General features: G+C 37.9%; 2 protein-coding genes and 1 non-coding gene across 8 annotated transcripts; all 3 read left to right on the forward strand.

The window, feature by feature from the left end:
* The first annotated feature begins 7,494 nt into the window (after positions 1 to 7,494).
* LOC121243723 lies at positions 7,495 to 7,601 on the forward strand. Its single transcript, XR_005936238.1, has one exon. It is a non-coding gene; the product is annotated as a small nucleolar RNA R71 (small nucleolar RNA).
* Positions 7,602 to 42,746: 35,145 nt separating this feature from the next.
* On the forward strand, positions 42,747 to 52,115 carry LOC121267735 (pentatricopeptide repeat-containing protein At1g06710, mitochondrial). Of its 6 annotated transcripts, none has more exons than XM_041171779.1 (5): positions 42,747 to 47,613; positions 47,697 to 47,780; positions 51,073 to 51,199; positions 51,535 to 51,660; positions 51,782 to 52,115. In XM_041171779.1, the coding sequence occupies exon 1, from the start codon at positions 43,061 to 43,063 to the stop codon at positions 46,157 to 46,159; it is 3,099 nt and encodes a 1,032-aa protein (XP_041027713.1). In that variant the 5' UTR covers positions 42,747 to 43,060; the 3' UTR covers positions 46,160 to 47,613; positions 47,697 to 47,780; positions 51,073 to 51,199; positions 51,535 to 51,660; positions 51,782 to 52,115. The 6 variants fall into 6 exon arrangements, with proteins under 6 accessions (XP_041027713.1, XP_041027730.1, XP_041027722.1 ...); XM_041171796.1 differs by having other exon boundaries at positions 42,747 to 47,609; XM_041171788.1 differs by having other exon boundaries at positions 42,747 to 47,509.
* On the forward strand, positions 50,110 to 51,064 carry LOC121267767 (cysteine-rich receptor-like protein kinase 29). The gene has a single exon (XM_041171817.1). The coding sequence runs from the start codon at positions 50,192 to 50,194 to the stop codon at positions 50,849 to 50,851; it is 660 nt and encodes a 219-aa protein (XP_041027751.1). The 5' UTR covers positions 50,110 to 50,191; the 3' UTR covers positions 50,852 to 51,064.
* Positions 52,116 to 72,089: the final 19,974 nt, after the last annotated feature.

Here is a 72,089-nt window from a genome sequence, read left to right on the forward strand (position 1 = left end):
GGGAAAAGGAAAAGACACATGGGAAAAGGAAGAGATGCATGGGAAAAAGGAAGAGATGCATGAGATAAAGGAAAAGACACATGGGAAAAGGAAGAGGCGCATGGGGAAAGGGAAGGACACATGGGGAACACACACCCACATCCTACATGCCTTTTGCCACTTGGCAAGCATGCACAAGTCTACAAGGTTCAAGCCTAGGGTTAGGATTTATCAAATAACAATTTTTCCCTAGAGATTCATTGAATCTGGACCATATGGGGGAGCATACCCAGGGAGCTTCTTAGGATTTCAAATTTTGACAAGATGCCATGCCACATGTCACTCATGCAAAGGATCTTTTGGATTTCCAAAGGAGAGACAAAGGAGGGGCTTTGACACATGGTGTTCATGCAAGGATATTCTTTGAATTCCTAGGAAAGTGAAGAGGATTTCAAATTTCCAAGGAGCCACACCACTTGGCAAGATTATTCTTTTCAAGAATACTTTTGTATTCCCTGTAGCCTAGCAAAAGGCGCCACTTGTCTCACATGCATCAGAGAAGGCGCCACTTGTCAGACATGCATCAGAGAAGGCGCCACTTGTCCCACATGCATCAGAGAAGATGCCACTTGTCCTACATGCATCAGAGAAGACGCCACTTGTCCTTCATGCAAATGGGTCACTAGCAACCAATGGGATTTTGTTGGAGAACTCTATATAAAGGGAGAGGAGTCACACACCCAAGGGCTTTTCTATTTTGCCATTCTCAGATTTTACATGTTCTCATTCTCTCCACACTCTCTTACACGACCACTTAGAGATTTGCTCCACTTTCCTTCATACCAAACAAGGGAGGCTTGTTTCAAGAGAGGGATTTTGGCGTTTACAAGGAGGAACCATAGTAAGAACTCAGTTTCCTTTTGTTTCTACACACACATATTATATATTCAACTTAAGATGAGATATGAACCTCAAGGGGGTTCGAATATGGTGAAACACACACAATTTCCACACTTGTTCATGGGAAACGAATTAGGGTTTTCTAGAAGTGTAGAAAATCGAAAGTTTGAAAGAACAAATCCTCTACACATTCAGCCACACTCATAAATTTTCACACTTATTCAAAATTAGTCGAAGATGCAAGGAAGTTGAAGGGTTTGTTAATTCAAAACCCTAGAAGCCAATTGGTTTGGGACTTCTTAAGCCTTAGTGATAACTCTAGAAACCCTCACACATTCAACGAATAAGGAGTAGGGTTTTGAACCCTTATTCTAACAAGTTATATTTCGATTTATAGCTTGCTATTTGTTTCATTTCGTGGATTTTTGTAAGTATACACTCAACTTACTCTTGGTCAATATTCATATATGATTGTGTAAATCCTTCCATGATTTTGATTGCTTTGTTTGTTATCTCTTGGTTGTGTGTTTGAATATGTTAATATGATCTCGAGTAACACTAAGGAAGGAATTATATATCTCAGATTTATGATGAAAATGCCATGAAATATGCTATGAGTTTCGGCTTTCACTTGTTTGAGGTTGATGTTTTATGCAATATGAAGTTTCGGTTTGAATATGCATAGTCACAAACCTATGATTTCATGTTTTGTTTCACTATGTCTTGATTTCTATATTATATGCTTGAAGTTTGGAACATGTTTATGTGATAAATCTTCATGTTTTTGTACCTATGAGTTTTGGCCCAAGCAAGTTTTCATGATTACATGTATATGTTTTGATATCTATCATGGTTTATTTTATCACACTATGAAATGAATATGTTATGCTTGGTTGTTTCATGCATGGCATTTTATATGTCATATGTCAAGTATTAGTAAGCATGTTTAAGTCTCATGTCACATGCATTTGGGAAAGAAGTGTTTTCAAAAAATTACTTTCAAAAGAAAAAGTTTTATCATGACCCCAAGTGCTAGGACGAGGGAATGTCCTAGTGAAATTCCTCTATCTACTCTAGAGTGCTTAAGAATGGAGTGGTAACCCCTAGGTCGATGAAAAACAGTCGATGAGCCTCGAATGTATTCTTTTTAAAGGATACCAGAGCGATGAAGCACCTAACGCTAGTGAGTGCATAAGGCATGTAACCTGACGAAGTAAGATCGAGTTAATATGAATCTTTGTTTATGACGTATTCATCGCGGTGTATGGACCGTTGATGGTGCGGTAACTAGCAGGAACACGGAGTGCAAAGGGGAGCCGTGTTGTGTCCACCCTATGAACAAGAATAAGAGCTCATAAGATAAGGATCACTTGATGAAAATCTCGTGATATGATAAGGATCACTCGATGCAAATCTTGTGATATGTTCTGATAAGACAAGTTCTGATTAAGATCAACATGAATATAAAAGTTAAGAAGTTTCAATGAAAAGCTAAAGTCTCTGTTACAAGTCTTTTGATAATGGTCAAGTGCATAAGTCAAGATCTGGTCAAGTGCATAAATCAAGTTCTAGCAAGTGCATAAGTCAAGTACATGTCCATGCATGCATTTCATGATATACCTCTTGTATGCCTGTGTTAACTATTGTATGTTGCGTGTTTGCTTGCTGAGATTTCTAGAAATCTCACCGTGGTATTTTCCACTACCATTCCCAACCCGGAATGGTAGAACCTTTAGCAGGGTCAGGAGTAACGAGTCAGGATGATGATGAAGACTAAGGATGTGCTCAACTCGGAGAAAAAACGGATTTAGTCATGACCTACTTGGAGATAGCTGAGATTAGAAAGATGCTTTAATGGTTTCTTTGTTGAGGTCTTTGTAGAATACTTGTTATCTTAAGTGTAAACAAAGAGCTTGATACTTCATTACTAAGAAGTGTGATTTAAAGCTATGAATGAAGAAGTTGGGATGTTAGTTTTATTCTGGTACAACATTTAAAAGACTTATTCCGCTACGATTTATTGCATACTGCTAGTATACAAAAGTGCATTGCATCTTATCTGTCATGTACGAGGAGTATGTAGCCTTATGTTGCATGTCCCGGCATTTCAGTCACCGTCCAATCCCAAGTGGGGGTTGGGGGCGCCACATTAAATAATAGAACTTTCTGCACGACTTCGAATTCCCTTCTTAGAATATTCTTTCCGTGCCATCTTTTCATTTTATCTTTGTAAATCCGAGCATTCTCATAAGCATCATTACAGAAGTCATCCATCTCGTTAATCTGCAGTATTCTCTTCTCGCCAGTCGTTTGTAAATCAAAGGTCAGTGTTCTCGTCGCCCAATAGGCTCTGTGTTCTAGCTCCATAAGTAGATGGCAAGTTTTTCCATAAACGAGCCGATAAGGTGACATCCCATTCATGTTTTGAATGTTTTCCGATAGGCCCATAGCACATCATCTAACCTTCTCGCTCAGTCTGTTTGAGAGACACTCACGGTCTTCTCCAGTATGCGTTTTAGCTCCTGATTAGACACCTCAACCTGGCCGCTCGTTTGAGGATGGTATGGTGCCGCCATGTGATGGGTAACTCCATACTTAGTCAGTAGCACTTCAAATTGGCTATTGCAAAACTGCTTCTCGCCATCACTGATTATGGCCCTCGGAGTGCCGAATCGGTAAAAAATGTTCTTCCGCAAGAAATTCACTATGACCCTTACATCATTGGTTGGTAAGGCGACCGCTTCCACCCATTTGGAGACATAATCTACAGCAACCAAAATAAATTTGTTAGAATATGAGGATGGAAAATGACCCATGAATCTATATCCCAAACATCAAATAATTCAATCACTAAAATATTGTTTAAAGGCATTTCATGTTTCCTAGAAATGTTGCCAACCCTTTGACAATGATCACATAAATTAACAAAATTAAAAAAGTTTTTGAAAATAGTCAGCCAATAAAAGCCGCATTATAAAACTTTTGTTGCTTAGTTTGCTCCACCAAAGGCCTCCCCGCTTCCAATGAGTGGCAATGCCTGAGTATACTCGCCATCTTCTCCTTGGGCACACATCTCCTGATTATCTGGTCCACGCAGTGCCGGTATAGAAATTTTCCTCCAATAAATAATATTTCAAGTCGGAGAAGAACTTCTTTTGTTGAATTTTGGACTGCGATGACCAGATACTCAGAAAATGTCATTTCGGCCAATAGAATTTTGGACACCAAATAATTTACCATGTTGGCATACCATGGAACAACTTTTATAGCCATTAATTGCTCGTTCGGGAAGGTCTCATTAATTGGGACTTTTCTTATCTCTTATTTCCAAATCGAACTTTTATAGTAGCAGAATCCATCTTAACAGTATTGGTCTGGCATCCCTCTTCGACAACAAGTATTTAAGAGCTGAGTGATTGGTGTAGATGGTCTTCGAACCTATCAAATAAGAGTGAAATTTGTCAAAGGTAAACACAACTACTAACAATTATTTTTCAGTAGGAGCATAATTAAGTTGAGCTCCTGTTAAGGTCCGACTTACATAATAAATAACATGAAAAATGTTATGTTTTCTCTAGCCTAAAACAGCCCCTATAACATAATCAATGGCATCACACATTAATTCAAAAGGTAAATTTCAATCCTGTGACACAATGATAAGTGCTGAAATTAATTTCTTTTTCAATATTTCAAAAGCATGCAAGCATTCATCAAAAAATTCAAACTCAGTGTCTTTAATCAATAAAGTGTAGAGAGGTTTAGTAATCTAGAAAAAATCCTTTATAAACTGACGATAGAACCCGGAGTGACCCAAGAAGCTCCTCACACCCTTCACATTGATTGGTGGTGGGAGTTTGTTAATAACTTTTATCTTTGCTCGGTCGACCTCAATTCCCTTGAATGAAATGCGGTGGCCAAGCACTATTCCCTCCTTGACCATGAAGTGGCATTTTTCCCAATTTAAAACAAGATTTGTCTCATTGCATGTCTGCAAAACCAAAGATAAATTAGATAAGTAGTTACCAAAAGAGTGACCAAAAACCGAGAAGTCATCCATAAAGACTTCAAAAAAATTTTCCACCATGTCCGAGAAGATGGACATCATGCAGTTTTGAAAAGTGGCTGGCCTATTACAAAGACCAAAAGGCATGCGCCTATATGCAAAAGTGCCGTAAGGACAGGTGAAAGTGGTTTTCTCTTGATCCTCGGGTGCAATTTTTATTTGATTGTAACCGCAATATCCATCTAGAAAATAGTAGGAGGCGTGGCTGGCAAGTCTTTCTAGCATTTTATCAATAAACAGTAAGGGAAAATGGTATTTCCGAGTTGCATCATTCAGTCCTCGATAGTCTATGCATACTCGCCATCCTGTGATCGTCCTCATTTGTATGAGTTCATTGTTGTCATTCATGATCACAATTATCCCTCCTCTCTTTGGAACAACTTGCATTGGACTTATCCATGCACTATCTAAGATTGGATAAATGATCCTGACATCTAACAGCTTCAATACCTCCTTATGCACCACTTCTTGCATTGATGGATTCAATCTCCTCTGGGGTTGGACGATCGGTTTAAACTTATCCTTCATTAAAATATTGTGCATGCAAATTGAAGGACTAATTCCTTTGATGTCCGAGATGGTCCAACCCAATGCCATCTTTTGTTCCCGCAAAACTCTCATCAACTTCTCTTCCTCTACATCACTTAAGGAACTGTTAATAATGATTGGAAAAGTAGAGTCCTGTCCTAAGAAAGAGTACCTTAAATTTGATGGAAGCGGTTTTAGTTCAAGCTTGGGCGTCATCGATTGAGATGAGTTTAGCTCTTCTACTTTCTGTTTTATTGAATGAGAAAGGGAAGGTGTAGCTTCCAAATATCTCTCATACTCCTTAACTTTTTCATCTTTGAATTCAATAGATGTAGAGTGAATAAGACATACCTCAAGTGGTAGCTTTGGAAATTCGACTCCATAAGTCTCGTCGGCCTTAACCATATCTTGATCGCTTATTTGAAAACAGGAATGTACCTTGGACTGCAATTCCATAGATTTAAACACGTCAAACATGACTTGTTCCTCGCTGACCCTCAAATGAGTTTCCCTTCCTGGACATTAATTAAGGTTCTCCCCGTTGCTAGGAAAGGTCAGCCTAGTATCAAAGGGATCTCCTCGTCCTCCTCCATATCGAGTACAACGAAGTCGGCCGAGAAGATGAACTTATCAACTTTCACCAGTACATCCTCAATGAGTCATCTCGAGTATTTAATAGATCTGTCCAACAACTGTAGAGAGATGGTGGTCGGTTTTGCTTCTCCAAGACCTAATTTCTTGAAAACGAAATGAGGCATTAGATTAATACTCGCATAAAGCATTATCAAAATAGGAATTTCCTATAGTGCAAGGGATCGTGAAACTCCACGAATCTTTCAACTTAGGCAGCAGCTTCTTTTGTAAAATTAAAATTGCACTGCTCTCTTCAGTCAGCATCACAATTTCATGGTCTTCCAACTTCCGCTTGTTTGATAATATATCCTTAAAAAATTTTGCATATTTAGGTATTTTCTCTAAAGTTTCAATAAGAGGAATATTAATATGCAGTTGCTTAAATATACTCAAAAATTTAGAGAACTAATTATCAATCTTATTTTTCTTTAATATTTGCAGAAAAGGAATTGGTGAATCATAAATTGAAGGAGAATAAATTTCAGAAGTAGACTCCCTGGATTTCTTGGATTTTGCAGCCCTTTATTCTCTCTAGTCTTTGTAGCTTGATGGTCGGTCACCTCCCAATCGGTCTCTTTCACCTTGTACTCAGTTTCCTTCTTCTCGAACTCTACATTTTCGATAGCTTTTTCATCTCGCTTGGTACTTACCGACTGTGGCTGGTCATGCGTTTGCCCACTTCTTAACGTTATGGCTTTGACATGTTCCTTTGGATTGGTCACAGTGTTGCTCGATAAAGTCCCTATTGTCGTCTCAGTAAACATGTTGGAGAGCTAACCGATTTGTGCCTCAAGATTGTAGATTGAAGCCGAGTTGTTTTGGTTCACCATATCATTCTTTTACATGTACTGCATGAACATATCTTTAAGTGTCGGCTTCTTCTCTTGTTGTGGAAACTATTGAGGTGGTCTGATCGGTACTTGGTTATTGCTCCATGAAAAATTAGGGTGATTTCTCCATCCGAGATTGAACGTGTTTGAATAAGGATTGTTTTGATGTTAGAAATTGGACACGTAATGGGCTTGTTCATAACTCGGTTGGGCAAAAGGATTCCCCACTTGGCAATCTACACTTGAATTATTTCCTACGATATGTCACAAACAACATTAGTTTGAATAGCATTAACGTTCATTTTACCTACTTGTTTGGATAGATTAGCCAATTGAGCAGCAATTGCAGACATTGAGTCAAGCTTAATGACGTTGGCCGCCTTCTTTGGCATTGCTTTCTCTGCGGCCCAGTGATAGTTGTTAGACGCCAACTCTTCCATAAGTTCATATGTGGCTTCAGGGGTCTTACTCATTAATGCTCCTCCTATGGCTGCATCAGCCATAGATCGATTTATGGATCCCAAACCATTGTAAAAAGTTTGTACTTGAAGCCAGGCTGGGAGGTCATGATGTGGATACTTGCACAATACATCCTTGTATCTCTCCCATGCCTCATATAATGATTCACCCTCAAATTGGGTGAAGGTAGTGATATCATTCATTAACTTCGTTGTCTTGGCCGGAGGGAAATATTTCACTAAAAAATTTTGTGCCAACTGTTCCTAGGTGGTGATGATGCCAAGCGGCAAAGAATTCAACCAAGATTTTGCTTTTTCCCTAAGTGAAAAGGGAAAAAGTCTCAATCGAATTGCATCATCTGTCACTCCGTTGTGTTTAAAAGTATCACAAATTTCTAAGAAATTTACAATATGGACATTAGGATCATCTTGTGACAACCCCCCAAACTGGACGGTTTGTTAAATCATTTGAATGATGGCCAGTTTGATCTCAAAGTTATCGTCTTGTATAGTTGGCCACCTTATACTAGACATTGCCCCATTGATCGAGGGCATCACATAGTCTCTTAATGCCTTGTGCTCCTGGTCGGCCATATTAACTTTGGATGTGGTGACCTTTTTCATTTTCTCTTTATTGATACGACGTAAGGTTCTTTCAATCTCAGGATCGAAAAGTGTATACTCTAATTCCTGAAAAGAAAACATCAAAATGAGATCAAATAAACTTTTATTTTTATTTCATTTTATTTTTTTGTTTTTTAAATAAATAAAATAAAATAAAATCCAAAATAGTAAAAATCTAGCAAGTATCAATATCAATAACAAATAACTATTCTCTGGCAACGGCGCCAAAAACTTGTTCACATAAAAATATATCTGCAAGTGCACAGAATCGTAACAAGTAGTAAAGTGTTTTAAAGAAAACGGTTATCGAACCCACAGGGAATAATTATGCAATTGAGTATTGAAATTGACTAAATTAATTAATATTTAGAAAACTGAAGTTTGAAGAATGATTTATCTGAATTAAACTAAAGAAAAGAACAATAAAGTTAAGATTTTAAAAATAATAAGAATAGATCTAGAGCATTTGACTTCACCTAGCAAATCCCACACAATTTATTCTTCCCTTGTTATAGAATCCCAATTATCCCAAGTTGATGATAAAAATCTCTTAACTATTCAATATTTTCCCTCAAATAATACCAAAAATATATCCATATCTCTATGTGAATTTAACTCATTGGAGACTTATTAAGTTCTTTGGATTTTTCTTGAAAATCACACTAGTCGTGGTAAAGCATCTTTGCTTTCGCTCAACTAATGGTCTTTAATCCTAGATTTTTAAACACAAATTACCTCTCGGTCTCATTGCAATCCAAATGATTGAACAATAGTTAGCTAGAAAATTGTAAGCATTAAGAACAAGGAATAAACACTCAATCATGAAAATATTGAAAGTAAAATAACTTGAAATATAAACTGTGTGTTCAATGCTAGGCTACATCAAAGCTCTAAAAAATAAAATTAGTTCATAATAAAATTAAAAAGAAAAAAAATAAAACTGGTGTTCTTCATTGGAGTCAGTTGATGAAGCATGTGGCTCTCGCCTCTGCTCCCCCGGATCTGCCTCCTTGAAAGAAATTCAAATAATAAACTTTGAACTATCGAAACCTAAACTCAAACTCTCTAAAATTCAAAACTAAAAACTCAAAAACCAAAAGACCCCCTATTCATAGATGTCAAAACTCAAATTTGGAAACAAAATCAATGCGGCTACAATCGAGCCTAAAAATCTAGAAAATAGTTTCTAAAGATATATGTTAACATAAAAGAAAATTATTCAAAGAATATCAGAATTATCAAAAATGGAAGATTCAATGATATTCAGCTTGATTTGCCGAGTTTAGGAGGATAGAGGCTAGTAGATTGATTGCGGAAATTGGAAGGTGGTCAGCAGCAAATTGATCCTGTTCGGGAGGAATTATCCCACTGTGTAGATGCCGTGTGCGTTGGATATAACTGGCGTGGATGTCACAAAAACCACGCGGCCCTCTCCTTGCCTACCGAGCGGAAAGACTCCCAATCAGGATGAAAGACTCCTCTTGCCTTTTCTAGTTGTTTCTTACGATGTCATTTAGGTTGGTCTTTTAAGTTGATCATTAGACTAGTCACCCAATCTAACTACCTAGAGCCTTGTCGCCAAGTCCTTTCACCTTCTGGTCACGAGTTTCCTCACCTACCAAGAGGTAAGTCTTCTAGCCTTTGGGCGAGGGAAATTTCTTTGCTGCCTACGGGACAAAGCTCCTAGCCCAAATCTCATCGGCTCTCTTCAGATCTTGCTGCCTCTCATTAGTCTGGATTTGTAGTCTCTTCTTTTGTATCAAAATGCTCTCTTTTTGCATTAAATCTTCTCATTCCTTCAAATCTAAGAAAATAAATAAAAATATATAGAAATAAAATAAAATCAATAGTATTGAAGGGAAAATGACACTTTTCATAAATAAAAGAGTGACAAAAAAACACATAAAAATAATACTTGTCACTAACTAACCCTGAATCTTCTTTCTGGGCATGCTTAATTATGTCTATCAAAGCTGGATGAACCATCAAACTGGCTACCAATGCATGTTGGTCAAGAGTAACAACCTCAATAACAGCTCTTTCTAAGTCCATTAATAAGTGGTGCTGAGTGTTAAGAGTTGCAATTGTTGGTCCCATTGACTTCTTGCTAAGTGCATCAGCTACGACATTAGCTTTGCCTGGATGGTAGTTAATGGTGTAGTTGTAATCCTTGATTAGCTCAAGCCATCTCCTCTACCTCATATTCAGTTCCTTTTGAGTGAAGAAGTACTTCAAGAACAAGTATCTGTTACCATGGATAGATGATTTTTTGGATCAATTGCAAGGAGCGTCAGTGTTTTCGAAAATAGACTTGAGATTAGGATATCATCAACTTAAGATAAAAAACCAGGATGTACCTAAAACTGCTATCCGAACTCGTTATGGACATTTTGAGTTTTTGGTAATACCTTTTGGTTTGACAAACACACCAGCATCATTTATGGAATTGATGAATCGAATCTTTAGGCAGTACCTGGATAGTTTGGTGGTAGTTTTCATAGATGACATATTGGTATATTCTGGACGAGGAGCACAGAGAACATTTAAGGATTGTGTTGCAAAACTCGACAAGAGCATCGGCTTTACACTAAGCTTAGTAAGTGTGAGTTCTAGCTCCGAGAAGTGAAATTTTTGGGACACATTATCTCTAGCAAAGGAGTTGCAGTAGACCCAGCAAAGGTAGAAGCAGTGACGGAATGGCAAAGGCCGACTAATGCCCACGAGATACATAGTTTCCTTGTTTTGGCCAGATATTACAAGAAGGATTTTCTAAACTCTTTGGTCCTTTAACGGCATTAACTAAGAAAAATACCAAGTATGTGTGGAGCAAAGAATGTGGGAAGAGTTTTCAGGAACTTAAGAGGAGGCTGACCACAGCACCGGTTTTGGCTTTACCTAAACCTCATAAGCCTTACGTGGTGTACATCGATGCTTCTAAGATGGGATTAGGATGTGTTCTAATGTAAGAAGGATGAGTAGTCACTTATGCATTGCGACAGCTCAAGAATCACGAGCAGAATTATCCTACTCATGACTTAGAATTAATTGCAGTAGTTTTTGCATTGAAGATCTAGAGACACTACTTGTATGGAGAAAAATGAGAGATAATTACACATCATAAGAGCCTCAAGTATCTGTTCAGTCAAAAGAATCTAAATATGAGATAATAAGCAATTTTCAGTGTGAGATTAAGTATCAACCTGGAATGGCTAATGTAGTAGCAGACGCCCTTAGTCACAAGGCCCAGGCTGAATCACCATCATTACTGGTGGAGATGCGGAGTTTGTTGATTGGAAAACGACCAAGGGATGCTATTTTGACAGTAGTGAAAGAAATTGTCTTGTTAACCGAGGAAGAGATTTGAGAAGGACAATGTAAGGATGATAAGCTGGAAAGCTTATGGCAAAGAATTTCTGAAGGCAAAGGACCACAGCACTTCATGATTAGGGAGAATGGAATTATATATTTCAAGGGAAGGAAGGTGATTCCTAGTGCCCCATAACTAAAAGATAAGCTTTTAAAGGAAGCTCATTGCACCCCTTATACAGCTCATCCTGGCAACACTAAGATGTACCGAGATCTGAAGGAAAAATTTTGGTGGGAAGGAATCACGACAGACGTGGTCAAATTCGTTGCAAAATGTTCCGTGATAGGTTTGCCAAGGACATCGACAGGAAAGAATTCGATTTGGGTTAAAGTCAACAAACTAACGAAGAGTGCACATTTTCTACCCATAACCAACACGAATTCCATGGAAAAGTTATCCCGAATTTACGTCAAGGAAGTAATTTGTTTGCACTGAGTGCCAAAGTCTATAGTTTCTGACAGGGATACAAGATTCACTTCACGATTCTGTCAGAATTTATAGAAGATGTTGGGTACAAATTTGAAGTTCATTAGATCATCCACAAATAGACAGACAAACAGAACGCACTATTCAGATACTGGAAGATATGTTGCGGCATGTGTGTTGGAACTAAGTGGTGATTAGGAAAGCTATTTGCCTTTAATAGAGTTTGCCTACAACAATAGTTTCTAGGCTACAATTCAGTTGGCACATTATGAGGCGATATACGGGAGAAAGTGCATATCACCACTATATTGGGGTGAAGTAGGAGAAAAGAAAGCGCTAGGACCTAAATACTTGCAAGAAGTGTGGGAGCAAGTAGCAATGATTCAAGAAAGAATGAAAGCGACCCAAAGTCGATAGAAAAGTTACATCGACAAACGACGCAAAAATCTAGAGTATTCTGTAGGTGACTGGGTGTACGTGAAAATTTCACCCATGAAAGGAGTTGTGCGGTTTGGCAAGAAGGGGAAGTTGAGTCCAATATACGTTGGATCTTTTGAACTGGTAGAAAAGATTGGTGCAGTAGCTTATCAATTAAGCCTACCAGTTGACATGCAAAGAGTGCACAACGTCTTACACATATCATCTTTGAAGAAGAGTTTTAGAGAAAGGCCAGTTGTTGTAATGGAACTTGGCCATATTCGGTTACAACCTAACTTGACTTATGAGGAATGGCCAGTGTAGATTGTGGATAGAAAAGAGCAAGAGCTAAGGAATTGGAGGATACCTTTAGTCAAAGTACTTTGGAATAACCCCAAATTTCAAGAAGCGACTTGGGAACGAGAAGATGTAATGAGGACTAATTACCCTCATTTGTTTGTAACTCAAATGTAAACTTTGTTTGAAAATTTTGGATGATTGATTGTACTTGTTCTTGTTATGAATGAACTGTTTCTGTATGAATTTATTACTCATAGTGCACACAATGTTGACCTATCATACCCTTGAAATAAGGCATGACACGACCTAGGAGAACCCCACGTATGTCTGTGTTTTCAGTGGCACGAATTAGAGAGCACCATCGCAGAAATCGTCTTAGGAGAAGGGAGCATGGCAGCTCAATCGAGGCAGATGGAAAAGCTCGAACACCATCGTATGCATGTGATGGATGCGAATTTTTGAGGAAATCTGTATCTACAACGAGCATTTCCACATGAGGAGTGACAACCTGGATATAGCTGGATAGAGGCGAAAAGAGCCTATTTGCGCTGTTTTAATTAGGAAGTAGAATCGAGTCACACATCAGAGGAACGAGCAATGAGATATATGCCTCTTGAGACCTCGGATATGTCTACGAATCGTATTCGTTTCCATGAAGAAGGCCAACCTATCGAAGATACGGAGCTTGAAATAGAGCATAAGCTAATTGAGATGTGGGTGAACATGTATTTTGATTATAACCTAGACGTGATATTCTATTTTTCACAAGATTCGGTGACAAAAGAGGATGATGTATCACCCCTATCATCATCAGAAGATTCCACGACAGCTAGTGTTAGAGGTATGCAATTTCAAATGATTGAAGTTTATTTGTTGAATTCATCATGTGCCGATTTCAAGGACGAAATCTATTTTCGAAGGGAGGAGGATGTGACATCCTGAATTTTTGTAAGGATTCTCATTTATATTTTTGTATGGACAATGATGTGTCCTTGGATTTTTGGTTAAGTATAGAAGAGCCCATTAGGCTAATTTCTTTTTTATTTTAGGTAGGATATGGATCTTTTAGTATAAGGCTTATTAGCCCTCAAAAGGAAATAGAGGGATTTGGTCCAAGGAAAATAAGCCCATGAGGGTATTTGCTTTAGGAAGCCCAAGTTCGGCCATGGGGCGAGGGAGAGGCACCACATGGCAAGAAAAGGAATTTTTGGTTTTCAAGAAAAGGAACTAAAGTGAAAAATGTCAACCCCACATTGGAAACTTGGAAGAAAAGTGGATGAAACCCAAAAGGGCATAGGGATTTTTGAATGAAGGGTTGTAGGTGCCACCTTGAGAGGAACAAGCTTCACATGGACACATGTCAAGCTTAGGATGAAAGTAGCTTTTTAGAGTTCCAAGATGTGTCATACTTGGGAAAACAAAAAACATGTTTCTTGAAGAATTTTTGTAAGAAACATGGAGGCTAGCCGACGGCAACAAGGAGCGAGAGAAAGAGACCCACAAGCTACCAAGGGAATGACACAAAAAGTCACCTCAAGCTTGTCAGATTCGGCACCCAACCTACTTTTGATATTTTTCATATATATTACGTGAACTCTTGTGTGACTATTTGTTTGATTATTGCTATTATTTCTTGTATATATATATTGGGCTTTGTGATGTTATGAGTATTTGGTATGAAATTGTGGTTTGAACCATGATATTCTATGGTTATCATATTCAGCCTAAGTGTAATTTTTGCATGAAGATGTTGTTTAAACTTTGTGTTATTACATCGCTATATTCGGCTATGATTGAGAAGAAGGAACAACCATATGTTGTGATGTTCCATTTAAAAAAAGTTTAGATGGCATCCATGTTGGTTTCAGTTTGGCTTTATAAAGGAGCTTTGCTTGTGTGTTTATGCATAAGATTAAATAGAGGCATGAGCATAGAAGTTGAGATGATGAAAAATGCATGTTTTGGAGTGCCTGTGTGAATTGGCCTCAACCCCTTTGTAGTTTTAAAAATCTATTTTTATGTATTGATGGGTGAATCAAATATGTTTGCATGAAATTATTCTTGTTTACATGTTCTAATATTTTCAAGCCATGTTACAAGATGCATGCCATGGGATAAACTATGTTATTCGGCTTTTACATGTTACATGAACAAGATTAATGTTTCTTCATGAGTCCATGTCACATGTCACATGCATTTGGGTCCATGTTTTATAAAGAAAGAGTCAAAGATGTTTTATCACAACCCCAAATGTTAACACCCGGGTCTAGCAACAAGTCGTTTTATAAAAGTTTTGTTTTTTGATTTATACGTATGAAGAGCCTAGTTAATTTTTTTAAGTATTTTTTTTTTTTTACTACGGGCTTAAAATCTTTGTTTTGGCGGTTTATGATTTTATTCGGCTTGATAATTAGGTTACTTTTTCTAAAGGGCCAAGGTGAGAATTGAGCCTCAAATTTTCTAGGACAAGTTGGATTATTTTTAGAAATTGAGTCAGGACCCATAACTCAAGAAAAAGTCCAAGCTTGTGTTACCTTATTTCAAACTCCACGTACTACACGGTTTCACGTCCGGTTTTTTTTTCCACTCACACGCACATACACGTCTCCCTCATCACTCTAGGGTTTGTTTTTGTTCTTCGTTCACCTATATATACGTACCTAACCATTCGTGCATGAAGAAAACCCAAGAATAGGGTTGACGTCTCCTTCCCTTATCCTCCATCATACAGAACCTCAGCCACCCCAAACTACCGATGCAACCCAGCCCCACGAAGACCCATGCCACAGCACCTAATGAGTCCACGTCTAGCAATCAACCGTAGCCCATCTTCACCATGGAAACTACCGCCGCACCACCTTCAAGTAGCCACTACAACTCCACACACGGAAACTTGCAAGTCACTGTAAAGCGAGATGACCCTTGCTGCCAGCCACTACCTCAAACGAGAGCTCCCTACCAAGATCCTCCATGCAATCTCTTGCACCGTAGCCCATTGCTCAGCCACCACAGCACTACCCTACACCACCAACCAACGCTACCGAGATTGCATGAAGACGTTGCTGAAACCTTTGTTTTTCCTAGTCAAAAACAGAGCAACAACGTGTGAGGGCCAAAGCTTGATTCGACCACCCTGTTCAAAGCCACATCTCGCACAAGAGTCTGCCGAAGATCTAGAGAGCCACTGTAAGCCACCAGCTAGCCACATCTCGTCCACTCTGTGCAACCTCGCACGCCGAAGATCACCACAGAAGGTCCCTTGCACGTAAAGTGTTATGCCACCATCTCCTTCTCTCTCGGTAAAAATATTTTTCCTTTCGACATCAAGCGCTTCTTTGGTTTTATTCTTTCTCCAGAAATGTACATTGTCTTGTAAAAATTATCTGGGCTGGTTTTATCTTAAAGCATGGGTTGTTTACGTAGTGGTTTCCTTTTGGAATGGGGTTTTCTTAATGGGATTAGGTTTAATAACTTTTTCAAGTGGGTTCTAGTTCATTTCATAATGGTCTTAAAACTTTCATGTTTTATTTATGGAATTTATTCCAGTGACTTTAAATTGTTATTAAGTAAAGATCTTTACAAACGTATTTTCAGAAGTAAGCGGTAACTGTGTAATTTTATTTTAAACACTTATATGATCTAGTTTATTTTTATTAAATAAATTTGTTGTTTAATTTAAATTATCCTGATATAATTGTATTATCTAGTATTAAACTTTATAGTTTGTTTTCAATAGTAAATAAGTTAGATTTTTATATCATAGTCAAAGTTATTAACTGGACATTGATGATATATTTTGAGGTTATGAGAATTTTAGGTTTTGAGGAATTAAATAGGTTTTTTAGAAACTTAGGCTTAAATATCAAAATACATGATTGATTGGAAATTTACGGGAATTACGTGATTATTTTATAGATGATGATTAATTATTGTTCGGCATTTTTAAGAAAAATTCTGAAATAGCTAAGAAGTCCAGGTAAGCGGGGTTCCTATGTTAGACTTTGCATAAAAATAAAATTGGTAGAGGTGGATTTTTGAAAAGTATGCATGCTTTGTTATAAAAAGAAATTTGAACAACTTCAGTTATTTGTTCTGCATTACTCATGAAATTCTGTATAATAATAAAGTATTTTCTAGCATGATATGATGTGATTTCTGAAAACCTCTAGCATAACATTCTATTTTTATTTTTATTCCATTCTGACCTTACTACGGGTATAAAACTGTGGCCTTTGTTCGGGTTGGTACCAACTTTTCTGTTTTTAGTGCATCCACTTTGGAAATAAAGTGGTTTTCTGCGTGGTTTTTCCTATGTGCACACTTGGGGCTCCGAGAATGAATAAGGGGAAAATTTACATTCTTTTTATGCTCGGTTAGCTACCGGGGCTTACACAACCCTACCATGAGGGTTAAACATGGTCTCTGTTCTGATATGATAAGATAAGATGAATATGTTCAGTTATATTCTGCCAAAGGAAATTTTGCATAAGAATGTTTTCTAAAAGTTTCGCTCTTATATTTTTGGTAACATGTTTTGATTTTACATTCTGAAAACAAGTACTTCTGATTCTGCATTCTGAAAGAAAATATTTTGTTTAACATTCTGAATTCTGATAAATGCTCATGTTTACACACTAGTATATATTCTCTGCTTACTGAGTTGTTGATAACTCACCCCTTATCTCCAAATATTTTTTAGATAATTTTGATGGTTCAGCTGGAGAACAAGAGTAGGAAGTTTTAGCAAGGTGTGATGATCGTAGTAGAATAAATGTCTGAGGGTACAAGTGCTTATTTGAGAGTCATAGTTTGTAAATTGATTTATTTTCGGTTATTTTGATTTGATGAGTTAAGGATATTTTTTAGTTTTTGGGGAGTTTTTAATTTATGTTATTGAAAATTTCTTTGTTGTCCCTATGAAGGAACATAGATATTTGGGTTGAGTAAATGAATTAATATTTTATGGAGTTTTCTGGATTTTATAGTTGTGATATTGAAGTTGATATTAAGTAATAAGAGCTAACTCTCCGGACCTTCGAGATCGGGGCGTTAAACCAAATGCTAGGAAGGGCAAATGCCTTAGTGGAACTCCCTGTCCACTCTGGAGTGTTTAAAGTCGAGTGGAAACCCCTAGGTCGACGAAGTACGGTGGATGGGCCTCGAATGGATCCTATGAAAGGATACCAGAGCGAGGTTGTACCTAAAGCTAGTGGGTTTTATACGGTGAATGTGAAATAAGTGAACTACCATAAAGAATGTGTTTATGTTTATGACGTAGTCACCTCGATCAAGTGGATCGTTGGTTGATGTGGTAACTAGGGGGAACACACGGTGCTTAGGGGAACCGTGAGGTATACAATCATGTGAATTATATTATATGAACAAGACATTTGCGCTCCATGACATGATACAATATGACATGATACGTTATGCCATGATATGTTATGTTATGATATGAAATGATGAGGCGTGGTCTCAACATGAATGATAAGAAATGATGAGACTTGTTCTCAATATGATATGATATGAAATGATAAGGAAATTGCATGATATGTTATGATATGGACAAGAACCTGAGATCAAATGATATGAACATGTGATAAGAGTTTAAAAGAATGAAAAGTCATTTTTACAAGAAAAGTCCATGATGCATAAATCAAAGTTCTATCATACGTACATGTCGATGCATTTGTTTGTGTTTGGTTTTATATGCTTATGATATCTGTGGTATGTTGTCTATTTACTTGCTAAAGTTTCTCGAAATCTCATTGTGGTAGTTTCCACTACCATTCCCCACCCGAAATGGTAGGACTTGTAACAGGTATAAAAAACCCGATGACGAATCAGAAGAGAACATCACTCCCTCTGGATAAGATAGTGCTCAAAATGGTAGTGAGCTCTTTTGAGCCCTTCATGACCAAATGTAACACCCCGTATTTTAGTATATTTTTACTGAAGGAATTATTTTTATGGATTCAAAATTTATTCTCTTATTTTAAAATTGGTTGGATTTTTAGTGAGTTTATTTTTATGATTTTAATTTGGTGAAAATTATTTTTATGTGCTTTCTTAATATTTATTTATTGATATGTATTTAAATTTCTTTTCATATTTAATTAATTACTGTGAGATTTAATTATTTTAATTTCACTTTAGCATTACGTTTAAATTATTTTATTTAACTTGTGATTTTGAAATCGTTTCCATTGGATCATTTTTGTGACCCAAGTTATGAGGATTGGACCTCATTTCTTCCCTACATTTTTTTCCTTTTCTCTTTTTTCTTTTCTCCTTTTTCTTTTTTCCTTTTCCTTTCTTTTCTTTTTCTTTTTTTTTCTTTCACTCCTGGCCATCTCCCGCGCGCGACACTCTCTCTCTCTCTCTCTCGCCGTGCAATCGTTCCTCACCTAGCCCGCCGCCATCGCGCCGCCGTGCGCGACACCTCCCACCCCATCATGCTCCCTACCGGCCGGCGACCTTACCCCACCAACCTCACCTCCATCCACGCCGCCGTTAACCACCACCAGCTCTTCAAAGCCGCGGCGCCACTTTCGCTCCAGCGCCGCCGTCGCGCCACCTCCGGCCACCATCTTCACACCACTTCATCCTCGACCTCTTAGCAACCCAATGGACCCAACCCCACCTCCGATCCGTCACCGGTGAAGCACATCCAACTCCATTTCCGTTTTGGGCTTTTTGGTCTTCTACCGCCGCCCATGCCGCCACCCACGGCCAACCTTCACCACCACTAGCTTCACCGACCTCCCTAGGCCCTACCCTATCAATCTCGGGTCTTCGTTTGCACCCATTGAAAAGTGGGTATTTGAGACCCACGGCCACAGTGCATTTTGCACTATTGCGTTGCTCAAACGTCACTTCTTGCAGCTTCGTGATCCTTCGAAAATTGCTATATTGCACTGTAAGTATTTCTCCAAAGAACTTTGTAATTTAAATGTATTTTTATACTAACCCATTTCACTGTATTTATTTGGCATGCCGGACCGAGTCTGAGGAGTTCGGGGGTCGGATGGATTTGTGATTGGAGTTGTTTAGTTAGTTTGGTTTAATTGGTTTGGTTGTTGATGAGTTGTTTTGATTGGATTTGTTGGGATTGGTTCTGGATGGATGTTGGATCAGTGTTGGTGCATGTTCATACCATTATTTCATGCATGATCATGTTTGTAAAGAAAACTGGGTTTTCGTGTATTGCATTCATGTTCATGTGTTTATGAAAACTGGATTTTCATGTGAGAATGGATTTTGGGTGCGTGTGTATCACGACCCCAAGCCGAGATGGGGCATTAACTCGGTGGAGCTCCTCTGGTTACTCAGGAGGGGAATATACTAAGTAACGTCTCCTGGGCTGTCGCCGGGCGACAATGGGATCGGATGAGATGGTCTCGTGCTGACTCTGTGGTCCTTCTGCTGGCGGGGACTAGAGGATGTCTGGCCACGTACGCGCTGTGCGCGGAACTGGGCATCGCTCGTTGCGTAGTGTGGGTGCTTGGCCATGTACGCGCCGGGCGCGAAACTGAGCACCGCTACGAAGCCAGGACGTGCGGATGATCCATAGGGGAGGCCATGGTGCATATGGAATTAATGCATGGTGCATATGGAATTAATGCACTATTTTCTGGGAAAATAGTGCGAGTTGGATTTTTGGGTAAATCATTTTCTGGGAAAATGTTTTACGAATATTTTGGGCCAAAATGGGATTTTGGCGTGTGTTGAAATAATTATTTTCGGGGAAAATAATGAGTTGAGTAAAATGCATATTTTTCATGTGCATGCATGTTAGTTTCATTTAATGCATTTTATATTACGTTGTTATTTGGGGTCATACTTACCTGCGATACCATTTTGTGGTAACGCAGATTTTGATGCAGATGAGGAGGATGAGTGCGAGCCTGAGGAGACGGCTCCGCCTGAGGAGTGATCTGGGGATCACTCGTTTGTTTATATGAAAATTATTGTAATATATTTTTATGGATGATTGTATAACTGCTATTCAAATTTTTACTGATGTTTGATTGTAAATAAATTCTAGTACTTAGTTGACTATCCGCTGCGTTATTTCTTTTGTACACCATTGCATGTACACACACTGGCACTTCCTTGGGATGCGTGACCGTGCTGTCACCATCCTGGCGTCTCGATCCCTGTGTATTTATATAAGGGGGATTGAGGGCGCCACACCAAATGATCACAAATGTAATTAAACTTATTAACGAGTTTAAGTGACTTAGGAACCATGGCAAGAACCAGTTCCTAGAGAAGAGGACAAAGCCTGTCGAGCCCTTAAGGCTTAAGATGGAATTTCTTTTACTGATCAAACATTATTTTGATGGATCCCGTGTTTTGGAAATGATATTATGATACACTGCTTCTTTTGAAAAGTCTTTTTGGAAACACGACTCTTATTTTGAAGTACTTATGCTTATATGAAAGCTTTTTGGGATATTTGCACTTGTTAGTACCATGTGTCTTATTTATTTAGCCACTTGCTTAAATAGATAGTAAAGAATTTTTTTTGCTGCGATTTTTATTGTATACTGCTAGATGTTAGGTGCATTGCATCTTAACTGTCATGTACGAGGGGTATGTAGCCTTGTGTTACATGTCCCGACGCATTCAGTCACCGTCAAATCCCAAGTGGGGACTAGGGGCGTCGCATAACCACAACACCAACTTCACATTTAAGCCTGTCACTTCAAAACATATCGCCATATCACCACTACATCACACTGCACAATAATCCCATCACTTCACACTACACACAGCTACAACACAAATTGCACAAAATGGTTGTCACTTCAAACTACACAGCCACATTATAATTACTCCCGACACTTCACAAGCAGAACACACTTTACAACTACACAACCATCCCAACACTTCACAAGCAAAACTATATCACAAACTCCACATTTCCAACCCACAACCACAACACATTCACAATACATAGTATTCCAAGGCTTCACAACATAGCACCAATTACAACTACATAATCTCGACTTCACAAATATAGTAAATTATCGAGGTAAAGAGATAGAAATTATACCATAGTTAGGGGCCAAAATCGTTGCGTGGCAGTTATGTATGTGCAAGGAGGGGCTGGGTTGAGACTTGGTGATCACTGTCGTGTGGGGTGTAGAACTGTGGTTGTGTGATGGGGCTTCATGGTGAAGGTTGATGGTGCAAGGAAGAGGGGCAATGGCTGGCGTGGGACTGAGGGAGGTGGAGCTTGGGCAAAGCTAGGTGGTTCTCCTTCCATCCTTGGAGTTTTGGACAAACTTTATGTTTAATATCTGAAAATAAACTTTATGTTTAATATCTGAAAATGCTTTTTTCTTTGCCTACCATAGGGGGTAATCCTAGGTATTTCTCATATTGTTAGACTTGCTGAACCCCCCAAAACTACAGAATTTCCTTTTGTGTTTCTTTGCCTACATTTTTGTTAAATACCATTGAGGTTTTCTCTTTATTAATCCTCAGCCCTAAAGCCTTCTCATACTTGTCAAGTAATTGGAGCACCTCCTTGTTTTCTTCAAGGTTTGTTTTGCATAAGAGTACACTCTCATCAACAAATAACAAATGGTTAACTCTTGAAGCATCATTGCACACTTTGATTCCTGTTATAATTTTTCTTGCCTCAGCTTTCTTTAAGAGGGCTATCAATCCTTCTGTACACAACAGGAATAAGTATGGGGAGAAAGGATTGCTCTGCCTAAATCCTTTTGTTGGTTTTACTGGTCCTTTTGGCTCACATAAATAAGCACATAGAAAGTAAGTGACTTCACACACATCATTACAACATTTACCCACTTTGACTGAAACCCCAATCTTTCCATCACATTTCCAAGGAGGCCCCACTCGATTCTATTGTTTGTCTTACTCATATCCTGTAACGACTCGATTCAATATTATTAGGGATAAATTATGAATAATTTCATTGGGCGTAAGTTAGGTTAATGGGCCAATAATTATAGAAGCCCAATTGAAATATTTGAGTATTTTTTTAATAGACTACAGGCCTAAAATTTTTATTTTGGCAGATAGTGAATTTTTTATTGGGCTTGCCATGTTAGTTAATATCATTAAATATTTTTGTTTTGGATGGAATCTTGAAATGGGCAAAACAAATCCCAAGCCTGTGAGATCTTGTATCAAACTCCACGTTCTACACAATTCACGTCCGTTGTTTTTTTACTGCGTGCACAACTTCATCGCGTCCGCTAACTTCGCATGCATGTTTGTTCCTCCGCATGCACGTCTAGCCTTCTTACTCGATACACGTCTCTTTCTCAAGTGTTTATTTTTTTTGGTTCTCTATCATCTATATATATATATACATATGGTTAGATCTCCTGAATGAATAAACCTCAAGCCGAAACCAGCCCCTCACGTCCCCAGACTATCACGTCATTTTTTCTCCACCATGAATACTAAAAACAACCGTGTTTTCTACTCAATCCTCCGTCAACCACTAGAAGAGTCAAATCACCTCACTACGCCCATAGAACCCCCGACCAGGCACCTCCCTCCTCCTCGCACTATTTCGGTAAGCCCACGACTGTCTGCCACTATTCTCTCTCTCTCTATTGCTTTCGGCTTGATAGTAAACTCTCTCTCTCTCTCTCTCTCTCTCTCTCTCACTGTGTTGCACCACCGTATTCAAAGGATCCTCTAGCTGCTCCACCGTGACTCCTAGCCAAGCACCCAGACCTCATCACCAAAGTCAGTCATGAACCCACGTCAAAAAACAACACCCTCAACCTCACCGAAGGACCTCTGTTCTTGCATAAGAAAACAAAGCACGACTCTTCCCTTCAAAAGCTGCCTAGCCATGAACCACCCTCCACCACCATAGTAGTCAACATCTCCAAGCATGGTAGCACCACCCCAGAAAGCATGGTGAAAATACCACTGCCCTCTCTCCCAGTAACCTACCTCCTCTCCCTCACACTGTGTCCTCTCCCTCTCTTTCATCTTGTCTCTCTCAATCTCTATTCTCTCTCTCTCGCTCATCTCTTTCTCTTTCTTAGTCAGCCACCTCGCCAGAATCGCCACCTCGCTGGCCACCTTGGAGTGCAACCCAGCCTCTCGTTGTGCTACCTATTTCATGGTAAGTCACTACCTCTTGCGTAAGTCAAATCCAGAATCTCGCGTAAGTCAATTTCAAAATGCATGAAACCAGTAGAACAAATTTTAGGTGGGTTAGTTAAATTACAAAAATGTCGTGCCTTTTTAGGATTTACTGTTGAGAATAATTTAGTGTTTGGAAGATTTTAGGTTTAGGAAATATAGGTTATTTTAGTATTTTAGATTTTAAATAAAATCACATGTTTAATGAGAAATTTATGTAAATTATGTGTTTATTTTTATAGGCGACCGATTACGTGCCAAAAATAGTGGATTAGAGCTACAAGGTAAGTAGCATGATCATACCCTTGCACATATGTACGGTAAACGGCATGTCTTTTATAAAAATATTATGCATATATACCCTCCATTGGAAGCCCTTTTTACGTACCCAAGTCATGATAAAATTATGAAAATCCAAGATTTTTCGTGAAGAATTATGTATTAAGTTATTTGTAAAAATTCATGATTTTATGAAAATAGTTATGCATCAAAAGATTTATGAAAAGACATGATTGTAAGTGAGAGTTATGCATTAAAGTATTTATGAAAAGCCATGCATGATTTTATGTGAAGATTTATGCATCAAAATATTTATGAAAAAAAAGTTGATTTATGTGAGGAAACACGTATCACAGAAATTTATGAAAGAATGCGATTTTATTTGAAAACTATGATATGATATGACAAATGTGCATGCGATTTCATTTGAAATCTATGATATGACAAGTATGCAAGTATGATTATGATGAAGTATGGATGATAAGATAAATAACGGCCTATGTTATGATATGAAGACGGTACCTATGTTTGGGCATCTTGCATTGCCAGGTGGTACATGTTGGTAGTGCACCCAGTATGTCTTCATCTGCCACGGGTGGAATCGGAATCTACTTAGATTCGTTAACCCTAACTCACGGGGATTAACAGTGGGTATCGGCCTATGATAAGTGAAAGATAAGTTCATATTCATCTTTCATGTTATTTACGTATATATTTATGAGTATGCATATGTTTCAAAAAACCTTATGTTTATTATATTTACTCTATGATGTATTGCTTATTGAGTATTTGACTCATTTTTATATATTTTTATGTTTTAAGCCACCCCAGGTGATGACATTTATGAGGATGGGACTACAGGACAGAACTTGACCTCGGGAGGCGAGGCAGAAGCCTAGACAGATTATGCTATGATTAGTTTTATGGTTTAAGGTTTAAATAAATTATTTTGATAAGCGCATGAGACTTTCGTATTTTTTTAAATAAGTGCTTCCGCTATCTATTTTGGATTTTAAGTATTTATTAAAGTTTTTTTTATTTATGAAATCTTTCGCATCTAGTGCTTTGTTAAAAAAAAAGTTTTTAAGTTAAAGTTTAGTAGCATACTGGCTCTCCAAAAATTCTAAAAATATTTTTATTGGGGAGCGGGGTGTTACATATCCACTTTCAAAGACGTGTATCCTGCCTTTCCACTATGCTTATATCTCAAAAAACAAATCATCTCATAAGCTACAAGGATACTATCAATGATAAGTCTCCCAAGTATAAAAGTACTTTGAGATTCAAAAATAATTTTTCAGAGGAGTTTCTTCAATCTGTTTGCTAGCACCTTCTGAATCAACTTAAACATGACATCACATAGGCTTATAGGTCTATATTCTGCCATTTCATCTAGTCTAGGGATTTGGTTGAGTTCATTTGAAACAAGGCCTCTTCTACCTCATCTTCACATAAAGCTTTGGAGAGGTCATTATTCATTTCTTCTACTAGGTTGATTGTAATATTTTCCAAGACTTCCATATCCCTTGCAACTTCAGATGATGTGAAAAGAGCTTTGAAATAATCAACCACTACCATATCTCTATCCTCTCTTTCCTGCCAGACACTCAGATTATCCTTCATTCTGAGAATCTAGTTCTTTATCCCCTGTGTGATTCTTTGGCTAGAAGGAACTTCGTATTCTGATCCATTCCCCTTAATTATAGTGCTTTGGATTGTTGTCTCCACATTATTTCCTCTCTTTTCATCCAATATAGTAGCTTGTTTCGAGCACATTGTTGTTCTTCAATCTTTAGACATAGAGGGTCATTGTCTTGAAGATACTTTAGTCTCATTCTATGCTCTTGGATTTTCTTTTGAACATGTCCAAACTTTTTCTTATTCCACCACTCCAGGTCCCTGCTACATCCTGATATCAAAGCCATAATCTCCTTCATATCAGCCTTTTCCATTGCATTTTGCCAAGATTCTACAACGACTTGCTCTTAGTCTTCTACTTCAACCCATATTGCCTCAAAACAGAATAGTTTTTGCCTCCTCTTGTGCTGATCATCTCCCCACATGCTCAAGATGATCGGTAAGAGGCCCCCACCCATAGGGAAACACCCAACAGGGGCGAGGTTGAGCTAGGGAATGATGTTACCAAAACGATGGTAATGAATTTATTTATTTTTAAGTGAAACGACAAAAGGACGTCATTTTTAGGGAGGGTTAAGTTAAACCTAATTCCCCCTACCTTGGCAGTCTCTCTTCCCCCTCTCTCTCCTTCCTCTCCTACAGCGATGAAGTCTCAAAACCCGATTTCTTGTCTCCTCCTCCTCGGCTCCTCATCCTATTCTAATTAGACTCTCCCTCCAGTAGTCGTCGTGAGCCCGTCACCGTGGGTTTGCACAAAGTTTTTACTAGATTAGGTTTTTTTTTTCTGATTTGTTGTGGATTTATATTTTTTGTGAATATTTTATATTTTGCTGTGGAATTGCTTTTTTTTTTCAATTGTGACTGTCGCAGTGAGTGGTGGACACGGGGGAGGGGGGCAGATGGTGCAGTGGTCTGCCTCTACACTCTAGCACATGGATGTGGAGGCCCACCCTCGGGATGAGGTGGCAAATTCTGAGGGGCCAAAAACCCCATCTACCCATGCAAGGCAGGGTGTGAGAAATGGGCAACCCCACCCGAGGGGTGCCAATAGCACCCCTACTATGGGTTCCCAAGCCTATTGGAATCCCAAATTAAGATTTCCACTACTTCTGACTAGGCTAGCACCAAGCCTCAATGAAGCCTCCAACTTTCTCTGCTTGTGGTCTCTCCCCATATGAGCCTCATTGGCTTCATCATTTGTCTCCACATCTCTTGTGTGCTTCTGTGTAACTATCTTAGGCATAATCTAAGAGTTAGCATCTTTCTTGACTCTTTTCCATTTTCTTCCTCCAATCAAAGAAGGCTTGCTTATCAAATGGGCTAATGAGCCCTCCTCCTCCAAGGCCTTATTCGCCTCTCCACAAGTCTTGGGTTGGGTCAAAATTCCCTTTAAGCCCTCCTGATATGTAGGATGAAAACTTTGTTTTTTCCCATCATTTGAACCCTTCGTGATCTCCATCTTATTAAATATTAATATCCACATCCTTCTTCCCTTTGTCATCTTTATCTCCTATTTTCGTGCATGTTCTAATAGCCTGAGACCATAATTCACTGGAAACTTCCTTTTCTCGTTCTTGCAAGTTTCCTTTTCCATTTCCATTTCCATTACTGTTTCCTTCAACCCCCACAGACACATCCCAGAAGTCTTCATTTCCATATTGATTGGCTGATTCTCTTATATTTTCAGCCAATAATTGTACTTTCCTTATCCCATTTCTTTCAGTACTTATCAAAGAAGGATTCCAACCATCATCCCTCATCTGATCCTGGCGATCCTAGCTCCTTCCTACTGACCTCAATCACCATGACCAAGCTTGCCACAATAGTAGCAAAAGTTTGGGAGGCATTCATACACGAATCTGACCCAACATGGATCCCGATGATCCCAGGGATATTCTCTTCACTCTCAACAGAGGTTTTGTAATGTCAATGGACACTCAAACTCATAAGAATTCCCCCCACACAACATCATCCTGTGGAACATCAACTTCTTCCACTTTTCCAATCACAACACCCATAAGTTTTCCCACATGTTCACTCATCCCGTTCAAGGGAAAATCATAAATACATACCCCAGAACGAGGCCTCAATAAATTATATTCTGCTAATCTAATAATCATCTTCAAACTCCTTCATCAACAAAAGATTTTTATCAAAAGACCATGGCCCATCTCTCTTCACCCGTTCCTTGTCCCGGTGGTCTTCAAATTCCACCAGACTGATCTTTGAATATTATTTTCTTTCCCAGTCTCCAAATTTTTCACATCGTATTCTTGAGCACTTTATTATAATGATGGTTTGTTAATGGTTTAATCATCAAACATTTCGTTCTCTGGTAATGGCATTCTCTAGCAGACTTGCATCGACATGCATTGCTTCATTTTCTTGTTCTGATAGAGACAACTTCCTATATAAATCTTCTATCTCATCCTTCATCATCAACACGTATTTCGCTCCCCCTTTGACCATCAGTCTCTATGTCACTCACAACAAACCAATCCCGATACCTGGATGGTAGGGTCAGTGCCTATACAAAGGACAGGGGAAAACATCTATGAAGGCAGAGCCTTAGAGAGAGAAAAAAAAATGAAGATGCAATGTTTTGAAGTAGTGGCAATGAAGTTACTTTCGAGGAGTTATTCTATTATATATCGGTGTCTAGAGCACATTATTCACATCATTTAAATTGTAAGATTTGATTTATAAGGTTCAAATTTAAAAATTGATCTTCTAAATCCAATTATGTCATGTAAACAATTTACTACGTGTGCTCTACACACGGCTTAATAATAGAATTTTCATTTTTTAGGGTGTGTGGCATTGTATTAAAAAGAGAGGCTTGGGTATAGAAGTTATATTTTGTGTGCATGGAGAGTCAAATAGAAATAAATGATGAAAAATGTTTGCAATGTTCTCTCTCTGTGCGCGCACTTGCAGACAGAGAGAATAAGGCTAGTTTCCAACAAACAATGTATCTACAAATTAGCTAGTATATCCAATGCCTGTATAGATTGCACAGGATAATCAGGGTTGATTAACTAAATTATGGCTCGCCAAGCGCATTAGTATTTGTGTGGTTAAAGTTGTAGATAAATTTTGGATAAAATGGCACATTTTGCCTAATAATGTTTAATCCCATATTGAATTAGCCATATCACTTTTTATAATAATAAAATATTATTATTTTTAAATTTTTAAATTTTTTTATCTATTTTTTATATACTTTTTGAAATAGTTTTTTTATTTTAGTTTTCATAATTTTCAATAATTTATGCACCAAAACACATAAAGCTATCCAACAACCTTAAACTAACTTCTTTGTCAAACACAAAGCATCAAAATATATACAAAATTAACTTGAAACTTTTATATCCCACAACCTAGAAATCAAAATATGTAAAAACATTCAATTGCAACCAAATTATAATTTGCTGCCAAGCATTTAATTGCAAAATATGCATCAAACTACTAACTTCGCTGCCCTATTCTATACATAATAAACCATACATCAACCAACCAAAGAAAACCGCAGTATAAACCAATCTCAAAACATCAGAAAATTTCCCAAAATCAGCGAGTAGCAAGTAGTTTAAAAAAACACTACACATATGTTCATATTTTCATAGATTTTTTATTTTCAAGCCATTTGTCCAGCCACATATGTCCGACCACTATACTATGCTCAATATATACATAAAAAAACTATACATCCGTGTAGCCACTATGCTCAGCATATATATAAGAAAATGTACACATTTGTCCAGCCACAATGCTCAGGTTATGTATCAAAAGATCAGCATATACATATGTCTAGCCACTATGCTCATCATATAAATAAATAAAAAATATACATATGTCCAGTAACTAAGTTACCCTAGTCACTACAATGTACAAAAACAAACACCAAATATAGTTAGATTGAGATGGAGATATATTCTTTTACTTCTCAAGGATTTCCATTTGAAGAGTACTAAAGTATTTTCGCTGCACCGCATTCATGTTATCAATATCCAAATTCATGATTTCCATCTTTGTCTTCTTTTCTTAAGGTGTATCAATTCAGACCTGTCCCTCATAGCCTTGCTTTCTGCTTCTTGTTTCTCAGTCATCCTTATCTTCCTATCACTTTCCATGTGACTTAACACATCAATAAAATCAGTAGGTGACAGCTTTTTGCATTTCCTTTTTCTTTCCCTTTCTTTTTCAGCTTTCTTTCATGGTGGTCTCTTGGCATTGAAAGACACACTCTTGCAAATGTTGTCATCCCCTATTTGTATAGACTCTGACATGGTAGAGCAACCTTCATTACTCCTTGTTGACAAATGACTCATACTCACTTACCATTTTGGTTTGTGAGTTCCAACAATGGTCCAAATTAATGGTGGTTTTTTGTGTTGATCGGTACATTATCTTTGACTTTTCAATCTAAACAGTGATCATAAAAATATAAATACATAGTTCATTGCAAATTTATAATAATTAGAATCATACCTTGTCTTATTCAGTGATACCGCTTGGTTGCATTGATTCAACTTGGGCTAAGCAAGCACAAAACTTGTTCTTGCATTTTGGATGGTTGACCATCGATTAATCAATGAGACTACAGAATGGTTAGGCCAATTAGATCTTTTTAAAGCTATTGAAGTAATTATAGATTCTTGTCCACAATTATGTGAACTTTTGGTCAGTCTCCTATATAGCATCTATATTAAAGTCGAGCCAAGCCGATACAAGGAGGTTGTCTTCCTCTACGGTGAAAGACACACCCCATTGGTATTTCTTAGTTAGTTCCCTTACTTTCCCGTCGGGTTGTGTCACTTCGACCTTGATAAGAGATCTTCATACTAGCCATAGGGAGTTGTTCGTACAAGCCATAGTATTTTACTTTCCCTTATCACGTAAAATACTAGCCATAGGGAGTTTGTTAATACCTTCACCATTTTGCAAGAGAGTGATAAATAAGGGATTTTCATCAATTTGTGGGTCTATCCTTCAACAAGATAACATTGTACAAAGTCACAAACCCCCCACAAAATATTTATTATAAAAAGGCATGCATAACAAATCAACGAACAAGTAGACAGCTACCATAAAAGTTATAGAACAGCAGTTTAGATATGCTTTCCCATAGCACTCAAAGTTTGCTGAATTTTTAGATATATTTTCCCACAGCTATAACACAGATATTGCATTCAAGGTTTTAGATATTGCATTTAAAGTTTCAGATATTGCATTCAAAGTTTCAGATATAGCACTCAAACATTGTACTTAAAGTTTCCGATATAGCACTCAAAACAGCAATCATAGAACTTAAGGCAAAATTATAGAACTCAAAGTTTGTAACTTAACTTTGGACAGAAACTGTAGAACCCAAGTAAATTTCTAAACCTCAAACCATATAAATATAGTAATCATAGCAAATTTCCTCATCAACTTTAAGGCAAAATCATTAGCACAATACTAAATTGAACTTTGGACAGCAACCACGGAACCCAAGCATATTTTCTCTTAAGGTACCCACTGAGCTCCTATAATAGTATTTGTCCCTGTCCCCCATTATAAGAAATGACTAGTGGACAAGGTAACCTTAAAAAATATATATTAGGGTGTTACATGAAATGCTCTAGTTCATCAAAAATATAAATAGCCAAATAGGTCATCAACTGTAACAACCCGATCCTAAGATTAGGCCATAAGATAAGTTTTATTATTTTTCATACTACTACTACTACTACTACTACTACTACTATTATTATTATTATTATTATTATTATCATATTTTACATTGTTCATTTTAATAAGATTTTTACTACTACTACTACTACTACTACTACTACTATTATTATTATTATTATCATATTTTACATTGTTCATTTTAATAAGATTTTTATCATTTTATTATTGGTATTTTATTATAACCCGATTTTTCTGCAAAAGCCATTAGAGTTTTGTTTTGAATTTGAACCTTATTTCTCCCTATCTCCACCCATAAGCCTCATTCTTATCTCTTGATTGGATAATCCTAATCTCATCTTCATTCTTATCTCCTAATTGATCATCCTAATGGAAAGCAAACTCAGAAACCCTATCATCAATCCTCCATTCTCCTTCCATAAAATCTCATGAAGCCTCTGTATTAAATACAACACAAAACAACAGACCTTCCCCATGCACATCTCAGCCTTGCTTCACAACAAACCACCATCGCATGGAACAAGCATAACACAGAGCACACCCATGCCATGGAAAAAGCCGACCACCATCCTAGTGAGCCACCCGTGATCTGAACTGTAGCCAAAGAACTCTGACACCTCGCCATGCACATAAACCTCTGCCACTAGCAGCTCCGAAAGTTTACCACCATGAGCCTAAAACATGCATGGACGCAGCCTTGTTTTGCACCCATCGAACATAGCACCGTCAGCAACAACCATAAAGGGCCACGACTCAACGATGGAACCACCACGGCAACTCCATTGCCCAAACAAGCATGACCGCGAAGACCTCCAAGCACTGTCACACGTGCATCACGATGCGGCCTCTTGCACCCGTAGACGAGCACCTCGACGTAGCCAACCTTGGTTGTTCAGCCACCACCCTATGCCAGCGACAGCTTAGGCGTCACAGAAACTACCAACTGGTTGTTCCTGTCAAACCCACGTCTTCCTGATAAGCCTACGTTCGTTGCCCCTCCTCTCTCTCACGGTTGCGTTTCGGTGTGACAGAACTCTCTCTCCCTCTCTCGGCATCGCACCACTACAAAGGAGCCTCCAGTTGTGCCACCTTCACTCCCAGCCACCCAGAGCCGCTGTCCAGCCCATCTCCGTCGCATTCCCCCTCTCGATGAGTTCCATGTTATTGCAGGCCTCTCTCTGTTACCCTTTGTTTCTCTTCACAATATTAGCTGCTTTAGGTTTTGTTTTACACAAATACCCTTTAAGCTTTAACACATTACCTTGTAACTTTCCTATGCACTTCAGTGAAGATTACTTTTAGTGATATTACATTGCTACCCTTGGGATGTAAGCCATGGCAGAATATTTGGACTTACGCACGGCCTTCCCTTCTTTGTTCTGTTCCGTGTGTTCTAAATCTCCAGAGCCTTTGATTCATAACGGGTCCTTGGGCCCTAAGCCCATACGGCCAGTGTTTTTCCTAAGACAAAGAATGCTGGGCTTACTTTTAAAGGGTCTTGTAATTTCAATTGGGCTTAGACTCTTGTGGGCTTGAGTATTTTATTTGAAGTTGAGTTGAGCTTAATATTTTAAGTTGAGTTTAATTTTATTAAATAAATATATTAGTCATAGACTTATTTTTATAAGAAAGTGTTTAAAGAACTTGAAATATATTTTGAAGTATACTATTGAGTCTCTATTTTAGTTAATATTTCCTTCGTCTATTTAGTAGGATTTTAATAAAATTATTATGTTATATTTTAAAAAGAAAAATTAAGGAATATATTATGAGTTTTGAATAATTATGTTAAGAAAGGAAACCTATTTTAAGAATTGGGGTTTTCATGACTTATTTAAAATAGCTCAAGTATTCTACTAAATTATAATATGTTATTAGCATTTAAGTAATTTAAAATTTTAGGATTTATTGATTATGGTGTTAAATAAAATATTTATTCGACTATCTTCTAGATTATGAATTTAATTAAGTATGATATTAGTACATATTGTTCCTAGACAAAATTAGTGATAGTTAATATTGCGTATAAGTGACAAGCTACGAAGTGAGATTCAAGAAGAAGCACAACAAGGTAAGTAATTTGATCACAAATTAGGATCATCACAGTTCAACTTATATATAAGTATTATTCAAGCCAGTTCATTGACAACCATTATTTATGCACCACTCATGTCATATGGAAATATGTCATCCAACATAGCATACGATCATGTCATTCCGCATCATGTTCAGATTCAAAAATTATAACTATGTATGTAATATGTCATGCATCTCATGTGCATAAGACACGTAAGCTATCTTATGTTTAAGTGCAAAATAAGATCAGATTAGTTAATCAGATGGCCATTCAGATGCATGGTTCCAAAGCAGTTCAGTTTCAGGGTGGATGTGCAAGCCACAAACTCAAGCGTGGTCCACCATAGTATGCCAGAATACTATCAGCGGCTCCCCTCACGGCTGTGAGACGTGGAGCCAGTGCACAACCTCGCACACATGGTTAAGTATTTTGGTCAGTCAGTTAAGTCAAATCAGTTAGTTAATTCAGATAAATCAGTCATGCATAGCATAAACATCAGTATGAACAGTCATGAATTTTAAGCTCTCAGCATGAAAACTTTTATGAAAAACTTATGTTTATTACGTTTACGTTGTGATGGATTTCTTGCTGAGTCTTCGACTCATTTTATTTTATTTCCTGTTTTTAACCATTCGGGTGAGGATGATGAACACGAGCAAGCAAACCAGGATTAGAATGAGCAGTTGATTTCGTTTCAGACCTTCTAGAATAAAATTTCTTTTATGACATAAATTTTATTCAGTTTATTTATTTAATATTTTTGGAAGACATTTTATTAGACATTTTTTCTACAAAATAAATTCTAAATTCATTTATTAAATATGAGATCTTTTGCCGAGTTTATTTTATGAAAAATACGTGACATTCCTAACCTACGGGAATAGGTGTTACATCAACAATGTTAGAACTATTCAAAATTTTCACACAAGCTCAGACCACAATGGTGTCAAGACAACATTAAGATTTAATTAGCCAAATCATGTAGTACTATCACTTAGTTAACATCTTATTGCTGTAATTTAATTCATCAAAACGGCTTCAGGTTTATAGTTTAACCAAAAATTATAGACATGTTTGCATCTACGATAAATTTCTTCCACCTTTTGCAATCTCCATTGTTACAAGTGGAATTGAGATAATAATAATAATAATAAAGGCTGAAAGTATCAGTTAATATTTCATGTAACCAGCATAAGAGAAAGAGTGGTAACAAATAACTACTACCTTTATTGAAAATTGTTTAAGGAAAAGAATATTTAGGGATGATAGCCCTAAAAATTTAGAAACTAGTTATGAAACATGTTAATAAAATCCTAGAAACAGGCATGGGAAACTAGATTTGACATGAAATGGCATTAGATTTTTGCTGTGTTTGAATGTTGAACTGAGTTGAGTTGAGTTGAGTTGAGTTGAGTTGAGATGATAAAATATTGTTAAAATATTAACTATTATTATTATTATTATTTTAAGATTTAAAAAAGTTGAATTGTTTATTATATTTTGTATTTGAATTTGAAAAAGTTGTAATGATGAATAGTAATTATTTTAGGGTTCGTTTGGATAGTGAGATGAAATGAGATAAGATGGTTTTAGATGAGAAATAAAATATTGTTAGAATATTATTTTTTAATATTATTATTGTTTTGAGATTTGAAAAAATTAAATTGTTTATTATATTTTGTGTAAAAATTTGAAAAAAATTGTAATAATAAGATAAGATGAGATGAAACCATATCTTTATCCAAAAAGGACCTTAATTTATAGGGTTGAAAAAGGCATCATATTTAATGAAATAGGGTTGAGATTAAACAAAAATTGCAGCTCAAACCAGGAAAATCCGAGATGCTAATGGAAGAGATGTTGTCGAAGGAGGTTTTTTTGCAAGGACAAGGAGATGCCATCGAGGGAGAGAGCCTTGCTTGCGAAGACGAGCTCTCATCGATGAACGCTGGAATGAACAAGAGGGAGGGACTTTCGCGGGTTAGGAGGAGAGCCTTGTTTCAAGAAAGGGGTTTTCATGGGGCTAGGTTAGGGTGTAGGGTTTCGGGAGAGAAACATGTTGTAGGTGAGGGGAAGAGTTTTTCACATGGAGGTTGTTTCGGGATATGATTTTCGCGGGAGAGGGATAGAGATCTGGGGAGAGAGATATAATATAACAAGAAGATGGTTAAGTTAATATTTAGGGTCAAATATATTGAGTTAGGTCGTGTTTGGTTGCAAGATTCAATTGAGATCAATTTAGTTCAGTCTAATTTTAAGTTGAGTCCGATATCTAAACACTCAACTCTCAATTTATTAAATTTATCTCAACTCAAAACCTCCTTACATCTAAGACCCACAATATTTTTCAAATCAACACATTTTTATACATGTGACTCACAACCTTTTTTAATTTTCTATAAATAGTATTAAACTCATCTTAACATCTAAACACATCTAAACTCATTTTAGATTAGTCACACATAACTCATTCCACCTATTCAGCTCATTACTATTTATAAAAAATTCAATTCAACTCAGCTTAATTCAATATCGAAACGCAGCGTTAATGTAGCTCATGACTAAACTTAGACAATAATATCTAATATTTTATGTTTAGATTAGTTAAATTTTAGCCAATATTGACATTTGTATATGCCAATGTGAATGCTCTAAAACAAATGACTTTTTCAATACCATTGTTGAGGCAGGACTTTAAAGAAGTGAATGTATTAAAGACTCTGAAATCCACCCACTTGCATTTTGGGTTCAATTATCGTTTTGAATCACAAATGTTTTTTTGGATTAATTATAAAATTACTTTGGCTGTTAAATTGGTTATTTCTTGACTTTTGAATTCGAACCAATCCATTCATGTATTCTCAATTTTAGTCGATCTCGTCATTCTGTCATACATCCGTTAGACCAAGAAACGGAATCCTTGTCACGTGACACATAAGCTATATATTATCACCAATCAAAATGCGCCACATGTCACATCATCAAGGGGTTGCCATTCTGGCCACCCTCTTGATTGTTCTTCTTCCTCTCCCGATTTTTTTGAGTATTGCTACATCAATGCTACATCAGTAGAGGAATTATATAAAATAATCACATAAATTAATATGATTTTAGTTGATATATTAGATTTATTTTATAATAAAAATAATTTTATAATCTAACGAATCACATTAAGTCTAATCAATTTGTAGAATTATTTTTGTATAATCTTTTTGTGATTAAAATATTTCTCTTTTGATTAATAATGATGCGGCTTGTTTGCTTCATGATGATGGTTTCTTTAGTCGATTTAACATATATGTGACAAAATAATTAAATTGACTGAAATATAGATGGATGAAAAATTCCAAAATTAAAAGTAAAGGATCAATCTGTGAGGGCTAAACTATGAGGTTATTTCAATATTTAATTTTTATTTATTTAAAGATAACGTTTTCCTCCAAACTAGATTAGAGAAACTTCTTCAATTCACACGGAAAATAATTATTTGTCCATTGGTCATGTGAGAAAGAAGATAGTTTTTTTTTTTTTTTTTTTTTTTTTTTTTTTTTTTTTTTATAACAAAACCATGAACTTCATTAATCAACAAAAAAGGATTACGAACATAAATCAAACCACAAGTTTTGAGATAAAAAGTTTGGAAAATGAGCAAGGCAATGAGCAGCCATGTTTGCTTCTCTATAAAGATGTTGAAAAACACATTCCCTAAAACAAGATAACAACTTTTTAATCTCTGAATAAAAACTACCAAGCAGTGAATTAGCCATGCTATCCTATTGGACTGCTTCAATTTCCAAGAGGCAATCACTCTCCACTTGAATCTTATCTATTCCCATACTTGCACACAACTGAAGGCCACAAAAGAGAGCAACCACCTCTATGTGCTTTGGTTCAACAACATCCCCCTTTGAAAAGGTTGTAGCCACGAGAACACTACCTACCCAAACTATTTCGCAGAATTGCACCCGTCTCAGCTTTCCCCATCTCTGAAAAAACAGCACCATCAACATTCAACTTGAGCATGTCTGGATCTGGAGGCTTACATTTAAACACATCTCTCATTTGCTGCGTTGATTGTTTATGAGCTCCCCTAACTTTTCAGTAGTGAGATTGTATGTGCAGCAACCTGATGAGGAGGAAGGAGCAGCTACTCATGAAAGTACTTATTCCTCCTAAACCAAAACCCCCCACGCCAAAGCAAAGAAAGTAGCCACAATGTCATACTTTTTAACATCACAGAGAGCAAAAGCCACCTCAAAAACATTCAAATAATTATCAATAACAAAAGCAGGAAGATAAACAATCCAAATCCTCTTTAAGAGCACACAGCTAACCAAAGCATGGTATAAGCCTTCTAGTTCAACATTACACAAGCTACAGATCACATCTTTTGGAACATGCTTTTTTAGGAGATTCTCTTTTGTAGGCAAACCATCATTGCAAGCACGCCAAGCAAAAATCTTAATCTTATTGGGCACAGGCATTTTCCATAGTTGTTTCCACACTACTCTCTGGGCACTTGCAAATGAGGACTTATGAAACCTGCTGCTCCAATATAAACTTGTAGCAACTCCTAACACTAAACAAACCATTTCTCTCATAGCACATACTCTCATGTCAGCCCCATTACCAGAACACATAGCAGTCTTCAGAATACCCTCTATAATACTTGGATTAAAGAGAGCTCTAAGTTTTCTCACATCCCAAGTTCTAGACTTCGCACACAAAATGGAACTCACACAATCATTCATGTTGTCTTCACTAATCACATTCACTTCTTTAACTAGAGCATTATGACCTGGGATCCATTTATAAAGCCAAATGTTAACAGAATTCCCATCACCTATCCTCCATCTACATCCCTCCACCACCCATTTCTTGGCTTCCCAAATACCATGCCACGTATATGAAGGAGATCTGCCCAAACCAGCCTACAGAAAATTTGAAGCCAAGAAGTATTTGGCTTTGAGCAACCTGTGCAGTAAAGTATTTTCATATTGAAATAATCTCCACCCTTGTTTAGCTAATATTGCTAAATTAAAAACCCTCAAATTTTTAAACCCCATCCCTCCCCACGACTTCCTTACACACAATTTGTTCTAGCTCAACCAATGTATTCTCCTCTCATTTTTCTTTTGCCCCCACCAAAACCGAGCCCAACTCATAGTGTAAGAGGGTATAGAAAGAGCCACCGCCTTTAACAATACTTCCTTAACCCTCTGTGAGAGTAACTTCTCCTTCCAAGTTTGTAATTTCTGCCAAACTCGTTGTTTGATGGATTGAAAAGCTTGATCTTTTGACCTCCCAATGATTGGAGGAAGACCTAAATACTTCTCATACTGTTGTACTTCATAATTTCCCCACAAATGTTTTATCTCCTCTTGAACTCTCCTTGGCACGTTAACAATAAACACCATGGCTGTTTTTTCACGATTGATCCACTGGCCAAAAACAGCCTCATACTTCTCCAGGATAGCTTGAACTCTCCTATTCTCCTGTACCTCAGCCTTGCAAAACACCAAACTATCTTCCACAAAGAGAAAAAGGGTAATTTTTGGAGCCCCTCTACAGATTTTTATGCTTGAAATATTCTGTCTCATTCCAGCATCTTTCACAAAGTAGTCAGCCCCTCGGTACACAAAAGGAATAGATAAGGGGACAAAAGATCCCCTTGTCTAAGTCCTCTAGATGGAATAACTGGACCCTTAAGCCCACCATTAATTAGTACAGAGAAAGACACAGAACAAATGCACATCATAATCAAATTGACAAACTCTTGACTGAACCCGATCACCTCCATAATGGATTTCAAAAAGCCTCACTCAATTCTATCATATGCCTTACTCATATCTAACTTCAACGACATAAAGCCCTTCTTGCCTTTTTTCTTAAGCTTCAAAAAATGCATTACCTCATAGGCAATCAAAACATTATCAGTTATTAAATGCCTTGGTACAAACACGCTTTGACATTCCCCAATTATGTCTGATAATACCATTTTTAGCCTATTTGCAAGGACTTTAGCAATTAACTTATAGACTACAGTAAACAAACTTATAGGTCTATAATCAGCCACTCGAATAGAAGACTTGTTTTTGGAAATTAAGGTAATAAAAGTGTGGTTCAAAGTTGAAGGGAAAGAACCTGAATTGAAAGCATGCAAAACTGCTGCAGTAATTGAAGACCCTACCACATGCCAATATTTTTTGAGAAATATTGGAGACTTGCCATCTAGGCCTGGGGCTTTGGAAGGGTTCATTTGTTGCAATGCTTCCTTGACTTCAACTTCAGTGTATTCTCGGCTTAACTCTTTATTCATATCTGAAGTGAATTTGCCTCTCAACTCATGTAGAAATTCCATTGAAGCACTCGGATTGGCAGTAGTAAACAAGTCTTTAAAATAATCAAGGATCACCTTATCTTTACTAGACCCCTCTTGCCACTGCCCACTATCATCTTGAATCCGTACCAACCTGTTCTTTCTTCTCCTTTGTGAAGCTTTCATATAAAAGTATCTCGAATTCTGATTACCTTATTTTAACCACAGCGCCTTTGACCGTTGTCACCTCATGACCTCATCCCTCTCCAACCAGAGTTGTACCTCATCTCTTACCCTGTTCAGCATAGAAGTATCAAACCCATGACTATCTTCATACAGCTTTTTTAACGGCATTTTTGCTTGTTGTAGCTTCGTCTGAACTTGACCAAAATTGTTTCTATTCCAGGCATGCAGTTTCACCCCACACTCTTTAATCATGCCCATTTCCTCCTCCATCGTTGACTGGGAGCTACTCCTTCTCCATTGCTCTTTAATAATTTCTTCACAATTTTTATCCCCCACTCACATTTCCTGAAATCGAAAGAGTTGTTTGGTTCTAGAGATCTGAAACTCCCCTTCCAATTGAACCCAAATGGGAAGATGGTCTGAATATGCCACAACACCGTGACTTATTCTAGCAGTTGGAAATAAGTTACACCAAGCCAAATTTACTAGAAACCGATCTAGTCTTTCGCTAACACAATGACTTCCCTCCCTTCTATTAGACCATGTAAACATGTAACCAATAAAGCCCGAATCACGCAAACCACAATCCTCCACAACATCCTGAAAGGCTTCTAACAGTCTCTCAGGTCTAGGTTTGCCTCCCTGTTTTTCATGATGAAACATAATTTCATTCAGGTCCCCAATCATTAGCCAAGCCTCCCCATTTGACCGACACAAACCCCTAAGGAGATCCCAAGTTCTATAATGTAAATGTGTCTCAGGGTAACCATAAACTGTGGTTAGAAACCATTTGCCCCCATCCACTACAGCATCATTAACAATGACATCAACATGATAAGAAGAGTAACCAAGAACCGTTAAAGCAACATCCCTCTCCCATAATAGTGCAATACCCACCCCCCTTCGGTCCAATAGCTCTAACAGCTAAACAATTTGGAAAACCAATCCGATACTTACATTTTTCGACTTCACTGACACTGAGACGCACTCTTGCAGAAACAACACGTTGGGCCCTTCTCTCTTGACTAAATCACAGAGGTTACGAATGCCCCGTTTGTTCCCAAGTCCACGGGCATTCCAGCATAGTGTTTTCATGGCTATCATTGAAAATTTTTTAGCACTGCAAATTCCTCATGAGTTGCATTATCACTATCGAAGCCATTATCCACAACATTGCTTTCAGACTTTAGCTTCTTCCCAGCTGACAGTAATGTAGCACCTTCCCCTCTCCTCTATTTCCTTTTCTTAGACCCCACATAAATATGACCTTCGAGATCGACAGACTTAGGTTTTGTCCCTTCATTGCAAAACGACGACACTCTACGCCATTTAAGACAAGCTAAAGGATCGGGCTTTGATAACAGGCTCTGGCCCACCGTTAAGCTAGCATCCAACGTCTGTTGAGGCCCACTGGGCCCAGCACCATCTACCTCCAACACCATCTACCTCCTGCCGCTTTGATCCCAATCCATCAGCTAACTAGCAATTTCCACCAATGGCCCCAACTTCAGTTACATGTAACGTATCTTTAACTATCCCTGAATCTTTGCACCCATCAACCTCCCCTTGAAAACCTGCCCCCACGTCTGCTTCTACTAGCTCCATTAACACTGTTTCCATTACAAATGGAGCTTCCCCATCCATTCCGCTACCGGCACTGGTAGAGCTTCCTCTGGCAGCCATGGCTTCTCCACCCCCTTCCATCTGCATGGAACCAACCTTTAAATGAGAGGGAACACCATTACCCTTCACACCATAGTTGTGGATTGCTTTCTTAGAATCAGTTGCACGAAATCACCCTTGATTATTGCGATCATTAAAGCTTCCTGCCTGAAGCCACACTCCATAGGGTTGAGTCACCATATTCTTCACCTCAGAATCTTGCTCCCGAACTGCACAATCTTTGTCGATATGACCAATTCTACCACACCAATAACATAAGTTTGGAAGGTACTCATAAGAGAACTAGATCCACACTGACTCACCTCCACCAATAGATAACTTAGAACCACGTAGCAATGGCTCTGTAACATTGAACGTAACCCGCACCCTTAGATATTCACCCCATTCCACTTCCCCCTTCTCCAAATCCACCTCGTCAACAGAACCCAACTTTTGTCCAAGCTTTTTACCAACAAACGCATTCCTCGCCATAAGAGGTAAGTCGTGAAGTTGTACCCAGAACGTAGCCATTTTCATCTGCATCTACTGTACTTGAAGCCTGCCACCCACTTCCTTTAGCAAAACCAGATGCTTGTCAAAAGTCCAAGGCCCTTCCTTTAAAACATTTTCCTTATTTCTACCATTTTCAAATTCCACCAGAAAATGAACACGAGAGATCTCCCCAAATCTAACCCCCATCAATCGGCCAAACTTTCCTCATTGTACCTTTGAAAGCTTCCTTGTTGTAGTATTTTTCAGTAAATAATTTTATAAGCAAACACCCTTCCCCACACGGAAGCACATCCTCCAGATCGCTCGTGTCCACCACCACATCTTCATTTTCCTTCTTGGTTAAGGACAGTGCATAGGACATGGAGATCGACCTCCATGATCACAACTAGAAAAGATTGCAAACTGCACCACGGCAGTAGAAAAATGCCCCTACTGAGGAAACCCTAGGAGAGAAAAAATAATTGTGAATTAGAAAGAAAGAAGATAGTTTTTATTAAAGGGAATACATATTCATTTTTTTTTAAGAATATATTATGTGACATGCTCAATTTATATTTAGAAAATTTTGTTCAAATTCATCTTATCTCATTTTATCTAATAATTATAATTAAAAAATATATTTTATATTTAAATATTTTATTTAATTTTTAATTTTTACCTCATTAATCTCGTGTCATCTGGTCTTATTTGTCTGGTCAAATGAGGCCTTAAACCCCGAGTGCTATTCCTCCCCGCCTCTAGGACTTCTGTGCCCAACTCCAAGCCCAGAATCTTTGCCGCTGGCCATAGCCGAGAAACCGGTGGGATTCTCGTCAGAAGTAACCTTAATCCCTTCACCCTCATCCCTCTTCATTTGTCCGACTAAGTTGGCCGTCACTGGCCGTGCTCGCCGAACATCTCTCCTTTTCTCTTAGCGTGCACAGTTTGCTTGCACGAGCTGGATTACCCACACGCCGCCACACCTTAAACCCTTAACCCACCACTCGACTTCAAAGACATTCTAGCTCTGTTCTCATCAAAGAATGAGCAAAAGAGGGATGAAGACTCTCCTCCCTGCAATCTCTCCCTCTCTCAGGTCCAACCCCGTCTTCCCCTCCAAAGCTCCACTCCCATTTCTCCGATCATCCAAAATCTGCCGCCATAACTTTCAAACTTCCGGCCAAACTCTCTTCTCCATCGTTTCCAGTTTCATGTCCACCTATTCGCCACACAATCTCGAAGGACTTGTCGATCCCCATGACCCGGTTTTACTGGAGAATTCGCGTTTCGAGTCAGTCTCGGCCGAAGATTTTGCCTTTCTTCGTGACTCTTCGGTGGATCATGATGCTGATAGTGGGTCCTTGGGGCTGAAATTTGAATCCCGTAGGTATTCGAATGATGCTGTTTTGATATCAGATGCTATTCGGGATAATAATGATGGGTTTGGTGACAAAACCCAAAAGTTTCTTAGGCAGTTTAGGGAGAAATTGAATGAAACTCTGGTGGTAGAGGTGTTGAATCTTGTACAAAATCCTGAGTTGGGTGTCAAGTTCTTTATATGGGCAGGGCGGCAAATTGGTTACAAACACACAAAGGCTGTGTATGATGCATTGTTAGACAGATTGGGGGGTAATAATGATGAGAGAATACCAGACCACTTTTTACGAGAGATTAAACAAGATGATATGGAATTACTTAGGATCTTGCTTAATGTTTTGATTCAGAAGTGTTGCCAAAATGGGTTTTGGAATTTAGCTTTGGAGGAGCTTGGGAGGCTCAAGGATTTCGGGTATAAACCCACAAGATGGACATACAATGCATTGGTTCAGGTGTTTCTTAAAGCTGATCGGTTGGACACTGCTTATTTGGTTCATAGAGAGATGTCAAGTTCGGGGTTTAGTATGGATGGTTTTACCATAGGTTGTTTTGTCCACTCGCTGTGCAAAGCAGGAAGGTGGAGGGAAGCTCTAGCGATGATTGAGAAGGAAGATCTTGTGCCTGATACAATTCTTTATACAAAAATGATGTCTGCGTTGTGTGAAGCTTCACTTTTTGAGGTAGCTATGGATTTCTTGAACATAATGCGGTCTAGTTCTTGCATTCCTAATGTTGTGACGTATAGGACTTTGCTTTGTGGGTGTTTGAGAAAAAGACAGCTGGGTAGGTGTAAGAGAATTCTTAGTATGATGATCACAGAAGGTTGTTATCCGAGTCCTAGGATTTTTAATTCCCTTGTTCATGCTTATTGTCGATCTGGAGATTACTCTTATGCCTATAAGTTGATTAATAAAATGGTAAAATGCAATTGCCAGCCAGGTTATGTAGTTTACAATATATTGATTGGTGGTGTATGTGGAAATGAGGAATTACCAAGCTCAGACATGTTGGAATTGGCTGAGAAAGCCTATGGTGAGATGCTTAATGCAGGGGTTGTATTAAATAAGGTTAATGTCAGCAATTTTGCCCGATGTCTTTGTGGTGCTGGAAAATTTGAGAGAGCATATAATGTTATTCGTGAAATGATGAGTAAGGGATTCATACCTGATTCTAATACCTATTCTAAGGTGATTAGCTTTCTATGTAATGCCTCCAAAGTGGAAAAGGCCTTTTTGTTGTTTGAAGAAATGAAAAGGAATGGTATTGTTCCTGATGTCTATACATATACGATTTTAATTGATAGTTTCTGTAAAGCTGGTCTTATTGAACAGGCTCGTAAGTGGTTTGATGAAATGGTAAGGGATGGTTGTGCCCCTAATGTGGTGACTTATACTGCTCTTATACATGCATACCTTAAAGCTAGGAAACTGTCCAAAGCAAATGAACTCTTTGAGTTGATGTGTTCTGAAGGTTGCATTCCTAATGTTGTTACTTATACAGCTTTGATTGATGGCCACTGTAAAGCTGGAGAGATTGAAAGAGCTTGCCAAATTTATGCCAAAATGAAAGGTAATGTTGAAATCTCTGATGTAGATATGTATTTTAGGATTGAGGACGGTAATTCCAAAGAACCAAACATTTTTACACATGGAGCATTGGTTGATGGTTTGTGCAAAGCTCATAAGGTCAAAGAGGCCCGTAATTTATTAGATGCTATGTCGATGGAAGGTTGTGAGCCAAACCATATTGTGTATGATGCTCTTATAGATGGATTCTGCAAGGCTGGGAAGCTAGATGAAGCACAAGAGGTGTTTGCTAAGATGTCAGAGCGTGGTTATAATCCTAATGTCTATACTTACAGCTCTTTGATTGACAGGTTATTTAAGGATAAGAGACTAGATCTCGCTACGAGAGTCTTGTCCAAAATGCTAGAAAATTCTTGTGCCCCTAATGTTGTCATCTACACAGAGATGATTGATGGCCTCTGTAAAGTTGGAAAGACAGATGAGGCCTACAAGCTTATGCTAATGATGGAAGAAAAAGGCTGCAATCCAAATGTTGTGACTTATACTGCTATGATAGATGGCCTTGGAAAAGTGGGTAAAGTCGAAAAATGCCTTCTGCTCTTGACAGAAATGAGCTCAAAGGGTTGTGCTCCAAATTTGGTGACCTATAGGGTTTTGATAAATCACTGTTGTGCCAATGGCCTTTTGGATGAGGCTCATAAACTTTTGGATGAAATGAAACAGACTTATTGGCCAAGCCATATATCAAGTTACCACAAGGTTATTGAAGGCTTCAACAGGGAGTTTATTCTATCTCTTGGGCTTCTACAGGAGATTAGCGAGAATGATTCAGCTCCAATTGTTTCAGTGTACAAAATATTGGTTGATAGCTTTATCAAGGCTGGAAGATTAGAAGTAGCTCTGGAGCTGCACGAGGAGATTCCATCATCCTTCCCTATAACAGTTGCCAACAAGAATATGTATACCTCTTTGATTGAGAGCCTCTCCTGCACTGGTAAAGTTGGTAAGGCTTTTGAGCTGTATGCAAATATGGTAAGGAGGGGTGGTGTTGTGGAGTTAAGTACATTTGTTCACCTTATCAAAGGGCTCATCCATATTAACAGGTGGGAAGAAGCACTTCAACTATCAGATAGCATATGTCAGATGGTCAGTCCCTCTCTCTCTCTCTCTCTCTCTCTGGGTGGGTGTGTGTGCTTTTTTCAAGCTTCAAATACATTACAGAAGCAATGTTTTCCATAATGAAGTGCTTGGTTCTCAATAATTTATCAAAGATTAGCAACTACTGAGATTCCCATTTAAGTAGTGAGATTGCTTCCTACTTAAATTTGTACGTCCTACTATACTCGTTTGAGAGAACTGCCCTTTAGATGTAATAGACCTTGAGTTGGTTGTAATCAATCCAATTTATCAGACTACACTAAGATACAGAATGAATCCCAGAAAAGGATTTAAAAATATTCTAATTGCAAAAATTGGCTTAAAATGTGAATTCTTTATTCCCCAAACTTCTTTAAAGAAAGTGCCATCATTATTTGCCATCACCACATTAGTTGTGTACTGCTATGGCTGTGCATGAGTGTATGTCCCCATTATGACATTTCTGAACTGCACCTTTTGCAGGTATGAAAATTAAAGTTCATCTGAGAGTAAGAGACAGCTGCGGGGCACTCCAAATAAAAATAAATTTGGGTATTGTGTTCTTGAGATAAATGTTGGTTTATGACTTTGCACCCGCTAGGAGCATATTTTGTTATTTATCCCACATTTGCAAAAGAATCATTTGTGAGGTTGCTCATTGGGTCAGGCAAAATCGACCAACCTGATGAACTCCCCTTACTAAAAGTTATATATATTTTTGTGTTTGTCTGTAAAAACATATTTTATACATTGTTTTTACCTTTGTCGCTAATTGGTTCCCTGCTTCTCTCAACTTATAGAGCTTCCGGAATTTGTCATCCATAATTAAGAATCTCAGATTTATTGTTCAATAAACTGACCCTCTACTAAGTTGACAAGATTTGGTTGGGTTGGGATGCCGAACCCCTTGGATGGTCGATCAGTTATTGATGAATTACATGATAAAAGTTGTCTTTTTAGCTGTATTAGAAAAGCATAAAGCCACATCTGGTGGAGTGGGCAATACTGGTGTAGGCATGCATGAATCTTTTAGCATGGATTGCATGGCTTCATTCTGTAAGTGATAGATTGTGCTTGGTTTGTGAAAAACCAACAGAAGCTCGTACTTTGAATGCTAGGTGTTCCTTCAATTTTAAGTTTCCCGGTATGTTGGTGCTGCCTGTTCAAGAATTGATTGCTGTCTAGTTACATGCCTTACTGTTTGTTTGTCTTTTTTCTAATCACCATTTTCCCCCTTTTTTGAGCAGGATGTCCATTGGCTTCAACAAGAAGAGATATTTAACAGGAGTTAGGCATAAGCATATTTAGTACTTTTCCCGATGGTTGAAATAACGACATAATGGTGCATGGTAAATTTTTCTTAAGGCAATGCTGGTAGACCACTCACTCTCAAGTCTCAATGCGCATGTATGAATACCCAAGGAAGTGATTGGGCATTGCATGTAAAACAAGGTATCAGTACTAGAAAGCTTTGATTTGCAATTTGGAGCAACTAGAAGTTGAATAAAGGTTGCAGAAAATATTTGGTTCTTCAATTATTCAGACCCATCTGGTCTGTAAGTCCTTAACTTCTTATTGAAAAAGAAAAAGGTCCTCTACAACTTTCTTTTGGATTTATATTTTGCACCTTTGCTTACAGTTGATGCGGTTAATTGAGCATGATGCCAGTCGATGCTGCCAAAACTGTTCTGCTTCTGAAATACCCTTCATTTATCTTGACAAGGTTGGTGTTCATCCATATTATTCTTCAGTGACTGTGGTGACATGTTCTTTTATTACTTGATGGAAATAAAGAACCCTTTCTTATGCTAACTTTCTAGTGAAATCATATCGTGCAGCTGCATTTCATTCTGTTGATGTTGCTTATTGAGTATGCTTAATTTTCCTAGAATCAAATTTCCGCTTTTGTAGTCTTTTTCGGTGCTTGATTGTGATAAGGTCTGTGTTACCATGTCGGTTATCTTCTTCTTACATGTTCAGCTTCTGCAGTGGTGAGGATGTATGCATGGTTAACTTTTGGGTCTCATTGATGACATGAATATTCTTTCCCTCAAAAGTATTTTGATAAGTAAATTCATTTCATCAAACGTGCAGAGGGGCGCAACCCTAGTAAACAGGTTGTATACAAGAGATAACCCCATTAATGGTTAAAAGAAATTCACAAATGTTAGAAATATGAGAAATATTATGTGTCCCTGTCCATTTATATAGTGATTTGACTGAAATAATTCTTCCATGGGCATCTCGCTATCTTCAAGGCATCCTGCATTCCTCCATATGCTCTACATTAAACACGAAGGTCCATATAGGTTACAAGAAAGATCTTATCTATTTTAATTAATTGGGTCAATGGCGGAAAGATCTATGTTATTAGGCTTGATATTCTGATTGATATGTTGGTATAAATCTGGGCTGCGTATATAATTTTCGTTATTAAAGATTGCTACTTAAAGAACTTTCACAGAGTTGAGAACATGATCCATAGAAAATGAGCCCTAATTGAATTTTAGAAGCATGGCACTTGAGAGCCCAAATGTGAACCCTTTTTTAAAGTTCACTGAAGGCAATAACATCATTGTCCAATGAGGACATTACCCATGCTACATTATAAAAAGGCATAGAAATATACTTGGTTACTTTGCATAACATCTCTTAGTGTTTCAGAAGCTAACAATTTGTAATATAGGTGCTTGGGGTTAGCGTTACTTCCTTTTTAGTTTTTAATAAACTGATTTGTTTGAAGAAACACCAGATGTTTTCAGATTACATCAACAAATTTCTTGTTTTTGGTTTCGTTCTTTTCCCTTATGTCCTTTTAAAGAGAAGTTTATTGTCGATAATAAATATAGCTTATTTAAACAGAAAGGAAAAAAAGCCCGGGAATCTAGCTGTAGGATTGTTAGGAGCCAAACGCATACCCCCTTCCAAGATATATAGACAACAACTAGTAAGTTGCTATATAAATAACTAGGGGTGTAACAAAAACCGTGAAACAGAACGAACTGACCTGATCAGAGTGAACCATTTCTATGTAAGATTTGGTACGTTTCTGTTTCTAATTTTGGGAATTTTAACATTTCGGTTTGATTCCGGTTTTGAGCTCTTTTATACCAGACTGAACCGAACACAATGTACTATAATTTGTTTTATATTCTATGTAGGTTATACATAATACAAATATAATAGTTATAGATTGAGATTTTAGCCTTATTATTTATGCTTACATATAATATAAACTTACTCTTTTGCATGAATATTGATGTTAAGTTATTAGTTTGCTAACTAAATTATATAGCATCATGGTATATCTTGTAATCCATTGAAACCAAACTGTTCGGTTTTCCCGCTATATTGGTCGGTCTCAATTTCTTAATTTCTAAAACTGAACCAGCCTGTTTGGTTCACTGGTATGCTCAAAAACCAACCAAACAAAACCCATTTTAGCCCTATAAATAACTGATTTCTGTTACTAATAAATAAATACCCCTAGCGATTGGCTCAAGTAAAGACCTTGGTCTTGGTGGTCTGCTTCCTCTAAGGTCCAAGGTTCAAATCCCACTGGATGCAAACAATTTAGGGGGCCATCAGTCTGGGAGATTTTCCCCTTAAATTACCTATGGAGCACTTGTGGGAAAATCCTTGCCGAAGGCCTGTGCACCACTAGTATTAGTTGGGACTCTAGTCTCAGACACCCAATGCCAATAAAAAAACTAATAAATAAATAAATGATTGATTCTGATTCCCTTTCCTCCCTGTCACTTTTTCTTCTCCCAATTTCCTCCTCTTTTCCCTCTTTTTATCATTACCCCTGACGGTTTACTTCTTCCTCTTCAGTTTCTTTTCTCTCCCAATTTCCTCTCTTCCCTGTCACTTTTTCTTCTCCCCATTTCACACTCCCACATTTTTTCTTCTTACCTAAGATGCAGACGTCTCTCTCTCTATTTCTCCGTGATTTCTACCGACCAAGCCCTACCCAGCCCCAGCATCTCTGTCTTCGTCCCTCTGTGTTCAGTTCCTCTCAGTTCCTAAACCATTTCTGGGTAGACAAGCAGGGAAACTACGCCAGTAACAGTACCTACAAGGCAAACCTTGAAAATCTCCTCTCCTCCCTATCCTCCAACACTAAAATCTACTATGGCTTCTACAATTCCTCTTATGGCGAATATCCTGACCAAGTATATGCAGTTGGACTTTGTAGAGGGGATATTGAGCTTGGCGCCTGTCGAAGTTGCCTCAAAAACTCTACATATCTTCTCAAACAGCTGTCCAAATAAAAAAGAAGCAATAGGTTGGTTTGACGAATGCATGTTATGCTACTCAAACTGCAATATATTTGGTCGCATGCAAGATACTCCCGAGTTCTTTTTGTTGAACATCGATAACGCATCAGCCCCGGTAGATCAGTTCAATCAGGACAGGACTTTATTGGATAGCCTGAAAGGTCGAGCTGCATCAGGTGGTTCTCAACGTAAGTTTGCATTAGGAAATGCAACAGAACCAAACTTCAAAATGCTCCATGCACTTGTGCAGTGCACTCCGGATTTGTCTGAGCATGATTGCAGTGAATGCTTATTCGAGGCAATTGGGAAAATTCCGGATTGTTGTGAGGGAAAACTAGGCGAGAGAGTTGTTGGACCTAGCTGTAGTTTAGATTTTGAGATTTACATCTTCTATAATGTCACAGCTAATATTAATGCACCTCCACTGTTGCCGCCGCCATCGCCTCAACCCATGCCACGAGTATCTCTATCTCCCTCCTTCATCTATAACCAATATTACTGCTTCAAAATGTAATCAATTGGGACTAGCACGTCTAATTGTCAATGGGGCTATCCAAGGGACCTTTGATCATGGATGTTCCATTTTTTTTGAAGTATTATGAATTTGGTTTTTTAACTTTATATTTTTGTTCTCTATCTTTCTCTGTCTCCCTCCTTTTTATCTTAAGATGGATTTTTTAACTATATGGATTTAGAGCCAGAACTTCTAATATGAACATTTTCTGGATTTTACAGGAAAGGAGAATAACAAATCTCCAACTGTTATCATTATAGTTGTCCCGGGTTGTAGCTTGTGTGGGACTAATCATCTCCATTTGTGCCTATTAAGAGTGAGGAAGCAAAGGAAGAAACCAGAAAGTGAGTGAAGAAATTGGTTCATTCTGGTTCTTATAGAATTTTAACTGAAGCTGGTTTATAGTTTATTTTAATGTAGTTTTTTCAAAAAAAAAAAAAAAGAAAAGAAAAGATTTTTTAACTTTAAAGTTTAAATAACATTAAATTAGAACATTTTATGAAATTAATAATTCTACTAAAATAAGTAAAACATATTACATGCAATCCCTGTGGTTTGGGAAAATTTAACATGAATGATTCATTTTGAAAGGCTCTGTGTTGTTCCATGAAAGAACTTTTTTTTTTATTGCTTCTATTTTAACAATGTACCTATAATTGGCATCAATATTGATTTATTCCCAGGTGAGGCTGTGGATGAGATTAGAAGTGCAGTCATTGCAATTTGACTTTGGTGCTATCAAAACTGCAGCAGAAAGCTTTTCTGATGTAAACAAACTTGGACAAGGTGGATTTGGTTTGGTTTACAAGGTGATCTATTTTTATTTTATTTTATTTTTCTAGAAAGGTATACTATTTTAAGCATTATGTTAAATCCAGAATTTGGAACTATGAGTAAATTAAATACGCTTTATCTTAATTTATTTTTCAGGGCTAGCTTCCTGATGGACAAGTTATGGCTTTGAAAAGACTGTCAACAGATTCTGGACAAGGAGATCTAGAATTTAGGAACGAGGCCCTCTTAGTAGCTATGCTTCAACATCAAATTATAGTTAAGACTCTTAAGACTTTTGCTTGGAAAGAAATGAAAGGCTTTTAATTTATGAATTTGTGCCCAATACAAGCCTTGATAACTTCATTTTTGGTACGATCACTCCAAAAACAACCCTGCCCAAGCCTCAGACAACCGAGGTTTCGATTACTAAGCTATATCCTCACTAATGTTTGATGATTTGGAGATGTAATATGACTCTTTTACTCTCTCATTTCTCTACTTGGAATGTTTTTCTCTCGAAAATCGTAAAAACTCCTCTCATTGACTTTTTTTTTTTTTTTTTTTTTTCAATCAGAAAATGCAATCTTGATATTAATCACAATGATGTCCATCAGCCATTACAATATATTGAATACAATCAGCCACACAATTTATATCTATTAATTCATTTTCTAACAGCATAGCTTTCCTTGCTAATTGATGAGCAACAACATTTAACTCCCTCCTCACATGCTGAATTTTCCAAGTAGAATTACCAAGAGACGTTAAGCTTCCCTGCCCTGACCTCCAAAGATGAGGCTGCTTGGACCACTTAAGTAGAATCACCTTCATAAATTAAGTAATCTAGGCCAAGATCTTGACAGAATAAAATAGCAGTGATTAAGCCCCTGGCTTAAGCAATTGTAGGATCAACACAATAAAACATAGCCTTCATCAAACTTGCAAGAACCGAACCAAAACAATCTCTTAGCACCACACCAACTCCAATTTTATTATGTTCAGCATAGATAGACATCCCAATTCACCTTAATCCAATTGGGAGGAGGAACTTCACAATATAATGCGGCAGGTTCTATATTATTTCTAGTCACAGGTTGATGGTGCATTGCATCCCTAAAATCCTCAATAGATTGGACAACTTGTTGATAAACAGAAGCAGGAGATTGAAAATGACCCTCATGTATAAAAGTATTCCTTCTAAACCATCTACAACAAGCCAAGATAGCAAACAATACCAGGTCCTATTGCATCAGTTTATCATACATCTATTCAAAAACATTAAAAAAGTCTATTGATGTGATAGCAGTTTTGGGAGAGCTCGCCACCGCTGAGCGGGCCCCCACTTGGAAAAATCAGGACCATAGTGGGAGGATTTGCAGGCGGGAGTGCTACCTCCTCAAGCAGAAAAGCACATGCTAGGTAGGCTCGGTACCACAAGGTATACTCGGTAGAGTACCACCTCATCAAGGACCAAAGGGGTGAACCGACCTCAGTTATCTCCTTTAGGGAGGCTAACAAAGAATGGTCATGTACCCCCATGATGATGCACTAGCGATGACCATGTTGGTCACCAACTTCACCACCAAAGAATCTCGCGGGTGGTGAATATCCGCAGACATCTTGTTTTGGGAAGCCTTCACCAAGATGAGAATAGATGCTGCCCAGCTGCATCTAGCCCCCATGCCACTGAAGGGCTTATCCGAGGATATGGTTCATCCTATGGGAACCATCATGCTATCGATCCTCGCAAGCAGCACTCCCTGCACTACCTCAATCATGGTCGACTTCCTGGTAGTGAGGACCTCGTCATCCTACAACGCCATCATTGGAAGGCCCACCCTCAACAACTTGCAGGCGGTTATGTCAACCTACCACCTCAAGATGAAATTTCCAACTTCCCACAGAGTGGGAGAAATCCGAGGTGAACAAAACCTGGCATAGGAATGTTACGTCCAGGAAATGAAGAAGAAAGATTGTGGGGTCACCTCGAATGGCACCTCCAAGAGAGAGTAGGTCATGCACCGTTTAAGGAGTCCTAGAAGGTGTGACGCCCCGACTCCCACGTACAAAAAAACACGGGAATCGTGACGTCGAGATGATGACAAAACGGGTCACGCATCCCAACGATAGTGCCAAGTGTGTGCAACATGCAAAAGTGCACAGTAAAAATCACAGTGGATAATATAAATAAGTCAATTAAGTACCAGAATTTTAAATACAAATATTTATAACAAATTATCCTTAAAAAGTTATACAGTCATCCCAAATATATTACAAAGGCAATACATAAATAATTGATAAAGCGAATCTCGAGAAACAGGAGTAATCCCAGATCACTCCGCCAACAGAGTTAAGCTTAAGGCTTGTCATCCACATCTGCATCAAAAGCTGCGATACCATAAAATGGTACCACAGGTAAGTATAAACCAAACAACTCTCGGGATAAAAATATATTAATGCAACCAACATGCATTCATATGACAAAATACACTTAGCCATAAAATACAATTTTTTCCCAGAAAAATGATTATTTCCAACACACGCCAAAATCTCATTTTGGCCCAAAAATATAGTCCGTCATTTTTCCAGAAAATGATTCACACAAAACAAACCATTTATCGGACACTATAGGCGGGAACCGCAGGCGGGACTCTACCACCGTCCCTGCTTACCACCATCCCTACCGCATGCACCGTAGGCGGGAATCACAGGCGGGACACAACCACCATCCTTGCTTACCACCATTCCTACCGCATGCACCGTAGGCGGGAATCACAGGCGGGACTCTACCACCATCCATGCTTACCACCATCCCTACAGTTCCTTTCCATACAATGAATACATATTACACACAATGAATACTTATCACACACAATGAATACTTATCAGAGCACTGTAAGAGGGAATCACAGGCGGGACTATACCACCATCCCTGCTTACCACCATCCCTACCGCGTGCACCGAAGGCTGGAATCACATGCGGGACACAACCACCATCCTTACCGCGTGCACCGTAGGCGGGAATCACAGGCGGGACTCTACCACCATCCCTGCTTACCACAATCCCTACAGTCTCTTTTCCTTTTTCTCAAACCAGTCAATTCAGTCATTTCAAACACACTCAAAATCATTTCACATGAAAATTCAATTTTCAAATAAACACATGAACATGTATGCAATCATGTGAAAACTCAGTTTTCATTTACAAACATGAACATGCGTGCAAATATGCCATATACATGAAACAATACCACAACAACCGACAATGCAAACCAATCACACAATAACTCCGTCCATAATCCATCCGACCCCCGAACTCCTTGGACCCAGTCTGGCATGTCCAACCAGATCACAATAATATGTGTTAGTGCAAAAATATATTTAAATCATGATAGTTCCTTGGAAAAATACTTACAGTGCTATATAATAATTTCTGAAGGATCACGGAACTGCAAGAAGTGGCAACACAGCTGCAGAACAGTGCAAAATGCAATGTGGCCATGGGTCTCAAAAACTCACTTTTGAACGAAGACAAACCAAGACCCAAAATTGATAGGGTAGGGCCTAGAGAGGTCGGTGAAGCCAATGGTGGTGGTGGTTTGCCGTGGGTGGCGGTGCAAATTGTGGTTTTAGGCCAAATATGTCCAAATCAGAAATGGAGATAGATAGGCTTCACTGGTGACGGATCGGAGCTGGGGTTGGGTCCATTAGGTTGCTATGAGGTCGAGGATGAAGTGGTGAAGAAATGGTGGCCGGAGGTGGCTCGACGGCGGCGCATGAGCAAAAAAGGTGTCCCGGCTTGGTGTTGGGCGTGAGGGCTATTAGCGGCAATGGAGGAGCTGGAAACGGAGGGAGGTGGTAGCCGGCCGGTGGGGAAGCTGATGGGAGGGGCGGTGTCGCGCACGGCGGTGCGACGACGGTGGGTTGGGTGAGGAAGAAGCAATGCACGGGGAGAGAGAGGGAGAGGGCGTCGTGCGCACGGGGAGCAGCAGGGGAAAGAAAGAAGAAAGAAAGAAAGGAAAAGAAGAAAGAAAAAAGAGAGGAAAGAGAAAATGGAGGGAAAGAAATAAGGTCCAATCCTCACATCTTGGGTCACAAAATGATCCAACGGAAAAGATTTTAAAACCGCAAGTCAATTAAAATAATTTAAACGTAATGATACAATGAAAATAAAATAATTAAATCTAACAATCAATTAATTTAAATGCATAACAATAATGAATATTAAGGAAACATCTCAAATTAATTTTTTCACAATTTAAAGATCATAAAATAAAACATCTAAAAATAACCGATATATTTAAAACAAGAGAATAAATTTTTGAATTAATAAAAATAATCATTCAATAAAAATATACTAAAATACGGGATGTTACAGCAGGCCTTAGTCTATGACTCACCCTACCGGGCTCGAGGGGGAGCGGGAGGGTGCATGGTCCCAGAGGCAAAGGCAGAGTAGGCGAAAGCTCCCTAGCTGAAGGCTCCATCTCCCCTTATTTTCTAATTCGCAGGTTGAATACTGAAAATTCTAGGTGTTTAATGAAAGACATGATTTTTCAGGATAGTGCACCACACCTACTTCGAACTTTCACTTTGTCTGAAAGACACTGACAAGGAAACTCCTTTCACCCTCACTTACGGCTACGAGGCGATGCTGCCAGTGGAAAGAGGGATCCCCACATATAGAGTTCAGCACTTCGAGTAAGGCTCTAATGATAGGCGGCTAGAAGAACAACTTGATTTACTAGAAAAAAGTCAAACTAGAGGCAGAGGTAAGAACTGCTGCCAACAAAAGGAGGGTCGAGCAATATTTCAATAAATGAGTGCATCTGATAGCATTCAAAGTTGGAGACCTCGTACTCAAAGAAACAAGATCAACAACACGAGATGAGGGAAAGTTGGGCCCCCGATGGGAAGGCCCCTACGTGGTCATCGCCACCAATCGCCCAAGCTCCTACAGACTTCGAGATTCCCAAGAAACGAGTTGCTGCACTTTTGGAATGCCAAACACCTATGAAAATTTATTGCTAAAGCTAGCTTAATTATTGTAAATTTATTTTTTCAAGCATACACTACAAATCCTAATGGAAGAGGTGTTGTGCTTCAATGTCAAGTTTCAGGAACGTAACAGAATCTTCATCAACAAAATCTCCATCAACGTAAGCTTCATCAACAAAGTCTTCATCGACTGTTTACCTCCTCGCTGGACACCAAAGGAACGAGTCACGCCAGAGGCTGCTATGTCCCTCCTGCGGAGGAGTGCAGGTCGGCCCTTGGCCACCCGAAGACAAAAACATACCTTCCTTGTGAGCATCATCAGGTGAGAGCGGGTTTAGTTACAGATTGCCCGAACAACGTACCTCCCGCGGGGCCAAAATGGCGGGTTAAGCCAAACTCCACCTTGTCCCTCCTGTGACTGAGAATGGGTCTTACCGCTACCTGAAAAACTTAACCCGACCTCCGCCGTGACGAAGTGTGGGATCAGCACCAGCTTGACCCAAACTTACCTTTTCCTGCAATGTCAATGGGCGGGAGCAGGTTCAGTCCCAAACTGTCCGAATAGCCTACCTCTCCATGAAGAAAGGATGATAGTTGAGCATGAGGCTCAACCTCCTCGTCCGAGAGAGTGGGACCAGCCCCCCGGTGACCCAAAAAACTTACCCCGATCTCCATCGTAATGAAGAAGCGGATCAGCCATATCGCTGTCCAAATTACCTCCCCCACGGGATACTAGAGGGAAAGGTAGGTCAAAAAGTTACCTTATCCCTCCTACGGTAGAGTGTGGGTCAATCCTCAATTACTCAAAGGCAAAGACTTACCTTCCTCGTAAGCGTCAACAGGCGGGAACGGGTCCAGTAGTAGACTGCCCAAAAAATCTACCTCCCTGTGGACCAAGGAGATTTGTCGAGCCAAAGGATGCCTTGTCTCCCTGCGATAAGGAGTGGGACTAGCACCTAGCTACCTATATAACTTATCCCGACCTCCGCTACGACGAAGTGTAGGATTAGTGCCAGCTTGACCCAAACTTACCCTTCCCTGCGATGTCAATAGGTAGGAGTGGGTCTAGTTACAAACTTCCCAAACAACCTACCTCCTACGGGGATGAAAGGGACATGTTAAGCCAGAGGCCACCTAGTCCCTCCCGCGACGGAGACTAGGTCCAACCTCGAGATTGCCCAAAAACTTATCCTGACCCCCATCACGGCAAAGGAGCTAAGCATCCACATCTCTATCCGAATTACCACCTCGGGGGTTTAAAGGGGTAGGTTGGCCTGAGGCATCCTGACCTCTCCTTGATGGAGTGCAGGCCAGGTCCTTCGAAAGCCCGAATACTGAACCAAGGAACGTGAACATCAACAACATGGTAAAAGTGGCAAGCACTTTGCATCATAGGCCAAATGACCGGTTTGAGAAGTCTAACTCCTACGAAGCTAAGGATAAAGTAATGATATCCAGCTTATTTTTCAGTCAAGAATAAAATGCGCAACCACCATTCTTTCTAGGGTTTTTCCCTTAAGGCCCAAGCTCGTGAAAGGTCACACGTAGTGAGATTAGAACCCTAGAACCGAATAGGGTAAACCCTAGCACACCACACACACATTCTTGGATTAGGGTTTCAATAAATCTAATGATTTAAACAATACATTTTCAGCTTGCTTGATCATTGGTATTTATTTGTTTCGGATATTTATAAGTTTGTCTCTAACTTACCTTTGGATAACGTACTTTTGTAGCATGTAAACTTTGCATGTTATCAATCAAATCGGAGTATGGAATTGTTGTTTGTCACATGCTATGTTTTCGGCCTTGTACATACTTGTCATGCTCAAATATTGTTCATTGATTGAACTGCCATGTTTTGACTCTGAGTGACATTGCATGCTTGGTTGAGCTTTCACATGTTGTTTTATAAGTACAAGTAGATTGCATGTTCTAATTCTTTCAAGCCGTAAACGTGATGCACATTGATATGAGGCTTGAGTTCATGATTTTGTTGCATAAGAGTCACATGGTTTCATGCTACACATGTTCAGATCATGCATTAAAGGAAACGAGTTTGTAACGATCCGGCACAATAATTCTAAGGTCAGAATATTGATAATTTTTATTAGGCTTACATTATATTTAATGGGCCATATTGGATAAGCGCACGAGCGATAATTATTGAGATTGATTAAGAGTTTTAATTAGACTTAATAGCAAGGTTAAATCCCATTTATTATTTATTGAACGAGTTAGACTCCTTTTAGAATTTAAAGATCGGCGATTAGAAATTTATTTTAATTTAAAATCATCACTGATTGAAGTCTCATACTTAGTCTCAGTCACTTCTAATGCTACATTGAATGAACTACTAGATCGTATTTTTAAATTCAAGCTCTCTTCTTCAATGATCATGATTGAGTTCAACTTGAACTTGAACTCGTCGGCATTCTATTCCAACAGGTATACAACTCTACAAGCCATCTTCATGTCAAAACTCTTTAACCGAATGCCTTCTCAAACTCTAAACTATGCATGTCTCCACCTTACACTAGGATTCATGCCCCAATAGAACTCTCTTACAATTCTACAAACCATCTTCACATTAAAACTCTTACATTGACTCCTTATATATACGCTCAGTCCCATGCACTTTATGTGTATCTCATTCCTCTTCAAGTCCCAATGTCGTTTCTGCTTACCCAAAATCATGCAAAACACCTCCAGTCCACCAATATCCCTCGCGTTCTCTCTCCTTATAGTTCAGGTGATCGATTTCATGCCAGAAATATTGAATTAACGCTATGAGGTAAATAGCATAATCATAACCTTAGACGTATGGACAGTAAACGACATGTCTTTTATAAAAATATTGTGCATGTATGCTCTCCATTGGAAGCCCCTTTTTATGTACCCTAGTCATAAATATCATGATTTTATATATAAGTTTTATGTTAGTTGCAAGACATGCATTAAATATTTTATGAAACTCTATGATTTATGTGAAGATTTATGCATTAAATTATTCATGAAAATTCATAGTTTTATGAAAGGAGTTGTGCATCAAAATATTTATGAAAAATTATGATCTTATTTAAAGAAACATGTATCACGACATTTTATGAAATATGTGATTTCACTTGAAATCTATGATATGACAAGATATGACAAGTATGCAAGTATGATTATGATAAAATATAAATGATAAGATACGTAACGGCCTATGTTATGATACGAAGAAGGTACCATATGTTATGGGCATATTGCATTGCCAGATTGTACATGCTAGTTGTGCACCTAGTGTATCTTCCTTATCTATGGATTCCACAACCCACGGTCACGGACAGAATCAGAATCTACTTAAATTCGCTAAGGATAACTCACGGGGGTCAACACTGGGTACCGGCCTATGACAAGTAAAAGATAAATTCATGTTCATATTATTTACGTATCTATTTATGAGTATGCATATCAAGAAAACCCTATGTTTATTATGTTTATTGTATGATACGTTGCTTTTTAAGTATTCGGCTCATTTTTTCATGTTTTTATGTTTTAACCACCCCAGGCGGTATCTTTATGAGAATGGGTTTGCAGGACAAGTCTTTGCCCAGGGATGTGAGACAAAAGCCTAGACAGTTTATGTTATGCTTAATTTTATGATTTTAGCTTAATAAGTTATTTTAATAAGCACATGAGACTTTCTTGATTTTAAATAAGTGCTTCCACAAACTCTTTTGGATTTTAAGTACTTAATAAAGATTGAATTTATTTATTTATGGGAACTTTCGTATCTGACGCTTCGTTAGTAAGAAAAGCTTTTAAGTCAAGTTTAGTATGACACCAGTTCCTCGAAAATTTTAAAAAATGACTTTATTAGGGAAGGGTGTTACAGAGTTTTTTTTTATCATGAGTATATGTCACATGCATTTCAGGTTGTGCATTTAAAAAAAAAAGAACGATTTTTGTCACGATCTTAAATGTTAGGATGAGTGAATATCCTAGTAGAACTCTTTTGTCCTCTCTGGAGAGTTAAAATTATAATGATAACCCTTGAGTTGACGAAAAATAGTCAACGAACATGGAATGGATCCTTTTAAAGGATTCCGAAGCGAAATGGCACATAACGCTAGTGGTTGTACCACATTGAAATTGTTGTGAAGGTGAATTGTGAACTAACGTGTTGTATGAACTCCGGCGTACTCACACCTAGTCAAAAGGGCCGACTATGTGATGCCACCCCAACTTGCTCATTACTAGTCCCTAGCAATTTTCATACCAAAACAACGAAGGAGACCAAAGAAAATCACACACAAATGTCACCAAGTCACACTTTCCAGATTCACATATCAAAGCAATCTTAGGAATTCAATAATCCTATGACAAGCAATCCACCTATAGCAATCTACAGAGTGTGTGTATTCCAAACTATATACATCTAACTAGAAGTCCTAACATATGCAACATCAAGAATATCTCAAGTGAAAGGTTCAACTCCATAATTCACGGGTATAAAAGTGTTTCGTTTGAGGATTCTCTCTATGGAGTTGACAATGGGTGTACACACAATCTCATGGGGAATTAGACAATTATGTACAAGCAACAATCAAACATTGATCTTATGATAGGAACACTAATAAACGAGACTTCCACCACTCTTTCCAAAAGCTTACTTAGGATCAGAACGGCCAACACAAAAGGTTGTAACATGGCTTGGGTTCGGGGCTATATAAAAAAAATGATGAAAATGATTCAAAAACTTCAAAGTACATATAAGGGGAATCTTATTAAATATGTCAATAGACCGCACTTCTCACTTGATGTACTCTCTAACTTTTCAGATCATCAAATAATAATGTTTTTCCTTCTTCTTCCTCTTCTCTCTCTCTTTTTTTTTTTTATTCATAATAATTTGATAAACAAACACACGCCACTTTGGTATTCTTGCATTTCTACCCAACCTTGACTTTTTTTTTTTTTTTAATTGAGAAACTCAACACAAAAGAAAGAAAATGCAAATTCCACACCTAATATACACTTGGAAGTATAAATGGTAGAAAAATCAGTATATAGGCTATTCTCCAATGTGGAGAGGCATGGATGATGTGGGCGTATGAAAAAAAAAAAAAAACTACATGTGTTTATTGGCTCAAAGTTGGCTACAAGGGGCTATGATGGAAATGGTTAGCTTGAAATGCTCAAACGTTGATCCTAAGTTGACCTTCGTCATATCCCAAGTATATCCACCATCTTACCACAAACCATATAATGATATTCTCAAAAGAAGTGCCCAATTCAACAGATCAATGAACTCTTATCACAATTTACTGCATTTGTAAGCTCTCAATCCTCTCTAGGACTCACATGAATACTTAAGTAAAAGAGTTCTCTAACTGCATGTGTCAAACCACTATCTTACCACAAATCTTGGATGAGTGCATTAGGGATTCTATGAATGCTTAGCAAAAAATGATTATGGTGGGTTTGGTGAATTCATGAAGATGGCTATGAATGAGAGTGAGTACACATGTGAAAATGATGCACGTGTGAAGCAAATTTAAAAAGGTTGACACGTGAAAATATGCCACAAAGTTCCAATAAGCATTTTAAATACTGAATTTGCACCACCACCCCCCAACTAAAATGAAACATTGTCCTCAATATTTAAGAGTCAAATTTGAATGGGAAGTAACTAAAAAAAAGTAGAATACACATAATGAATGATGTGGGTAGCTCGCTAAGCACCAAAGATGGTGACCTAAAATGACAAACTGAAACTAACCTGTACACAAAAACAAAGAAAACAACAACAAACAAAAAGGAAAAGAAAGAAAATAAGAGAAAACAAAACAAATAAAGAAAAACATACCTGCATGGTGTGGTCAAGGTTGATAGACTGAATCCACAAGTGGAATGTTTTCCACTTTCGGAACTTCCCTATCAATTAATACTTTAAGACATTGATCATTTACTTTAAAGATCCGACCATCCTTAAAATCCTGTATTTCTACCGCCCCATTTGTAAAAATATTATTCACTACAAAAGGGCCGGTCCACCTAAATCGAAGTTTTCCTAGGTGCTTATGGAGTCTAAAATCATATAAGAACACTTGATCATTAGGCTTAAATGTTTTTCTCAAAATATTTTTATCATGAAACGCTTTCATTTTAGCCTTATAGATTCTAGAATTCTCATAAGCATCATTTCTCAACTCCTCTAACTAGGTCAACTGAAATTTCCTAAACTTACCAGCATTCAATTCTGAAGAAATACTAACAAGAAAAGTGTCACCTCGGCCTAGAAATGCATGCTTAAAACTTGAGGGCAATGGCTTCAATTCCAATTTGGGATCATCCACACTTGAAGGAATCTGCTTTTCACTTTTCTTAGACAGCTCCTCAAATTTCAGTTGCCAAATATGTGGGCCATAATCCTGCGGTTCATAAAAAATAGCACAAGCATCAACAACATCAGATGAATTATTCATAGTGTCAAACTCAGAATTAACAAGAAAATATTCAAGGGAATCAGAATAATGATTTATGTGAAATCTCTTGTTTATGAGTGTGTCAATCATGTACGTTTGGAGGCACTCGTCATCCTTTATTGGCTATTTTTCAATATGAAAAATATTCACCTCAAGAGTCATATTCTCAAAAGAGAGCTTCATTAGACCATTCCTACAATTAATAAGAGCATTAGCAGTAGTGAGGAAATGTCTACCTAAAATTAAGGAGATTTTAGAATTGGAGTCAATAACAGAACTAGTATCAAGGATTAAGAATTCAACAGGATAATAAAATTTATCAATTTGAATTAGAACATCCTCTACCACACCCCATGGTACTTTGACTGAACAATCAGCCAATTGCAATACCATAGTGGTTGGTTTGATTTCTCTCAACCCCAACTACAAATAAATAGAATATGAGATTAGATTCACGCTAGCTCCTAAATCTAGAAAAGTGTGCCCAAACTCGTGATTTCCAATGATGTGCATGCAATGGTTGGACAACCAGAATCCTTGTACTTGGGAGGAATCTACTACTCAATTAGAGCACTAACTTGCTCTATCAGGAACGCTATCTTCTTAACATGGTGCTTCCTCTTAACTGTACACAAATCCTTGAGAACTTTTGCATAAGTAGGAACTTGTTTAATCACATGCAAAAGAGGAAGATTGATTTTTATCTGCTTTAGATTCTTTAAGATTTCATTGTTAGGATTCAGAGTTTGCTTGCTTGAATTTGAAGCTTGAGGGAATGGTACCTTAACTGGACTGTTTGTCACCTCATGCTCCCTGGGCAGCTCGGTATCACTACCATCTTGATTCTTTTCCACATCCTCAGATTTCTTCATTGTTGGGATGTGTAATGACTTACCACTTCGTGTCACAATGGTATTCACATCCTTCAAATTCTCTTGTGCCATGTGTTGACCATGGGGTGCGAACTGAGCTTGAGAATGAGACTTACCTCGCTCATTCACACTCAAGGAACTCATCAATTTGGACACTTGGCTCTTTATCTCCTTGTTTTCTTCAACAACCTACGTAATCAAATATTCAAACTTTTGGTTAGTCTTACCTTGTACCTTAATAAAAGCATGCAAAGTGTCTTTTAAAGGACTCCTAGAAGATGAAGGTGCAGGATATGGTGCAGGATATAATCTAGATGGTTGTGCAGGCTGCTGGTTTTCATACTTCCAGCTAAAATTGAGGTGATTGCATCACCTCGGATTATAGGTGTTAGAGTAAGGTGTAAAAGGCTTCTTGTACATACCTAAGGCATTACATTGTTTCTCATACATCTCTCTCATCTCAGCAAGTGTGGGACACTCTTGGGCAAGGTGATCTATCCCGCCACAAACAAAACATGGTCCAAAAGACTATGCATGATTAGCCACATGTGTTGGCTTTAAGTCCTTAGTCTTTAACACATCTAACTCCCTAGTGAGTATCTCAACCTTAGCCTTTAAGTTATCCTCTTCCCTAAGATGGTAAATTTCACCACCATTTGGGTTTCCTGCAGGTCGTGACTTATTTGTGCTCTCAGTAGCACTAAGTCTAGTCCAAGTGTGAGCTTTTTTAGCAAGCTCATTGAGGTATTCTATGGCCTCATCAGGATCTTTCTGTAAGAACTCACCATTACACATCATCTCCACAAATTGGCGCTCTCTAGGTGTAAGTCCCTCATAAAAATAGTTTAATAAGCGTCAATTCTCATACCCATGGTGAGAACACATACTCAACAACTCTTTAAATCTCTTCCAAGACTGATACAAAGTCTCTCTGTCCTTTAGTGCAAAGGTGGAGATTTGCCTTTTTAAAGCGTTGGTCTTATGTTGAGGAAAGTATTTATTAAAGAAGACCTGAGTCATCTCATTCTATAACCTAGTAGATCGTGGTCTCAGCAAGTATAGTCAATTCTTAGCTCTGTCCTTCAAAAAGAAAGGAAAGAACCTAAGTCTCACAACGTCATCAGTTGCATTTTGACTATGAAAAGTCGTAATTACTTTCTCAAACTCCCTAATGTGCACATATGGATTTTCATTTTTCAAGCTATGAAAAGTAGGGAGTAACTGTATCATCCATGTTTTAAAATCTAGGTGGCGAGTATTAGTTGGAAACATGATGCATGATGGTGTGACTGTGCGTGTAGGGTAGAGGTAAACTTGAAGAGTTCTAGTGGGTTGATTTTCGTGTTCACTCATTTCTTCAGAACTAGATGGATTGTCAAATAAAGGATTTAAAAAATTTGATTATGACTCTAGCACATGCCTACAAGCAAATCTACCCAAGGCGTCTCTATATCTGTGCATGCAAGGAAACAAAATACCAAAAACTAAAAATAATACGAAAGGAAAGAAAAGAAAAATGTAGCAAGCTAAAAGAAGGAACAAAGTTACCGCCTTTACAAACTATGGAAATAATTTATTTGTAACATTTCTTCCACTGTCTCCCTGGCAACAATGGCAAAATTTGATTACGTGGTGTTATAGTATGGTTCAGGGTGTCGATCTACAGGGAATCGGAAGAAAGACAACAAGACGCAAGTTTAAAAGAAAAAATCAAATTATAATATGACAAGAATCTAAAAATTCTACCTAAAACACATAATTAAAATGAGATCAGGGCACAGATAAGAAGGCAAATAAAGCTTTAGGCTTCCATCAACCGGATCCAATACTATGACTTTTTCAATCCAAACGATATACACATTTAAGAATTATAGCACCAAATTTCTAATTGGAAGATATGATATTATATTCATCTACTTTCTCAAATTTAATTGTAGAATCTATTCTCCCTTTACAAACCACGATTTTCATATATAAAAATGAATATAAGATTGAAAGACGATCCTATGTTCATAAACATTAGTGCAACAAAAGATCATATCAATGACATAAAAGCTTGTTTAAGTCATATCATATATTCATAATCCTATAGCTCAACAAAATCAAACCATAGTAAGATTTAATATAATTGTCTCAAACTTATAATATCCAAAACAAATGGATAATTGAATCCTAGAATCTTAAACAATAAAGCTTAACATATGAATTGAAATAAAGTCAAAGTATTTTCATTAATCAATTTTCACCCTAAGCTTTACCCAAGATTTAGTTCTCCATAGAAGAACTAAATAATAAAAATGGAATTTTTCTCTTCTCTAGAACTGTGCCTCCTCCTCTAAAAAAAACTCCTAATTTCGTGCTAATGAAATGCTTATATAGGGTAGGAAAGAAACCCTAATGTATTTCATATTCTTGCATACAAAATCGCCTAAATTTTAGGACTCATCTTGGCAGCCACGTACGCACTTTAGGAGTTCGAATTTCGAAATCCTTATTAGAGACAACTTTGTATCCCTTTAAGATAGATTTCTAATGCATCAAGAATCGCATCAATCAGATATTTGAACAAAACGTTATAACCAAAATACTAAAGTATGTACTGGCTGTTTTCTAGCAAATTTCAGACTGATTTTTTCTCTTGATCCGAATTACTCTCAAACCCCATCATTATCCTTATTTGAAGATTATCCTTATTTGAAGAGTCTTGTTCACTTGAAAGTCTTTTGAATTTGACTGAGTTTGGACTTACTCTTTTATAGACTCTGAAATTAAACATAAAAATCTGCTCAGAAGTATCTTAAAGTAAATAGAAACTCAATTCAAGAATACACATTAATTTCTATGATTTCTATTTACATTTTAGCATTTTAGTCCCATAATAAGGTATTTAGAGTGCACTTTTGTACACTCATCAGGTAACTAACAGGGAGCTCATGATGCGTAGGGTAGCTGTGAGGTGTCCACCCATACTGAATGTGGTTTTAATGGCTAAGAATGAATAATATGAGTTGAAAACGGTATCTTTACATGATTGTTTCTGTTTTTGTTAGTGAAACAAGTTTTTGGGTCAAGTTCATGTCCATGCATGTTATTCTCATCGTTTGCCTCTGCATGTTATCTTCTTGTATGTTTTTGGTTAACCTGTCGAGATTTTTTGAAATTTCATTGTAGTAGTTTCCACTACCATTTTTCCCGAAATGGTAGAAGTTGTGACAGGATCCAAAGACTCCGCTTAAAGATGAACGAGTTGCTCGATCTCGTCGAGGATGAGTTTACCCTTGAGGCCCAGTTCTAATTTTTTATTTCCTATCTAAAGGCCCCTTCACGTATCGTTAGGGAAATCCAGGATATCCTAAACAAGAGTTATACACCACAGTGGCCTCCTGAGCTTGAGGAAGCTCTTACTTTGGAAAATCGGATGGATTACATGACTGACTACATAAAATAGGCATGGGGGTATACGATTGAAGCCCAAGAGGTCGCTTGAGTTCTAGAGATACAACAGTTAGAACCCTATGCCCCACTAGAGGACAATTTATGTTGATGTATCACAAATTTGTGGTGCAAAGGGGTTGTGTTTAAACCCCCTCTCTTTTTGTATTGGGAGATTTTGAACAAGTACTTTTGAGATTTCTTAGTTATTTTATAATGGTACCATGCATTAATTACCCTAATCTTTACTTAAAATCAAACATTTTTCACTCTAATTATTGCATACTGCTAGAAATATGTTAAGTGCATTACATGTTATCTGTCATTAACGAGAGTGTGTAACCTTGATTTACATGTCCTGACGCTTTAGTCTCCGTCAAATCCCCAGCGGCGTCTGAGGGCGCTATATCACTTCAGTTTACATGAAACTGTGCATGCATATTCGTTGTCATTGTCTCTCATTGGTAGTATTGTCATGGGTGTTTAACCTACTGAGATTTCTTAGAAGTCTCATTCTAGCGGTGCCACTTGTGGTTTCTTTTATCGGAGCCATAGATCTTGATGTAAATGTATTTTAAGCGGAATTTCCCAAGGAAGAAGGACAAATCTCACTTGAGTTATGGATACAAAGCCCTGTCTCCGATATTAGTTATTTGTATTTGTTGAAATGTACATTTTAGTCAGGCAACGAACCAATTCAGTTCCTTGTACCTAGACATTAGTAATGAACACTCAATGTTGTATATTGTTATTTGGGAATAAGTGATCATGGCATGTGGATATTATTATTATTATTATTAATGGATGAACTTCTTATCGGTTTAGATCTCTAGTACAATTAGCAATTAGTCTCTGACTAATCCTATTCTTACTCCGTTGAGACTTCTTTTACTTACCACGCACTCAATTCATGATTACGCGCCTAGACCCGACAATAACAACCAGGGTGTTGTCGTTGTCCAGTTGGCATCCTTGGCACCACGAATCCTCACCAGTCTCTTTATCGAGAAACGGGATGCCACATAGATGATTTTTACTTTTTTTAGATTAGTTTAGCCTCATTGGATGGGATCTAGATGGTGACCTTGGAAATTCGCCTACTTGTCTAGAGAGTACAGGCGAATAGAGGAGATGGTAGGGGCAAGGGCAGGGAAGGTGGTTACCTACCTATTTAGGGCTGGCACACTCCCATTTAGTGGATCCTAAGTGCACTTCCTCGGAGGATATATGCTACTATAGTCAGATACATGTAGATGACAATAATCTCTAATCTACATTTTTAACTTAGAGAGAGAGAGAGAGAGAGAGAGGAAAAGAAAAACCTCACATCCTTACTTCCTTTTTCAAAAGAATTTGGAGTGATGCAACACATTAATCCAAGACTCTTTTTCTTCTTGAAATGGTAATTGAAGACAGAGGCGTGAGTGTCTTTTGGTGGTTCAATTCTTCAACAAATACTAAGGAAGAACGAAAGATAAACCTACAATGTAGACCGAGTTGGCAAGACCTCTAGCTAACTACGTATCTTGTTCAGGACGACCCGATAGAAAATGAGGATTTATCCCTCCAAATAATATGCTATTAAGGTTAGTTTTTCATGCCTTTCCCATATTTGAAACTAAAAAATTGCTTAACTCAATGGATCCAACTTCTTGTTATTCCAAACCATTATTTTGAAAATCCAATTCAACTAACTTATGTGTTGTTGAATTGGACAAACCGCCATTACTCCTTCATTATGAGCAGTAGAAGGGGTTGATTGGATTGACAAAGCATCTTAACTCATCTCATCTCATCATTACAACTTTCATAAACTCTTACATAAAATATAATAAACAATTCAACTTTTTCAAATTCCAAAATAAAAATAATATTATAATAATATTTTATTCAACTTTTAACTTTCATCTCATCTTATTTCATTTCAACTTACTATTCAAATCTCCCTGAATTCTCCCTATATCTATTGGCTTGTTAACATCAGATCATACGAAGAGACCAAGCATGCAAAGACAAAACAACCAAAAAAAAAAAAATTCTTTCTACTATATAACACTACATGGCCGTATCGAGAACTAGTTAATAATTAGAAAATGTAAAATTTATTATCTTTTTAACCATCATTATTTAATATGACATCAAATGATTTGAGATAATAAAATTATGATAAATATCATTTCTCTAATATAATGTTGATAGCGCCGTCAATGACAATAATAAGTAGGGCTGTAAATAAATAAAATTACTCGACAAGTCACTCAAGATTGACTCAATAACATGGGAGGTCGGCTTGATTCGTTTATCAAATGAGTCATTCATTAATACAAAATTATTATTTACTATTAAATGATACAACTTGTATAAAACTCATTTCATTTAGTATAAACTCGAATAACATAGTATTTATTGTTTTTATCATATTATTTCTAACTTTAGGACAGAAATATTTTTACTATTTAATATTATGTCCTCATAAATATAATAATTGATATATGTGTACATAAACTATACAAAAAAATTGTAAATGAAGTTATAAGATATAGTATAAATAATTTATTGGATAAGAGAGCTAGAGTGCCTTCCTTTTCTCTGGGGAGAAAGAGTGAGGTTCCAGTGCCTTTGGTTTTCTCAAAGGATAACGTCTCACATCCTGTAAGTTTGTTTATTTTGGTCTTAAGTTTTTAATGGAGGCAGAGGACTTGGCAACAAAATGGGAGAGGCTACATCTTTCCAAGGAAGAAAGCTCTTTCTTTCATGTCAATCAAGAAAACTCCAAATAGGAAGATGGACGAGGCAAAAACTGTATTGTGGGGAAAGCTCTAACCGAGAAAGGAGTCAACGGTGAAGGGTTTAGGATTACAATGTCTCAAATATGGAGGTTGGAAGGGTGGGTTACATTCAAGGAATTGGGAGAACAATGCTTCTTGATTGAATTCCAAAAACTAGTAGACAAAGAGAAAGTCTTAAGTGGACATCCATGGTTTTTCAATAGACACCTCCTCACCATGATGGAAGTGGATGAAACGGTATCTATCCATGCTCTACAGTTTTGCTTCAAACCTTTATGGGTTCAGCTTCATAGCCTCTCGTTAGCAATCATGATAGAAGATTTCAGGAAGCAATTTGCAGCATCCATTGGTCATGTCATCAGGGTAGAAGCCGAGGCAAATGGACGTGCATGGGGGCGGTGTCTCAGAGTGAGGGTAGCTTTGGATCTCCATAAACCTCTATTGAGAGGGAAATGGTTGATGCTAATGCGAAAAACAACATTGGACTTCTTTTAAATACGAAAGATTACAAAGTTTTTGTTTCAAATGTGGGGTGCTTCATCACAAGGGGAAAAACTATACACGGCTGAGATCGGATCAACAAGGAGATGAACAGGCTTCATACTAGTTTGGCCCCTGGTTACAAGGCCAACCCAGAAACACCAATATCTTTGGCAGTCGTAGATAAGGTGGTGCCAGGGGTGGCAACCACCATAATGGTGAACAACAAGGAGGAAGGGGTCGTTTTGACCGGAAGGAACCCAAGTACAACATCCAAGTTGTCAAGGCGGAAGTCTCGGCGGGAAAACAGGAAACGTCCCTAGCGGGAAACGGGGAAAAAGGAACTCGAGGTGTCCAATCTCAACCACCAACAGAAGAAAAAGTGGGCAAAGGAGTTTCTCATGATGGTTATCTTGGGAATCACTTTAACGCTCAGATAGAAGATAACTTCCCAGATACCATGCAGTCAACCCATGTGCATGGGTGCTTTATTTTTGAAGGAGCATGTGAGGCCAAGGACATACAGGGGCTAATATGGGTATGGAACTCGAGTATGACACATCACCAAAGGCACATGAGCATAAAGAAGAAACTATGTTTTCCTCATCTGATCCTAAAATTCGGGAAGCATTTAAAAGGTGTGAGGTGGCACCTACTGTGAATCATAAGGGCTCTAGGCAACAGGGCACTAGCAAAAGGGTGGCGACAGGCAGTCTGAATAGCATAGAAACCCCCGCGCGACCTGTTAGGGAGGACTTGGTGAGCACTGTAAGAAGGTGGAAAAGGAAGGCTCATGAAACGTCCATCCACACAGAAGACAATGGCGATACACCTTTGGCTAACATCTCAAATAGGTCGGTTCGAGTCAATTATCAAAGGGGCTGTAAAAGAAGGGAGAAACTACTTCAAAAAAGTTTAAGAAGCATGATGACACGAAGGAGAATTACCTTGCTAAGGCAGAGGCTAGTTTCCAGCCCTGCCATAATCAATGAGTACCTTGGTGTGGAACTGCCAAGGGCTTGGGAACCCTCAGACAGTTAGTGTCCTTGGAATTTAACTAAGGAAAAGTGTCCCCTTTTAATTTTCCTAGTGAAAATGATTGGTGCAAAATTGCAAGTATACAGTATCGTAGTTTTATAGTAAAGTGATGAGAAGAATATCGTCCTCAGGGATTGGTAACTTACTTTTGACAAATATCGAAATTATATTAATCTCAACTTTATTTAGAAAAATTACTAAGATTTTTGTAATTACAATTTAAAATAAAATTAATTCAAAGAAAATACTCAAAAGGAAAAGAAAGATATTGTTCGAAAATCAAATTAATGGGAAAGAAAACTTCTAGGAAATCTATTCACCTAATCCCTCACCATGCTTTACTCATCTAACTAAATGAATTTAATTCTCTTTGTTTGTTAGT

Source organism: Juglans microcarpa x Juglans regia, chromosome 1D (assembly GCF_004785595.1).
Source record: "Juglans microcarpa x Juglans regia isolate MS1-56 chromosome 1D, Jm3101_v1.0, whole genome shotgun sequence".
Classification (NCBI taxonomy): domain Eukaryota; kingdom Viridiplantae; phylum Streptophyta; class Magnoliopsida; order Fagales; family Juglandaceae; genus Juglans; species Juglans microcarpa x Juglans regia.

Bases quoted from the DNA above. Each gene is read 5' to 3' on its own strand.
- LOC121267735 (XM_041171762.1), top strand. From the start codon at position 43,061: ATGAGCAAAAGAGGGATGAAGACTCTCCTCCCTGCAATCTCTCCCTCT.
- LOC121267767 (XM_041171817.1), top strand. From the start codon at position 50,192: ATGGCTTCTACAATTCCTCTTATGGCGAATATCCTGACCAAGTATATG.